The sequence below is a fragment of the Strigops habroptila genome, chromosome 4 (genome assembly GCF_004027225.2).
Source record: "Strigops habroptila isolate Jane chromosome 4, bStrHab1.2.pri, whole genome shotgun sequence".
NCBI lineage: Eukaryota > Metazoa > Chordata > Aves > Psittaciformes > Psittacidae > Strigops > Strigops habroptila.
Window position 1 is genome coordinate 85,978,737 of NC_046358.1, and position 70,678 is coordinate 86,049,414.

Genomic DNA, 70,678 nt, shown 5'->3' on the forward strand with positions numbered 1-70,678 from the left:
GTGATCTGCAGCATTCAGATGCTGGTGGTTTGGGGGCAGCAGTTCAGGTTCAGAAGATTAGGTTGCTGCTTGTTTAATTGAGAGGGCGTTAGCAAATGGCTGGGCTTCTCAATTCCTCTCTGTACCACGGCAACACCAGCACTGGTCTGCTGCAGGGGACCACAGCAGCCAGGATGCCAAGGGCTGTGATGTGTCCCAGCGTCACAGGACAAAACCTATGAGGGAGAGACTCCTGGGAGACCCCAGAATGAGGGAGAGGAGGAAGCTGAGAGACACTAAAGCATTTCTTCCCTTCATAAAAATCCTTCCAAAACCCAAAGCTGAGAACTGGAGGTGGGAAGTGCCAAAAATGTGGAGCTGGGAAGAGGTAGTGGCTGCTCCAGAAAAACTGTGAGGAGGGAGACTCTCAGCCTCAGCCTGTGACACCAAGGCTGGGGATAGAGCTCCTGGAAGAGCAGCTTGTGAGGGTGTAGTTGGTCTCACCTACTACTGCAGCTCCTGGCACCTAAGCTATGAACCCTCCGTGTTGCAAATGGCCCTTAGCTCCACTGTACTAGCAAAGAAGCTACTTCCTGCCCCTGCCCACAGTCTGCCACCTCTCCGCAAGCTCCCAGGAGACATCAGGCTGCCCTGTGAAACCTCTCCACTCTGCTCCTGGGCCTCAGAGGGCCACAGACAGGGGACCTTGCTGCAATGGGCTGTTTCAGAGGACCTGTCTGGACGTTTCTCTTTGGGAGCTGGAGGATTTCAGGAGGAGCCATGGGCAGGGGGCAGTGGGATAAGAAGGTGGTGATATAGAATGCACTGGGGGGCAGGCAGAGGCGAGCAGGCCGGGACAAGGGGCCAAGGAGCTGTGGCATGGCGGTTTCTTATGCGGGAAAGGAGAAGAGTTGGTAGAGGCTATGGGGCACTGCCTCCTGCCCGGGCCCGCACCCTCCCTGCGGCCGGGAGCGCTGGCAGGGGCGGACGTGGCACCGCGGGTGGGTCCTTGGGGCGGGCGAGGCGCGGGGTCTGTCCCGGCGAACCGGGGGGCAGCGAGGCTGCAGCGAGCCGGGGGTTGCCCGGCCCGGCCCTGCCCGGTGCCGCCCGCGGGGCCCTGCGCTCCCGGCCCCGCTCCCCGCCGCCACTGCCTCGGGTGCTGAACGGGCGCTGTCCGCGGTGCCGAACGGCCGCGCCGCGCGCTCCCCGCGCTCTCGGCGGCGGCGGGGGCGGGTCCTGCCCTCCCCTCCCCTTCCTCCCTCCCTCCTCTTCCTCCCCTCCCCGCGCCGGGAGCGCGCTCCCGCCTCCCACCCGGCACAAAGTTTAGCAGCAGGAACTCGGGCGGGAACAGTGCGGAGCCGGCGGCACCGGAGCGCAGCCGCGCTGAGCCCAGGCCGCCCCGGTGCCCGGCGGGGGCCGGCGGCGACCGTGCCATGCGGGGCTCCCCCCCCCCCACCGGCGGCGGCGGGGCGGGAGGGCAGCGGCGCCCCATGCGGCGGGGGCGGCCGGGCGGCGGCTGACACCATGTGCGCCCGGTGCCCGGGGCGAGGAGCGGGGAGCAGCCATGTCCCCCCCCGCCGCCCAGCCGGGGGTGCCGGGCGGGCGCGGCTCTAAGGTGCCCCCGGCGCGGAAGCTCCTCTGCATGTGCAGCCTCTCCCTCTGCCTCACCTACCTGTGCTACAGCCTCATGGGGGGCACCGGACCGGGCGCTCTGCGCTCCCCGGCCGCGCTCCCCGGCACGGCGGCCCCGCGCTCCCCGGCCACGCTCCCTGGCACGGCGCTTCCCGGGCCCCCGCGCTCCCCCGCCGGCTTCTTGGGAGGCTCCGTTGCTCCGGACCCCTCGGCGGCCCCGGCGCGGGCCGGCAACAGCAGCCGGGAAGGGGCGGCGGGGGCCTGGCCGCGGACGCCGCTGGCCCCCGGGGAGGTGATCACGGCGCAGAGTGGAGCCTTCGAGAGGGACCCGCAGGAGTCGAGCACCACGGACGAGGAGCTGAGCCGGGCTGGCAGCCCGGGGAGCCGCGGCGGCGGCGGCAGCAGCAGCACCACGCCGGACTACGGGGAGAAGCGGCTGCCGCAAGCCCTCATCATCGGGGTGAAGAAGGGGGGGACGCGGGCGCTGCTGGAGGCCATCCGGGCGCACCCCGACGTGCGCGCTGTGGGTACCGAGCCCCACTTCTTCGACAGGAACTACGAGAAGGGGCTGGAGTGGTACAGGTGAGGACGCGGGAACTGCGGGGCAGCGCGGGGCCGCCCGGGGCAGGGTGTGTATGTGCGGGGTGTCCGTGCGCGGGCGGTCCAGGGGGTCCCGCAGGGCCGGGAGTTCCCCGATTCTCCCCCAGGCTGGTCCCGATGGGTGGCTGGCGGTGGGGCCCGGACCATAGCGCGATGGGGCCCGGGACCGGTGTGTTGGGTCCCCGGGGACGCGGCGGGAGCGGAGCCGGGGCAGGCCGTGCCCTCGCCTGAGCGCGGTGGTGATTTGGAATGCGGCGTTCTCATGGGAGGGCAGAAAATATGCGGAAACATCTCTCTCCTTTAAGTGCCGCGCACTGAGCGCTCGGGCAGACCCTGGCAGTCCCACTGCACTCGGTGTAAACCGCGTCTAAATGGGTCAGTGATTAATAATTACTGAAATAAACAAGATCGTGAGTGGCTCGGTGACGGATGGTCAGGGCTCCTAGTGCAGGAGGATGCCTGCCTTTATACAAGCTGCAGGGCTCGCTTCACAAATAAGATTTACTCTTTTATTCAACAAGTTCCGCGTCAGAAAGTTTTTTGCCATTGTCAAGATCCGATATTACCCGTGAAGAAGCCTCTACATGTTGTTGTCTGACATAGGGCAATGTTTTAAGGGAATCTTTTGCTAAAAGCCCTGATTGTTAGAAAACAGCGGGCTGCAGTAATGAAGTGTTAAGTGCCTTGGCAGGTTTAGCAAATCAATGAACTGTGAGGGCCCCGGCTTTCTCTCTGGCTCTTTAAAAATCTCAAAGCTGAAAGGGAACGCAGGACATCAGTGGAACCTGCAAATTACCAGCAGTTTAGAGTTAAAAGCAACCCATACTAGTTTCTTTATAAGAAACAGTCTGTGGCTGGGCTGGTGAAGTTCTGTCTTTTTGCTGCGCTTAGTATGGTAGCTGCCCTGAAATGAAGGGAAAATAAATAGAGGCAGCAAGTTAGTTACTGCTTGGATTATCTGGTCACTCTTTACCAAATAGACTACACAGTCTTCATGTCAATGGCATTTAAATGTGAGGAACTCCAGGCAATTTTCTGTGGCAATTGTGGAAGCAAAATCTTCATAACAGTTATTTGCTGTAGCATCTGCTTGGCTCTGTTGAAATGCTGAGGGTTTTTTTTGGGGGGATTTCAACAAAGTGGACATCAACCCTGAGAGAGTGTGTTTGTCTCCAGGAGTGTGCTCAGTGTGCTGTACCAACATGGGGAAGAAATAAAGGACTGACTGTGCTGCTTGTTTTTATGTATATAATTTCAGACACAGTATCTTATTTCACTGAATTTTCTTGCAGGAAAGGTTTGCCTTGAAAAATAAGTATAGAAACTTGCTGGAACCGGCTAGAAAGTGGCATATAAAAAGGTTTGGGTTTATTTAACATAGGCAGAAGATCAAGCACTGAGTATGGCAAGCAGCTGCCTTTTCATCTTCTAAGTCATGCTACAAGGAAAGGGCTGGAGAGTGGGTGTAACTCCTCTTGTGGAGTGAAAGGCACACACAGGTTTTCGTTTGCAGACGCATTGTGAAATCTTTCCTCCCTGCAGCAGCAGCTCTGGGGTTTGTTCAGCTTGTTTCCAGCACGCGCGCTATGCTGCGCTGTGCTGGTGGAGGGCTGGGTCAGGGCTGGTCTGTGAAGGTCCGGGGCAGAGGAGGCTGGGGTGGATTTTCTGGCTGTGGGATAAATGGATTACGCTGCTGCATATCTGCTGTTGTGGCTTGAGGACTTGCCCTGGTTGTTTCACCTGAAGCCATCTCCACACCTGCCCAACCCCAGCAGCGTTTTCCTCTCTCCTTGCACAAGTCTGTCAGCCTCGCTGGGACATGACGCCAGGTCACACCACACCAGTGGCCACATCTCGGTGAGCGACAGGTTTCCCCTGGTGCCAGACCGGGACCGGGCTGCTGTCCTGGAGCAGGAGGTGAGCGTGCTTGGTGCTGTACAAATACAGCGGAGGGGGAAGGTGGCCATCCCTACTGGCAGCTCTTCCTTCCTGCCCTTCTGGAGCTCACCTGGTGGAGCTCACCCAAGGTGGTTGCTTGCAGCTGCAGCCCAGGAATGGTAATTGGAGATGTTTCTTATCCACAGAAATACCAATTTTCTTTAAGCAAAGAAGCAGTTCTTGAAGTGTTTATACCAGCATCTCCTTACAGCTACTTCTATCACTTGTTTATGTTTTGCATATAATACTTCTCTGTATGCCTCATAAACTGTTAGCTTTTAATGCTGTCAGGTTTTCCCTTATATAGCGAAATAAGGGAAGAGCAGGCCCTCAGAGTTCCTCGCTTTGTCATTCAGTCCTGAGGATGTCTTCTGCTCCAGCAGAGCTATAGGGAGGAGAAGCAGCTTCCCCAGCTTGGTTTCTCTGCCTGTAAAACAAAGACAGCACCCAAACACTACCATGTCTTCTCATGTGTCCCATGTTGTGTTCTGTGGGTTTGCTGTTGTGGGGCAATCAGCAATGAACCCAGTACCCGGGTCTGTGTAGGAGCAGTCGGTAGTCAGAGGCTGAAGTTGTGGTGCAAGCAAAGTCCCAGCACCAGATTTCCACAGCCTGTGCTGCTTTCCCAGTATCCTTTAGGGAAAGCTGTGCTCTGGCTCTGCAGTCAGGGTTTATGTAGGAATTAGTGACCCAAGGTCTTCCTGCGCATGTATTTATGCGAACTGGGCCAAAGGCTTGTTTCAGTTGGTTGGTGTTGTGCTGCCAGAATCATTTGTGTAATCGTAATTTGTGATTCTGCACATCCTGGTGTTGGGCTGTCTGAAGGACAAGTGCAATGATGCAGCTTTCTTTAAACTGCGCTTAATACCCCCATGTACATTAACTCTTGTTGATAAATTTCCTAACGTGCCTTTTTTTAATGCAGAATGTGAGCTGACTGCTGTTAAGCAGCATGCTAAAGGCTGAGTGGGAAGAGACTTTTAACCTTTCCTTCTGTTAGCAGAGTGGCAATGCTTCTCTCTGGTGTGTTAACGGCATATCTTCATCTCTCTTTCAAGTTGGGGACACAGATACCTGGCAGCAAATATTGTCTTTGGTGATGAACTTTGCTGACTTCATCCCTTACACTGTGCCAGAATGTGGTCCCACAGTGGATGAAGGTTGTGGCCAGAGGCTGGTATCTGCCTTTCCTTTGGAAGTTGATGGCGGCTCTTTCACCCGCTGGTTCCTTCTAAACCACGGGATAAGCTGTCCTTCCCTGCAGGAATTGCAGCTGATTTCCAGGCAGTGCCTGAGCATCCTCCTGCTCCCTTGTGTGCCCAGGGCAGCTCTGGGTGCCCACCTACCCCGGGCACAGGGTGACCCCACACACAGCCAGGCTGGGCCAGAGCCTTTTGCACAGGGACATGCTCTCTTGAGTGTGATGCTTATGCCTCAGTGGGCATGTCCCATGCCATGAGCTCTGCCCCGAGCTATCCTGCAGTTGGAAATGAATTGAGAGCTCTTTTTAGGAGAGCAACAAGGACAGCAGAATGATGGGGAGACCTGGAGGTCTCTGAGCACTGAAGGAATTAAGTTTATATCTGCGAATACGAAAAGTGGCCAGTGCCTCAGACCTCAGCACTTCAGCACCTCCAGAGCTCTCTGAGCGGGACAGCCCAATGCTCCGAGTCCACTGCTCCCAGCCACAGGCTCAGCACCGTGAGGTGGTTCAGTGCTGTCCACGCTTTCAAGGCCTTCTTGACATCCTGTGGTTAGCAGAAAACTGGAGATTTGTAACAGTATTTTGAAAACAAATTTGTGGTTTTAACAAAAACATGATCCCCACAATGCAAAGAGAGCATCTGATAGTGGTGGACTTGAATTATGGAGCTTTAACGCTCACTGATTTGAGGATTATTCCAAATAATCAGGAGTTAAATTCTACGTGTACCTGCACATTGCTTTACTCCTTGCTTCCCTGTCGGTGGAGCTTTCACAGAGAAGCTGCAGCAATGTCTGTAATGAGACCACGTTCCTCTTGCTCTGCCCTAGGCCTCCGCACGTTAAGCACTTACTCGGGGGCATAGCTTTCTGCATGGAGCAGCCCCAACGCAGGCGCTGCAGGGAGCAGTCACCATGACAGGCAATGAAGTGGTTTGCATGTCTAATGCTGTGTTTGCCGCCTGTCTGGGTTTTTTGGAGCGTTCTCCCTTACAGTCAGGCCTGTGTGTTGTGCTGTGAGCTGCTGCCCTCATGCAAATCATGAATAACACCGTGACAGGGAGCTCTTCTCCCGGTAACAAACACGTGCTCTCGAGCCAGCGGTTCCAAGGAGCAGCTGGCTGTGGCTGCGGAGCCAACGCTCGCCCTTGTATCCCTGTGGGCACTAAACTCACCCGTGTTGGGAAGTGGCTGTCACGCACCGTTACGGCTGCGATGGGGTCAGGTCCTCCTGCACTGCCCTGGAGGGCTGCACCGTGGCTGATCCTGCTCATGGCTCTTGCCGTGTCTGAGGATGTGTACTGAGACCCCCCTGCAGCATCCCTTAACAGCTGTTGGACAGCAGCAGCTTGGGGCCATTTCAGCCGCGGTCCCACACGGTGTGACCCTCGCTGTGAGCAGTAATTGTGTGGCTGGGTAGTGCCTGTGCCTCTGATCTGCTCGGGGTATTCAGAAAATCAAACCCCTTCCATCAGGCTGTGAGGCTGTGCTGATGGGCACTACAGAACACCTGCAGTGGATGGATAGATCAGGGTTTGCTGCTAATGAGTGGCACCGCTGCTGAAGGCTGGTAACTGCTGTATTTCTCTGCAAAAGGCCTTTCCAGTGTACTGTGCCCTCTGCACTCCTGGTAACTTAGGGAAAGTGTATTGATTTTTTTTCTGGGACCTGCTGTGAGTTGGCTTTTGCTGAAATGTAGTGACTCAGCTGCCCTCTCTCCTCTGGATCCAATGCATCAGGATTAATCTGGGTTGAAGACTGTACGAGCATTTCCATGTAACATAGCTCTTTCAATACCTAGTCCCCTTGTCCCTGTCCTAAACCTTTAAGTCTGGGTTAGATCCTCCGTGTGTGCTGGTTTTCCTAGCCCAAATCTTCCATGCAGAGCACACACACACCTGCAGCACTGGCCTTCCACTGGTGTTGGGGTCTGGCTCCCAGGGAGGCTGGTGCAAGGTCGGGGCTGACCTGGGTCCCAGGTTGGACGCTGTGGCAGGGGCCAGGCTTTTGGCTAGGCAGTCCCTGCGTTCCACCCATCTAGGGGCTGGAGAGAGGCCATTCCAGCATCAAGTGTGGATTTGTTTCCATATCCAGAGCTAAAGGAGTGAATCCACTGTGTGCCAGAGCTGGGGGTCTCCTGGCCCTGTGTGCCGGGCCGGTGGAGCCCACTCTGCTCCTTGCTGGGCAGCAGACTTCTCCCAGCCTTTGTGCTCGGTTTCAGCTCAGGGGATGGGCTGCAGGAGTGATTCAGGCCTGTTTGCAGTGTTTTATCACCTGATGATGGTTACCCACAGGCTACTTGACTGTAGCCATGGGAATGGCAGCTGCTCGCAGCGCCCGCAGCCCCTCCATGCTGTGCCTGCTCTTCTTGCAAAGAGAGTGAGAAGTGCGAGGGTCCGAAGTGCCCCGAGTGCCACAGAGCTGCTCACTGCTTCCGCCGCTGTGTAAAGCGCTTGCAGGCGGGTGTGTAGTGCAGGGGGAGGCAGCGGGATGGGGATCTCCATGGCCATGTCCCACCACTGCACCCTCTAGGTCCTGCCCTGCTATGATCAGCAGGGTTGTGAACCCGGGGCTCAGAAAACCAGCCGAGGTTGGCGGAGACGCTCTCCCAATAACTTTCAGAGCATCCTTGGAGGATGTAGGGAACCGCCATATGTCACCAGGCTTGAAATAGTCCACTGTGTTTTTAAGAACGCTTTCTGTAGGATTTTGCTCAATAATCCACTAAACAAACACCGCAGTGCTTTGCTACTAATGGTTTAAGTGTTATTTGTAGTGTCAAAGTTTGTGAGCTTCGCTCTGTGTGTGAGTGCAGCATCCCTCAAGCATGTAGATGCTACAGAAACCCTGAAATAGGCCTGAGGAAAAACAGCTCCCTTGGAAAAGAGAAAGGCGAAGGGTCAGTTGGTTGCGTTCCTGGGTTTAACTGATGAGCCTGACCCTGCTCGGTTCCTAATTTAGTGAGGCTCCTTCTGCCCTGCTCAAAGCCCAGACTAGCAAAGGAGGAACAACAGGTTCTCAAAGGAAGTTATGGACAAAGGCTTTTGATTTTTCAAAGTGAAAATTCCAGCACAAATTGGTGACACCGTGTATCAAGAGAGGTCAGAGTCTTTTGCTTTTCATGGATTTCTCTTGCCTCTTGTTGTCATGGGGACTTCTTTTCCCTGAGTCTTTATATCATGCACTTCAGCAGAAATTTTATTGCTTTGGGGGCTGGAGAGGCTCATGTGGGACATTTCTCACTGCTCATGGTGCAATACACACAGGTAATTTCTTTCAAATGATTTTTGCTTGAAGTGGTTTCAATGAATTGCGAAGGGTGCAAGTATGAATGGATGGCTGTGATGTTTGTACAGGGTTCAGGTGAGGAACATGCACTGTCAAACTTTCCAGAGCATTAAGTGTGGTTATTATAATTTCACTGTGGTATGTATGTAGGCAGCAGTCCATTTTATCCTGTTTGTTCACTTTTTAAAGTGATACTTAGGATTTGAGGTGGTTTGGATTAGTTTCCCTCCCTTCTAAAAAGTTTAAAAGAAAATCCTAAGTTATAGGAGTATTTTCTAAGCAGTAATTTCTCGCTGTGATTGAGCAAAGGCACAGGCCTCCCTGCGGGAGCAGCTTCTCACACCTCTACTGCACAGGTAATGGGGCTTTGCACTGCTTCAGGGGGTTACTGGTGCGTGGTCGGGGTCCTGTCCCCCCCAACTCGAGTTGAGCATCGCCCAGAGCCCCACGTGTTCAAGGCCAGGTTGGACACAGGGGCTTGGAGCAACCTGCGCGAGTGGAAGGTGTCCCTGCCCGTGGCAGGGGGTTGGGGCTGGATGAGCCTTAAGGTCCGTTCCAATCCAAACCACCCTGTGGTTCTGTGCCAGAGACCTCCTTCCCACACAGTCCCTGCCTGGCCCTCTGTTTGCTCATTCAGGCAGCTGCTGTTTCCAAGCTGAGGGAGAGTGTTTAAAAGCCAGTTGTTTGAAAGCTGTGGAAAGGATTCATATTTATGGAGGGGAAAAAAAAAAAAGGGAAGAAAAAAATAAACCAAAACAACTTCAAAAACCCTCCAACGTGTTTTTTCAAATCTCCCATTTGCATCCCCAGAGTCAACACACCAATTTAGTAAATGTTGCAAGGCACACTATTTTCCCCCTTGTCATATTATACATCCAAGCATCAAGGATGGATCATAAACTTGCTCTTTATGGCTTTAACATTTCAATTGCTAGTCACATTTTATGTAAATGAAGGTATTTACCTTGACAAGCTCTCCTGTGAAGTACAGTACTTCTTTAAAGAATTTATTTGGCAATATAAACAGGCCAAATGCTGAGGGTGGATGCAAAATTCACAATTGATTTTTACAGCTAAGTAATGTAGGATCCTCCCAAAATATACCCGGGGTTGTCTGCTCCAATCTTGTCAGTGCCTTGGAGAAACTGAGGCAGCGGGACCGGGGGAATGGAAATAGAATAGCAAAGGGATATCAGTTATAGCCACAGACCTACTAAACAGAACTAGCTTTGGGTAAAAATAACTCCAGCTGCCAGACTTTATTTTGTATTACTGAGATTGCTGTAACACATTTCAAGCCAAAATCTGATTTCCATTCCCTCCAGAGCCAGGCTGGAGTGGACGTGGCCCCCTCCTTTATTAGCAGGTAATCATTTTGGATCTGAGCAGAGCAACCTTGCTCTGGTAGCCTGAATTTGCAGCTATCCTTTGTTTTAGAGCATATTTCCTTTCATCTTGCATTGAGATGGGCACAGTAATATAATATACTTTCTATTAGTGTTCATACACATCTGCAAATAACTTTATTTCAGCCTCAGCTCTGCCCTTTCTGTATTTGTTCTTGATGGACGTTGATATAATTAAGCTGAGCAGTGAGTGTGCTTGTGGAAAGCCAACGTCAGCGTTGGGACTGTGTTCAATTCACATTTGGATTCCACTGCCAGCACGAGCTGTCATTGCCCAGCCAGGGGACAGACAAAGCCACGGGACCTGTGCGAGGCCAACTGCGAGGGGGCACCAGCCACAGAGGCTTTGGGGCTCCCTCGGGTCCCCAGGGGGCTCAGCTGCTGCCCCCCCATCCCCATGGCCCCCAAAGGGTTTCCTGGCTCACCTGTGGGTGCGAGGAGCTGCACGCCTCGGGCAGGTCATTAACTGGGTATTACTGGGCTCCAGCCCTGTTTGTTGTGTCCAGAGCGTTTACTTGTGAGATCCTGGTGGCAGCCCATGGATGCTGGAGCCTTTGCTGCTGGAGGGCTTTAATTGGCCTTTGGTTCATCCCTGCTTGGTCTGTCCCCTGGGGAGCATGAGCATTGATCCCATTGCTGCTCACCTGCACCGTCAGCACTCGCACCTCTGAGCTCATTTCTAGGCTGTTTATTTGAACCGTGTTAATCCCAAGCGACCAACCACCACCTCTGCTGCTCCGTGGGGCCAGGGGCCAGCACCAGGTGATATGTGGGGGACAGAGGTACCCCAGAAATGGGCTCTACTTTTTTTACCTGGGCTGCTATGATCATACAGGAAGGCAAATAGCTGCAGATATCTCCTGTGATTGCTGGTGTGTCCATGTGCGTGTGTCCATGGGGAGCTGGGCCTGATGGGACAGACAGTGGGGGCTGAGGGGAGCCTTGGCACCGTGGGCAGAGCCCCCACGCCTCCCTCATCAGGGGCAGAGAGCCTGGTCCGCAGTGAGATGGGGCTCTGGCCCTTTCTCGCGTTTGCTGCTTGGGATGCTCTTCTGCCTGCGCCTCAGCATGGGAGGGGGGTTGTCAGGGCTGCTGCACATGCCTGGATCAGGAACAATAACAGTTCCTTACTCCGCTCAAAATCCTCCAGAACCGCCCCCTCCCCCCCCCCCAAAAAAAAAATCAAAGCACTCTGGAAAATGCCTGAGGCAGTAACTTCATTGGTAAACTAAAGCACTGAGAATTTCTTAGACCCAGCAAATCATAATGCAATTTCCTATGCAAAAAGGGTTTATCTCTATCTAAATATTATTCTGCATCGTTACTCATTGTAGGGAAGCTATTGCTCTCCTAGGTTAACTGATTGAACTTTGGAAATAAAGCTGCAAGCTTATCATACAGACGAGAGCTTGACTTTTATTGCTCCTAAATTGTAGTGATATTGTTAGATGTGAGTAAATGTATACTCCATTAGAAAATATTAAAGTTTGATACTACTTTAGAATTAAGAAGATTAAAAGAAGCATTTCTGCAGTCTAGCCCACCATGAAATTGGAATCTATTTGGTATGTAAAACATGCAATACAAATAGCCCAACAATTAATGGCAAAGAAGAGCTGGGATGGATTTAAGGCTCAAACTACCCTGGAGTTCTCGAGGCTGGAGTGGCAGCAGGGGAAATGTGTTATCAGATCACTACAGGCTTTTCTGCTAGAGCCACTGCTGATGAAGTTACACCAAAATGTTTTACCCTGTTCCCACATAATACTCTGAAACACTCTCCTCTTGGGATGGGGCTGTCTCTGGGGGAGACCATCCACATCTCTGTCATGGACTGGTTCATTTGGAGAATCTGAACAGAAATTCCTCAGCCATTTTTTGCTGTAGGCAATGGTGGGAAAGTGCCTTCCCCTTGCCGGCGTGTGGAAGGAGCTTGTTTATTAATGCTTGAGTTCAAAGCTGCTGACTGCAGTTGGGGTAATGCATTCAGGAGCCGGGTCCCCGCCATGGACGCAGAGCCTCCTGCCGCCCGGCCGCATCCCCCTGCGGCAGCCGCTTCCCGGCGCCGCTCCCCCCCCGTGCCCCCTATTAACTTCTGCTAATGCTCGGAGCGCATCGAGGCGGAGGAGAGCCTCAAGCCCTTTGCTGTCCCCAAGGGTGAGGATGTGGGATGCTGGCACAGGGGCTCCGCAGAGAGGTGGATTTCATCTTGCGTCTCTGTCCTCCTGTAAGCCGAGGGGTTGCTAAGCCCCGAGTTACCCTAATGTGGGGTGTGCAGTGCTCCACAGCAGCAGGGGTGGGGGGACCTGAGACCAGAGCTGGGCTTTGGGTTTTTCTAGGGGAAAGAAGTAGATTGCAGTACCACAGGCTATTTGTGATGCCTTTGGGGTGCAGATTCAGGGCCTGCAGCCGTGGCGGTGCCACCGAATGAATGTTGTGTGAACCTTCAGAGCATAAATTGCATTTCTAATCCAGTTTTTCTCCCAGAGAACCCCCTTGCACCTCATGTAATTTTGTATGTTTGTGCTCTGTGCTTAAACCTACAGTGCAGAATATGTAACTCCTTCATTAATGGGAGTTACGTCCTTGGTGTTTCTTGCTGGATGACTTAGTATTGTAATGAAGAACGTGAATGCTGTCTTAATTAAAATGCAACCTCCTACATTAATATATACGTTGCCACTGAAAATTAAGGTTCACTGGAAGCAGTGAGTTTAAAAGCTTGTGGCAGATTTAACTGGCAGTATGTGCAATGGGAAGCGATGGGATTCGGAGCGCCCCAGCTCTGCAGCCGAGCCATGCAGGACTGCGTGCACAGGGATGGGGATCTCAGCTGCCTTCACAGCCTTGATCCTGCAGGAGCTGCCTGTCTCTGGCTGGCAGCAGAACTGTCCTGAGGTGCCCGCTGCCCTCGAATGTGGCTCTGCAGGGCTGCTGCCCACCCGCTGGCAGGACACAGGCAGGATACAGGCAGGACACAGGCAGGGTGCAGGCAGTGTGGGCACTGTACCCTGCCCATCCTCGCCCTGCACTGAGCTGTGGCTGGGAATTGCCCCAGCCACAGTGCTCACTCTGGGCTGGTTTGTTTTACCAGGGAGGTGCAAAGCAGCTTTAATGAACCAGAGAATTTGTTCCATAATATTGCTTAAAAAATATATATTGTAAATGCAAACACTGCCAAGTCCTTCTCCGCGAGCACGGTGCATGCATCGCCGTTGGCAGTATTATCAGTTATGAAGATATTTTGCATTCAAGGATTTGCAGTTTCTGGGTCCATGAATATTCAGGCTCCAGTTCGCCCTTTCTGTCTGTGCACTGCACCGATCCCTTCTTTTCCTCAATCCTTTGTTTTTTTCCAGTGGATTCAATTAGTTCTATTTGCTGCTTTAGCAATAAAACAATTCCCTCTGTGGTATTAAAATTAGTTCCTTTCATTATTTCATTTGGCTTCTTGCTCTATGTTGGAGGAAGGGGAGGGGGCTCTGCTCATCCTCTGCCCTGCTCCGCAGGGGCGGGCTGCCAAGCCAGAGACACACAGAATGTACTCGGGGCAGCATTAAGGGTTAATGAAGTGCATTACTTGCTAGTGCAGAGGTGCAGGATCCTCACTGACGGAGCTGTTCTCAGAGCCACAGGTAGCATTTGACTGATCCTAAAGACTTCCAATAGGACTTTGGCACCCCAATCACTGAGCTGGCCTTGAATGTGCCAGGCTTCTGAAGAGGTTCAAGGAGTTGGGTTAGATCGGTGCAGAGCCTTTGCATCAGCTGTTGGTAATGAAATGCAGAGGCTGAGCATTGAGAGTACTGGGTTTAGCTGAGGCACAAGTTAATCTGAAAACATTGATTTAAACCCAGCAGATCAGCTCATGGAAACGGCATGGGCAGTGCCTGGTGTGTGGCATCGGGCTGGAGCTGGTCAAAGGTCCTGGTCCTGTTTTCTCCCAAAGCAGATCCCAGCGTGGTGTGAGGAAAGCATACAGGCATCATGAGAGCCGAATAACAGTGATTATGTGGGCAGGGTATACAAATAATTACATGTAATGCCAGAGCCGTCTCGTCAATCTGCTCTTGGAGTGCCCTTTCGGGGGGCTGAGATGGCGTCAGGTAGCCATGTACTGCTAACAGACCCATAAATCATTCTTGTTTCACACTGTGCTAAACACAAATCATATTAGTTACAACACCGAAGAGCATCTACGTAGAGAGAAGAGAAAGGCAAGGTAGAAAGAGGAAACTAGATTTAAATCTAATTGCTTTTCCGTGTATGTTTGGCTGGGACATGGTGCACGCTGCATGGGCAGAGGTGGGAGCCTCAAAAGGCCGACACGGGTGTTAAGGGTGGATGAGAGGAGACGTGGCTTTGTGAATTCAAATTATGGGTTTTTTTTAAATTACTTTTCCTCCTCTTTCTGTGTCTGGGGAAGGTTAAAACAGTTGTGCTGGTTCCAATTCCTTTTTCATTACGAGATTAAATCTAGACCCAAAAGAGAATTTCCAGGCTGGTGGAGTGGCTGTGACCCCCCGGGGCTGACAAGTGCCTGAGCTTTGGGAGAAAGAGGTTTGTGCTTTTTCCTTTTCCCATGACAAAGACCTGAGTCCTGCTGCAGCAGCTCACCTGCTGTCTCCACGAAATCTGGGATGGGAGGGGATGGGATGGGATGGGTGACTGCTGGTCCTGTCCCGGGAAACTCTTCACCAGGGGAATCAGTCAGTAACAGCAAGTTTCAGTGGGACAGAGTGAAGGAGCTTAAAAAGGAAATATGTCTATCTGGCAAGGAAAACCGTTTTAAAAGGAAGAAAAATTAGAGTGTACAGGAGGGTAAGTAGGACCGCAAAGTCAAGTAATTAATCACACCGGTTGTAACTTGGAAAGGAAATAAACGTGATAAAAGGATTTGTCTGAGTAGATTACAGACAAATTAGAAAAAAAAAGGAGGGGTCATCATGGTCTTGGGAATTGTACTCCTCAGAAATCTTCAATCATCCTCACAATCAATTCTGCATTTCCTTAATAGCGGTGTGAGACACGCCTTGCTCCGCATTGTCCTAGATTAACCACTAACTGCAGCCCATACATTAAATGAGGTATTGAATATTTGTCTCTCAACAATACACTTGGAAATTGTTTATTTCCTTACCAGGCCGTCTGCAGTGCATCTGGGTACTGTAACCTAACAGTGCAGTGCATCGGGGCACTGTAACCTAGCAGTGCAGTGCATCGGGGTATTGTAACCTAGCAGTGCAGTGCATCAGGGTACTGTAAGATAACAGTGCAGTGCATCGGGGCACTGTAACCTAGCAGTGCAGTGCAGACGGGCAGTACCTGCACTCAACACCTGCCACCAGTACCCAGGACCCACGATTACAGGAGCTGCTTTCTCCTAAACCGATTGTTTGTTTCTGGAGACAATTACACCGAGTTTATTATACATCGTATGTTTCTCTGCAACAAACGATCTGCTTTATGGGTTTTCCTAGTAAAATACCAAGTTGCTATGCTCACTAATATGATTCAATTGTATTGTGTTATCTGACCTTTAAGGAACTTGCAATCTATAATAACATGGTTCTACAGCCGATCCACTAGTAAAAAGCCTCAGCTTCTGGGAAATTCAGTCTGCAAATAAGTGGAGCTCAGGTATGAAAGGAATAACAAGGCACTTTAACCCCTTGGCTGCCTGCCTGCCTGGTGTGGTTTTGCCGTCCCTGTGGTGAGGTGCTGTGAGGATGTGTGTGCAGAAGGAGGCTGGGAGCATGGCACAGTGGATCCCATCCTGGAGCACCCAGAGCTGGCGTCCCTTGTCCCTCTCCCTGAGGTGTGGGGTCACAGAAGGGATGTGGATGGGATACAGGGGGGACCCGCTCTCTCGGCTTTGCTGAGGGCGGGTTGCCCGTGCCCCAGTCCAGCACATGGTGCTTGGCAGTGGTGCAGGCTGGGCATTGCTGCACTCCTGTACAGTGGCACGGAAATGATGAACACTGGGCTCCTTCCAGCCGCCCACCGCTCCCGTCTGTCCGCTCGCTCCGGGCACGCTGCCACGCGCGGGAGCATCATTGAGCTCCGCTGCAGAGCAGGGAGCCCATGCACGGCCCCTCTCCCTGCGCTGGCACAGGGGTTCTGTCACCACCAGTGACGCCAGGACCCCGAGTGCTGGCTATGGGCTGCTGCTGGAGAGCGTGGCACAGCCTGGCCTCCAGCCCTCTCTGCTCCCCTCCTCATTTGCTGGGGCTCTGCGGGGACACAGTACTGCAGCCAGTTGACCCCATGGCACAGTGGAAGCTCAGGAGCCACATCACCACATGCCCACATCATTCCTTAGCCCAGGCTGTTGTTCTCCTGTCTGGAATTTATCCACAAGGTACTTAGAAGAGGTCTGCAGGTTGTGGTCTCGGCCAAGGCTGGAGTGACCCCTGGCTCGTAGGTCAAATAGCCCAGTCCCCCTGGGAAGGGATTTGCCATTCACCAGCTCATGCTGCTGGTCCATCTCTGCATCACCCCTGCCATGACCAGGGGCACCTGAGGGCCCCCAGGGCACAGCACTGCCGGCGGCGAGGCCTGATGGGGACAGAGGAGTCCCCAGGCAGTGTCTTCTCTGCCCAGCAGACAGCCACGGGGTCTCCATCCCGTGGGGTCTCCATCCCTGCTCTGTTTGAATGCGTTTCCAGCCCACTAATCACTTTCTAAGCATCCCAATTGCTTCCGTCCGCCCTCCCTCCATGGCAGTAATGCTTGTCCTAACAGGCATTGGAGTGATTTTATTTAGCTGAGTGAAAGATGGGGATAGTGGGAATGTGTTAGACCCAGGGAATTGGCAAGAGACTGGGAACTTGAACAGAGAAAGAGCTACCTCAGAAGTTTTTAACGATCCCTTTCTCGGAGGCTGGAGGACAGCCTGTGCCTAGCTCTAGGTGTTGGGGTTTTAAGAAAGTTTTCTCAGCCTGCTGCATTGACTTTTGGCAGAGATCTCTGTGAAACAACTTTTCCACCAAGGAACAGGAGATCAGAGAACCGTTCCTTTTAACGCTCGAGTGTGCACGAACTTGCAGGGATATTGTTTGAGGCTCTGCTCACCTTGTTAAAGGTCACCTTTTGATCCCATCAAATACCCTCTTTACTTGGAGATAAGATTTAAAAATGAAAGACGAAAGAGAAAGAGCTTAAGAAAGAAGGAGAACCTGGAAGTTCGCTGAGCACGCCCGCGCCTGGCTTGTGGCAGGGGAGAGATTAAAGCAAGCACTGGTACAGCCAGGGAATGGCCATGTAGGGTGGGAATGGAGCAGGAATGGGGCAGCTGGGGCATCTCCAGGGCTGCGGGGCAGCCCCATGGCATGGCTGGGGCTGGGAGCACTGACTGTCCCATGTCGCTGGTGCTCCCCTGCCCCGTCCTACAGAGCCTGTCACTGCCACCGCCGCGGTGCGAAGGAAGCGGTGCCAGGCCAAGGTCGCGGCTGAGGTCAATAAATAATACATGACAATTAATCTTAGAAACCTGCAGTTCGGGGGAGAAGGGCGAGGACACTGCGGATCCTGCGCCGGGCTGGCAGGCGTGCCTTGGCTCCGTGTCAGCCCAGGCAAGGCAACAAAACACAAGCCTCTGCCGGGATGCTGTGAGAGGGTCGGTGGCGAGTCACTTGGCAAGGCTGGCACACCCCCGGTGCCAGTGGAGCCAGGTGCCACTGTGTCCCCTGGTGTGCTGGGAGGCGGGTGGCTGGTCCCTGCTCCCCACAGGGTGCTTTGCTGGGTTCCAGGATGCCATCCATGGGAGCCACGCAACCTTCCCACAGCCTTCCTGCATTCCAGCTAGCCGTGAGCCCTGTGTGCTGGCGGGGTTCAGCAATTGTTTGCTTTTTACAATCAATTCCCATTTGAGATGTTTTAATATGTATAACTGTCTCCTTGAGACTACAGCATTCAGCAGGTGGTAACACTCAAAGCTTTTTTTTTTAATCTGTAGTAAGGATTTACAAAGGAAACCTTGACTTTTAGATTGATTTTTAAATAAGCATATATTTAGCTGTTAGTGCTTGAAGTACATATTGGATTATATTCTTCTGCAAACAGAATATTCTAATTGATCTTGCTAATAAATAATGAAAGCCAGCCCTGCTACATATAATTCAAGGTTACACTGCATTTGTACCAGCAGCACTGGGGAGTTTTTTAATGCTTAAAAGATTATTTCTTTTAAAAAGGGAAAAATCGGGGGGGGGGGGGGGGAGAGACTAAGTGCTGAGCTTTTCTCTAGATTTTCCTTTTGTTATTTTCTAAAATGTAATTAGCAAGTGTCACCGTTGGAGACCCTGATATCCATATAGAACTGAACTTGAAAGCTTTCCCTCTCCCTGCAGCCGCCCTCTTGAGAGCGGCTCAGCCCCGCTGCCCGGCTGGTGGGTACAGAGAGCAGCGGTGAGTCTGCAGAGCTGTGGGGAGGAGGGCTCTGGGCACTGCTGGAACGTGGCACCAGCTGCAGAATCAATTTTGATGTTCAGCCTCGTATCGACCAGTGCAGTGATGGGTCACTTGGCTGTGGTGGGAGCAGCTCCAAGGAGCCACCACGCTGGGATGGGCACTGTGTGCCCAAGGGATGTGGAGCTGCTGGGGCTGGGGCTGAGGTCTGGTACCACACTGGGAGCCCGTGTTCTCTGTGGGGACCAGGCTGCGGGCTGGGAGCCAGGCAGCCGGTGCTGTGCACGGCACGCAGCCGGTGCAGCCCAGTGCATCACATCATGACCAGGGGTAGCTCTGGGGGTAGGTGGTGACTTGGGCATAGCCACAGCTCCTGACACTGGTGCAGAACATCCTTTGTCAGCATGAGCCCTGCTGCAGACACGTTCTGGCACATCTGGAGCCCACTCTTAGTGCCATGTCCCCAGGGCCCAGCAGTGGTGGGCTGATGGGGACAGAGGCCATGCAGAGCTTGGGGAGCTGAGGTATTACAGTTTGCAAATGTGGTGCAGGTTCTCAGCGTGTAAAGCAGGCATTAATCACTAAGTGACATTGCAATTACCATACAGGATAGGGCATTTATTTGGCATTTAACTTGTAATTAGGGGAAATAACTATTTCTTCCCCGTGCTAAGAAAGAGCAAGTTGCAAATGGGCAGATTTGACCTGGTGAGTTTATGCAGCTCAGCTGCATTGGCTTTGCCACAGGGCAAAGAGCTGTTTTGTCCAGCTGAGGTGAAGTCTGCTATTAAAGCTGACATTCGTAGCAGTCATCCCTGCTCTGTACAAAAAGCCTCTCTCCTGCTGGAGTGATGGCAGTGGCTGAGCAGTGGGGAGGGCAGGACGCCTGGCAAGTGGTTATTGTGGGGCAGGTCGCTGAGCCCAGTACGCTGTCTTTGGCCACAGGCAGGTGCCCAGGGACACAGGAGAGGGCATCCTTGTATGTATAAGGTGTTGCTCCCTAATATATGGGGTATTTCTCCCTAATAATCTCAAATATCCTCAGCCCAAGGATTAGGACAGAGGCCAGCTTGGCACACAGTACAGGGCAGTGTGCAGCTGGGTGGCTTAATCCTTTGCTTCCTGATGGCTGCTGGAGGAAGGGAATGATCTATGGGGACAGGGCAGCCATCCCAGCTGGGGTGCTGTGGTGCAGAAGGCTGTATTCAGTTCCGCCCCTTTGAGACCAGCAAAGCTCATTTCTGAGCAAAACCCTATATATCTTGTGGCCGGACCTGCTGCTCTGCTCACTGTTGGGGACAGGGCAGCAATCTGTGTTTGACTCTCTTGCTGCCATCCTGCTGCCCGCTGCAAGAAGCCATTCTTCTGTAGGGCCAGGAGTGGTGCCCAGGGATGAGCCAACGCAGGTCTATACGCGAGAGGAGATGTTGCTATCTTCCTTTTCCTGTAGGCAGCTGGCAGCCACTCTCCCCACCAGCTGGAGTGACGATCAGCCAGCAAATACTAAAGAGCTGCTGACATCTCATGGGAAACTCACTTTAAAATATTTTATTTAGGTGAATGTCTGTGAGTTTTTCTGCTTCTCCCTTCTTGTTCCATACCACAGAGAACAGCGCCTGGAATGCAGGTTGGATGGGATTTTGTGGCTCTTGGTGGGGAGAGGTCAGGGATGCAGAGCTGAGTGCAGAGAGCATCTTGGACCTGTGCGGTACCTCCTACCTCTGCAAGGCTGCCTAATGCCCAGCGCATGATGTGGAGCTGGGAACAGCCCATGTGTTGCTGCAGGGCCCACGGGCTGCTCAGGGTGGGTGCCCCACGCAGGAGCAGAGGGATGGACACAGCAGGACAGCCAGGAGAAGGCTCTGCTGCCTCTGGGCAGGACAGAGAGCTGCAGCCAGTGGCTGTTTATTAGCAAAACTACTCCTCACGTCTTTGCCTGATGTTTGTTCTCGGAAGTCATGATGAATATGGATGAGGGTGCGCAGGGAGTAGGGTGGTTAATGAGAGTGGAGTCCTGGGAGCGGGAACTCCTGGGCTGTAATCACACCCTGGGGAGGGAGCTGGTCCCGTGGGAGCTGTGAGATGTCCCGGGTCGTGTGCGCTGCCTCTGCGCTGCCACGCAGCGGGGCCCGGGGCTGCCTTCCCCTCCTCTCCACAGCTCTAATTGTACCTGCCTCGCAGGCAGTGTGCGAGCCTGAGTTAATTAACGCTCATAAAGCCGCTCGGCACCCTTGGAGAAGAGCAAAGTGTCATCGCTGCTGCTATGATTTGCAGGCAATGCAATTAGTTTAATTTCAGGAGGTTCCCAGCCAGGCAGCCCTTCCCGCAGCCGCTGTCCCTGCCTGTGCATGCTCGCGGGGAGCCGGCTTGCGCTGTCTGCCAGGGAGGAGACAGCAGCACTCAGTGTCTGCTCCTACCACCACCTCTTCCCCCCTGTGCCCTCCCTGGTTCTTGAATCATCCCCAGTTGTCACCCTTTTGTCCCATTAATGGCCTGATGTCATCGTGGCCTGTGGCTCTGGTCACAGCAGCCACCAGTGATGTCATGAACAGATGAAGAGTAAAAGCCACCTCACTTATCCTCAGCTGTTTACCTCTATGTGAGCTCTGGGGATGCCAGTCCCTGTTCTCCAGCTGCAGAAGGGTCTGGATGACACCCTTGTACCACAGCCCAAGTTGCTGGGAGCGCGGATGAAGGATGTGAATCCAAACTGGCCTCTGCTCCGGGCACAGTGTTCTTTTTCCATGCTACCCCTGCATTGTGGGGACCAAAGAGTTCCCAGTGCTGCTTTGCAGCAGCCCCAGCCAGCACCGCATGTTTGCAGGATGGGGCGGGTTGGGGATGTCCATGTGGGGTGTGTGTGTATTTATATATGTGTATGTATGTAGGTGTATGTGTGTGTATGTATACATTTAATAGGTAAGAAACCTGAGGACCATCCGTTCCAGCTTTTGGGGACACTAAAGGCCATTTCTGGCATATGCTGAGGCTGTAGGTAACAAACCACTGCGGGCTCAGTGATTCCCCTCCATAGCCCTATGCTGTGGTCCTGCTCCATGCTGGCTCTGATACCCCATGATCTGGGTCCTGTGCAGCCCCCAGCCCCAAGGCAGGGGCTCAGGCCCTTCACAGGCAGCCTGGAATAATTGGATTGCTTGGTCCTCTCCGGGCTGCCCAGGGAAGAATGCCTGGCCTTTCCCTTTGTGGCCCATCTCTTCACAAACCTGTCCTTTGTTACTGGCTCTTTTTTCCTCCCAAGACATGAAAACTGGGGCCTGTCGTCTTTCCCTCTACCTTTTCAATATATGAAGATGTCAGGGAGCTTGATTAGCTGCTTAAGAGACCTGCCATTACCTTTTTCCTCCTCCAATTCTTGAAATCATTTCATAGGGATCCAATTTTCTCTTTCATATTCACTCCTGCAAACAGATTTGAAAAACTCTTTGTTAGTTGAAATAGTCTCTGAAATGTGCTGCTGTATTTCTTTTTGCTATTCTAATTAGCCTTTTAACTCAGTGCTGCTTGTATTTATAGATGGCTAATCCTCCCTCTTCAATCCTCCTCCTCCATAGCAGAACATTTCCACTGTTTAAAAGCCGTTTGCTCTTTCCTGTTTTCTGTTTCCCAGTTCCTCTGCTGTTGCTGTTTAAACGCTCCAGCTCTTGACTGAGCTTCCTGATCAGACGCAGGGTCCCCTTTGCTGCGGCACCTCTCCCTGAGCGAGATTCAGCTCCAGGCTGGCACAAGCCTTTGAGCAGCTGCCTCGCTTCTCTCCTTCAGGATTATTTCAAGACCGCCTGTTTTAGCTGTTCAGCTCCTACCACCGGCTCCTGCAGCAACAGGCGACCCAGGGTGGGCATGGACCAGCTCTGGTGCCCTCGCACCTTCCCGCTGTGCGCAGGAGCCTCTTGCCCATTGTTGGCAGCCGTGGTCTCACATCCTGCTGCTCTCCGGGGCTGTGCAGGCTGTGACCATCCAGAGCAGCACCTTGCTCTGAGCATCTCGGGTTCCTCCAACTCAGAACAGCTTCAGCGTCTGTGTGTAACCAGATTTGTGTCCTCATCCATCATCCTAATTAAATCCTAGTTTAAAATATGTTTTTACTTTTTGATGCTTTTATGTACTTAGGAGCTGGGCTGAAGTGCTCTGCTGTAGTTTTTCAGTAAGCCCTTCAGCTTAGTGCTGGGGACCACGCTGTGGTTTCCCAGGGTGGGGGGGTGTAAATATGCACTTATCCCCCAAAGCCGGTGGGAGAGTTCCCCATAAGAGCCCTTTTTGCTGTGCGCCTCTAACCCTTGACTGAAGAGCAATTCCTCTGCTAATGCTTTAGCTCTGCATTTATGAAGCTTAAGATAACTCAGAGCTCTTCTGGAGAAATGCCAAATTCTAGCATAAACTATCAAAATGTCTTGTATGGTGCAAAGCTTTATCTGTAGGCTGGAGATGTAGGGCTTTCCCTTTATGTGGCCCTCCTGCCAGAGCTTTTCATAGCGTGGTTTCAAAGAGCAAATATGCAGGAGATCTGCTGGCTTAGCGCAATTCCTAAATGCAGATAAGGCTTACAGCCCTTGCGCCAGGTAGGAAGATTCCAGTGACAGCTAAATGTGCTCGATTGTGCAAATCCCTGGCTGTGGCAAGGAGAGATGGGGAGCACAGGCAGATGGTCTGGCACAGAACACGCACTGGGAGCCTGCAGAAGCGCACTTCCTATAAGGCGTCCTGATTGCTTGGTGGCAGAGTCCTTTATAGGCATGGAGGTGAGGGTAACAAATCCCAGCTCCCAGACCCACCGTGGAAGGGTCCCACCATGATAGGTCCCTGCTTTCATATATCCCTCAGCATGTCATCTTCCTCTGGGATCAACTCAAGCAGTCACAGAGAGCGGTTGGCCACACAAGCCCAAATCACCAACACTGCTGAGCTGAAGAGCATCCCCTGTGTTCTGAGCGATGCCCAGCACAGGGAGCAGCAGCAGGACATGACCGGAGCGTGCAGGTTGGGCACTGCTGCACGGGAATTCTGCACACAGCGTTGTGTATCGGTCATGGGGAGAAAGTGCTGCTCCACACGGAGAGCTGGAGCAGGGATCCCAACACAGCTCCAGCGGGGAGAGGAGAGCTGCTGGGAAGGAGAGGTGCAGGGAGGGGGAGGGTGATTAAATACAATGCTGAGTGCAGGGTGAGGAGGTTGTGCTTGTCAGGGGCTCTGACGAGAAGTAGGGGCAACCAGGACTTTCTTCTAATACTACATTTTAAAATGTGCATATCTGTTACTAGTGAGTTATTTGCTCCACATAAAATATTAGTCCTTGTCAAGATACATCTTTCCAGTGCATAACTGCATATTTTGATGCCTTGTTTCTTTATTCAATCTCTCTGCTCCCAAAAATTCATCTCCATTTTAGCATTTGCTCAATTCTCTTCATGTTTGCATGGCATTTATGAGATGCCCACGGCATGAATCCTCTGCTGCGGGCATCTCACGGCACCCCAGTTGAGGAGAGGGGCTTGCAGTGTCCCCAGTCACGATGCTGCCAGCATCGGCATCCACATGGCAGGATCTGGTACCAAAAGAGGAGAAGCAGATGTAGGTGGGTGGCAGCTTCCCAGGGACCCTCAGGTTTGTTCCAGGAGTGGTGCTGAGAGGCTCAAACACTGGCTGCAGCCGGAGGCACACGGACCAGCTCGCTCCAGCTCACCAGGGCATGGTGACCTACCATTTGCTTCTCAGCAGCCATGAGCCAAGGACAAAGCACCAAAAGACTTAGCCTGAATGAGCACGGAAAGTGTGGACGGTGCCAGCATCTCTCTTGCTGCTACATAGCTGCTGCTGCAAGGAAACCTTGGCGGACACGGGGAATGGCCCTGAGTTTCACAGACCTTTGCTAAGGAGAAGCTCAGCAGCTTCCAAAGGACAGAGCTTCAGGAGTCACAGTGTGAGTGGTCCGGAAAGCCCACCCTGCCCAATGCCTCCTGCAGCCCCTGTGTGAGGGACCTCAGCTCGTGCTCCCTGGGGCTTTGCAGAGTGCAACCTCTTTAATCTCAAAGGGAAGGAGTGTCCAGAGACCTCAGGGAAGGCTTCAGGATGAAAAATAACTTTATTCCATTTAACACTGGGTCAAAGTATAGGAAAAAAATTGAAAAGATAAAGCAGGAAAGCCCACTAAGAGCATATTTAGGTACCAGGATTAGCCTTGGCTGCCTCCGTGTTTCAGCTATCGCAGGAGTCTTCAACTTCACCTCCCCATGTGGATGTGATGCCCTGACCTCCCCATCAGATCTGGGGTCTCAGTGCCTTGCACTTTGGCAGTGTCCTATGGACCTGGAGAAGATGGGATAAACCTTCCCTGCCCCTCTTCCCTGGGCTCAGGCTGCTCCCAGCCCTTCCGCAGCCTCCCCAGATTTGCCTTTCGATCCTTCCCCCAAACTGGCACTCCCTCAGCTGGTGTTCCATGCTCACAGCCTCCTTCAGACCTTGCAGTAAAAATTTACACATCATTTATCATGAGATGTATTAACGGTACAAACAATCTCTTAGCTTCCTTTTATCTCAGCATGCCCACCATGTGGTCTACTCATGACTATTAGCAGCACAGATGACAGACTAGGCAGTGAGAGGATGTTTTCTAATTTGCTTTCCTCACCCCCTTATGCTAGGGGGGGTTCTGCCACCAGTCTAAATTGAGAATAGGCTGGGAAGAAGTTTATAGTACGCAAGGGGTTAAAGTTGTGTGTGTCATTATGCACAGACCAAGAAGATTTCTGTCCGTTTCCCCGTCCAGCCAGTATTTTCTAAGCATCATAAATCTGTCTCTTTGCTGCTAAAGCCAGCAAGAAATCATGCCTCGCTGTGTCAGTCTCTTGTCCTGATTTAAGCAAAACCATGCAACTGGTTGCTACTGTACAGGAATGCAAAAGTAAACGCCTCATCTGCTATGCTGCTGGTGGTTCCGCAATCATTAATCTAATGAAACCGATAATAACTCTTGGGGATGTGGTTCTGGGTGAAATCTCAACTCAACCAGAGACACGCTGAGCAGCCCGCACATTCAGGGAGTGATTTGTCATCTGCAGGATGGAGGCACCTGCAATGAGCAAAACGACTCCTGGAAAAACCAGGCACTGCTGTTTGGTGGGAGCAGGCAGGATGGGTTGGCTGCGGGTGCTGGGCATGCAGCGCTGATCCACATGGCCTGTGCCAGCCCGGAGGCACGGTCAAGTAGGAGATTGGAAGAGCAGTGAAGAACCTGAAGTCTCACTGTGACACCTGAGTGGGCATCCGTGAGCCCAGGCCTGTGCGTGTCGTTACTGCCCAGCAGTGTGAGATCATAGAATCGTGGAAGAGTTTGGGTTGGAAGGGACCTTCAAACCATCAGAGGCCAAGGGAAAATGCAAGTGCTCATCTTCATACTGGCTCTCAGTGAAGATCTGAGAAAGGGCAGCCAGCGGAGAGACAGGAGGCTTCTGCTGCCAGAGGAGGGGCTTTCACTGATTGCCCACATGGACAGGCCTGCTTGCTGCCTGGGGATGATGCACACACATGTCCATGGTGGCATCTTCCTGCTGCTCATCCAGAGATGTCCTTCCACACCAGAGGTACCTGGAGTGATGGAAGCCAGCAGTGGCCCAACTTGCTGATGCATAACCCCAAGGACACAGAGCCATGGCCAGGAGACCACATTCTGTTAAGCATTACACCATTTTGTCTTCTTTATGGCTGGAGGCTTTTACAAGAACATGCAGTTTTTGTCTGCACTCCAGCAAGAGGAAGAAGGATGCTTATAATCCGGTGCTGGAGAAATTGGCTGAGGATCAGAGATCTGTGCCAGCCCCCTTTGCTCTCCCAGAATCTGCGGCAGAGATGCCTGGGAGCATTTCTGAACCGTTCTTTTTGCCACAAAAAAAAAAAGCTGCTAAGTCAAAACCTAAACAGTCTGCAAACTAAAGTTGGTTCTGATGAACCTTCAGGTTTTAAAGTGTTGGGGGAAAAGTTCCATTGTTGACAGAACACCTTCTTTCAGCTGCTGTAGTGAACAGGTTTGACAATGAGTCAGAGTTTGAAGGCTTAATTAATTCAGCCCTAGCATTTGAAAAAAACACCCAATTAATAGGGCTGAAATCAGGGAAGGCTGTGTTTGTATAGACCCCAAATAATTCACTGAGAGATCATAACATTTCCAAGACATTGACCTTTCATCCACATGGGAAGAGCTTTTATGTTTCAAAATCTCTCAGGAGAAGAGGACCATCCCAGGCTGGTCTGTGAGCAGGAATTGCTTCCCGATACCCCATATGAACTGGGCAGGCTCCAGGATAGGGGAGCATGAGCTGGTTTCAGGGCAGCCAGCCTTTGGTATGCAGAGGTCCCCGCTCCCCGGCACTGCCTGTGGAGACATTCCCAGGGGTGATGGTGCTGGTTTTGGGGAGCTCCCCCCGAGACCTGCCTGACTGCGCTGCCCCATTTTAGCTGATGCCTCCTCAGAGATGTTTCCCAGGATGATGCTGGTTTTCCTGCAGGTTTTATGCACTTCCGAGGGGGCAGAGGGAGGAAAGTTTATGGCTGCATTTATGAGGAGCAAGAGATTATCTGCATATGCTGGAAAAATCACAGAGGCTATATAAAGAAGGGAAAGTACCATTCTCCGGTGAGCGGAGTGAATTGGTATTAGCCTGCAGTCAAAGAGGATCTTAAATTATTGTTGTCTTTTTTGTATTGCCGTACAGTAGTTTAAAGATATAAGCCATCTGGGAAGAGTTCAGATAAGTTGTGGGGGGAGCCAGACAAGCTTAGATGCTCTGACTGCGACGTGCTGAAATGAGCCTGCTGCCTCTAAGTGCTTCTGCTTCTCCTCCCTGGGTCCAGGCTGATAAAGCTGAGGTACTCAGGGCAAGGTATGATAAATCCTGCCCAGATCATTCAGCCTCTTCCCCTGTGGTGTGTCCCCTGTCCCAGCATCTGCCTTTGCAAAGCAGCATTGCCTCTGCAGATCCTGCTGACTGTAGCTGTCTGTTGGAAAGAGGCTTATTACCACCGATGGCTGTAAATTCGCTTTCTTCCCTTGGCATGTATTATCATGGAACTTTCTCCAAAACAGGAGCTGCAAGCCCTGATCTGGGGGCTGACAGCTTGTCTCCTTCTCCCTGTTGTCTGGGACATCTCCCCCATCACTGGCACAGACCAGATGAGAGGTTTGCTCCTGGTGTCCCAGAGCTGAAGTGTTTTCAGGTGCATGGTGAGCCCCTTCGGGCTGTCCCCAAACACAGAGAGGTGGGGAAATCCTCAGCTGTGAAAGCCCAGAGGCAGGGAGGCCGCATCCCAGCGGATCCAGGGGTGCAGTTGAGGGCTTTGCCTAACTGCAGTACAGTTAATGGAGCGAAAAGCCCTCGACTCAGCTGGCCCCTGCCTGGTTCTGCAATTTAAACACGGGTTAGTTAGGAATAATGAATTTAGCCTGCAACGGGCCGGCGCAAGGAGAGCTGCATGTGCAAGGGGAGCTGGGGGGCTGCGAGCACGGGAGCCTGGAGCACAGGCGGCCCTGCTCCTGCTCCCTGCTCCTGTTCCCTGCTCCTGCTCCCACTCCCACTCCTGTGCTACTGCCTGGCAGACCCCGAAGCTCAGTCCCACGGGGATGGTCCAGGAGCATCGCTCCAGCTGGGCAGCGCGGCTGCGGTCATTGCCTGAAGGTGTAAGTGGTATTTTGGACCTTTGCTGGGAGGATGAGGTTTGCGGCAGCCGCTTCCCGAGCAGTTTTCCACCACTCCAGTGGAGCACTGACAGGCAGATGTACTCAGCCCCATGAATGCCAGAACAGTTTTAGTCAGCAGCATGGGGCGCGGTGGCTGCCGGCAGCAAGGGGTGAGCAGGGCCGCAACTGGGATGCGGTCAGAGCAGCCAATTTACTGGTGCAGCGGGGAGGCAGCTGAGGAAACACTGAAGGCTCCTCTGCCAGGAAGCAAACCTCGAATGAAAGCAGTGATGATTGCACTGAGGGCTGAAGTGAGGGTTGCAGGGCCCCACCATGCTTTGCAGCTCAGGTGATGGGGGCACTAATTGTGTGGAGCACTCATTCAGGCTGCTGACTTAGCGTAATCTTCTCACTAGACCTTTTCAAGAGGGAGAACCTCCGGGAGCAGCCCGGGTGCGAGGCACTGGGCTGACAGTGGCCACACTCAGTGGGGCTGTGGCACTGCCCTGAGGGGCACAGGGCTGGTAATCTTCCTCCTGGCAAGCCACAAGCTGCAGGGCATTACTGTAATCTAGGCTGCAGGAGATAACAGCGAACAAGCTTTACGGAGTCAGACAAGGATAAGCACTGACAAAGTCTGGAATGTTTTTTCACATAATAATGGCTCTCCTTAATAAAACACTTAATGCAACAGGAAAGGCTGTGTGTCCATCCCAGCCGGGCAGGCTGGCCATGGGCTGGCTGACTGCTGCGGCGTGTGGCTGGTCACAACGTTGGTTTGGCGTCCAGCCCCTCACCAGGAGCCCACTCCCGCAGCAAGGAGCCAGCCCATGTGGGCACAGTGCCGGTGGGCAGCCCATGCGCCCCGCTGCAGGTACTGCAAGGACTTACCCTGCACCAGCCACTGAGCGGCAAGTGCCACGAGGGACGTTCAACCTGCACTGGGGCTGCTGGGACTAAGTCACCGCCTTGGGACTCTTGGTGCTGGAACACAGGCTTAAATCAGTCAGGACAGGCGCAGGGCGAGCGAGAAACTATATTGCTGATTCCCCAGCTGCTTTAAAATCTGCCTTTGTGTGGTGCTGCTTTTGAATTGCCTGTGTTCACACAGCAGCTTGAGGGGAGTGATAAGACTCATGAATATGGAAATTTTTCTCAGAGGGTGGAAGGGGGTTTGCTGGGACTTTGGGTGTTTTCCTGAATCGCTCACATCCCAGCTTTAGTCAAGGGCCATGTGCTGAAGTGATGGGCAGCTCTGGTCCGAAACAGCCCCTGGGGCAGCGGTCCCTGGTCTGGGCACCCAGTGTGGTGCTGAAGCAGGGACAGGGAAGCAGCTGGGCAGGTGCCTTCCCAGGAGGAGGAGAGCAGGGGCACAAGGATGCACCTTCGCACAAGGATGCACCTTCACACAAGGGAGCTGTGTGAAGGTGATTGAGGCATTTCCTGCGCCTGTGCAAAGGCACCCAGTTCTCCATCAGTCACTGGGATCGGGATGCTCCATGCGGTCTGCGGAAGCAGGGACGTTGTGTTCAGCACGCGTTGTCCCCACCAGTAGCACAGCCCAGCATCACACTGTTTGCCCAGTGAAGTGATTTTCCAGTTTCCTGGCACTGAGCGCCCTGCTCCCTGCTAGTCTGCGTGCCAGATTGAAGCTAAATTCCCCCTTGCTTCTCACAGACGTCTGTGTGGCCACAGCCGGCCTGGGCAGCAGCCCCAGCCTGTGGTTTACAGCAGGCATGTGGGAACCCCGGAGCAGCTGGGGCTCAGTGAACCCTGTGCCCGCAGGAACTGGTGTGCTCTGGGAAGCCCCCGCCGCTGCTGGCCTGGCTCGGTGCTGCCCGGGTCTCCTCATGGCCCCAGGCTCAGTGCCAGGAGCCCCCAGTGCTATGGGGCTTAGTGCCCCAGTCCCTGCCCAGCCCAGTGCCGTGGTGCCCCCAGTCCCGAGCTGCAGGGACAGCCAGCCTTCCCAGCATGGTGCTTGGCACGGGAGGTGCTCCGGATACCACTGCAGACGGCTCTGCATACATCCACTTGTTATCGATCTCTCTAAAAATCTTTAAAGATTAACTTCTGGGGACAAATATAACATCTTTATGGAGCACCGGGAACAAACTGCTTTTGCATTCGGGTGGCTGCTTGGTGGCACAAAGACATGTGTTTGCAACAGGACCTGCAGAGCAAACGATCTGTCGGTGTGCAAGGGGACGCGTCCTACAAGCGGGTGCCCCCCCTGCACTGGCAGGTAGAGGTAACCTTGCCATCGCTGCAGCTGCACAGGCCGCGCTCCAGGGCTGTGTTAGTGACACTTGTTACTACACCAAGTTCTGGCGTGTGCTGTAAAATCAGCCGGTGCCTCCTCCAATTTTGACCTCCAGCATCCCAGCAGGTAGGGCACAGCCTGCAGAGGCGTGGAGCGGAGCTGGCAGCAGGTGAGTACATCCCACCCTTTAGATTAATGTCTTTGCCACAGCTATAGAGGGTGTTTTGGTGTCCACAATTGCACAGCACACCTGGAGATAGGGGCTCTGGCTGTGCTGTGTACGAGCATCGCGGCACAGGACAGCCGCTGCTCCATGGTCAAAAGAGGGCTGGGAGAGCTCTGGGCACATTTGTCACCTTGAGAGATGCACAAAGCACACAGTGGCATGTCACAAGCAGGTGACAGCACGGTCAGAGCTGCACGGGTGACATGAGCAAGGAAGAGGTGGGGTTGAGCCTCAGCCCAGGTCTGTGTGTTCACAGGGGTGTGCTGTGTCTGCAGCGAGGACTCGGTGAGCTCCAGCAGTGCTCTTGCACTGTATGCCCAACCTCCTGGAAAAGCTGCTGTAAAACCAGAATTTATGACTGGGGTAGTTTCATTCCTTCACCTTGAAGTTTTTACTCTTTCAAAGGCTGGCTAGAGCCCGATGCTCCTGCACGCAGCTCCCATGCAGGAGCAGGTCTCCGATGCGGAGCTGCGGGATGCTCTGAGTAGCTGTCAGGCAGACACACATTTGCTGGAATCACTCCTGTCCTGCTGCATGTTCTGTGAGCCTCTGCTCCCAGGCAAGGCCACAGCTGCAACTACTCCACTGAGTTGCAATTACCCATTTCTGCCCCAAACTACTGACGTGTGCAAAGAGCAATCCTGACTATTAAGGTGGTTTTATTCAGTGGGACTGACAATTCCCAGTGCGGCTGGTTCCAGTGCCCTCCCAGGCAGCAGTGCTTGCTGCATCTGCACAGGACTGCACCCCCAGGGCCAGGGGGCTGTAGTGGGTGCAGGCTCTACAGCTCAGCTACAGGCAGCATTTGCCATGGCCAGCCTGGGAGCAGCCAGTCCACCAGAAACCAGTGCTGGTAGTGCTTGGGTTGGGCAAACAGTGGCCAACACACACAGGACTGTTCCTTCCTGCCTGGAGAGTCCGCAGGTTGATGGCACATGCACAAGGACTGTGTGCTGCGCAGGAACAACCTGCTGCAAAGCCCAGCCTGTGGCAGGGCAGCAGAATGAGCATGGAGAGACCTGGGCAGCAAATGCTCTCGCCAAGGGGGAAACCTCGGTGAGTATGTTTCTGCCTTGTCAGGCAGCCATGAATGAATGTGCCTTTTCCCAGAGTAGTGAATCATCGTTAGAAACCTCTCAGTGATTGATATTAGAAGCAAGTCAGTATTGGGTCATCCTGTCCATCTCAGGGGCCAGCTTTTGTGCATGCCTCCTGGGATATTTGCCAGGGATCTCTGACCTACATCATGCCGTGGAGTTTCCCCCTTTCCCTGGCATGGCAATTCCCTGATTACCATGGTTTGCTGCCAGAAAACTTTCTCCAATATTCAGCCTGTGTTTTCCTTATGTTAATTTCTTGCCATTACAGCACCCTGATTAATTACTCTGTTTATGCCTCTAGAATATTTGCAGGCTGTTGCCATTGATGCAGGAACACTTTATAGAAGAGGAATGTCTGTAGATGTGTAATTGCTTAATGAAGTGCTGATAGCAGGAATCAAGAATATTCACTGTAACCCTGGATTTTGTAGGACCAGTGAATGTCTGTGGTCTGCAAAAGACTAGTCTGTGCCCCAGTTTATGGCCACCTCGTAGTCAGGCTGGGCTAGCTCAGGGCTCCTGCTCACTCTTGTAGTCTCTTCCTAAGCTAGTTGACTTTGCAGCCATTGCTGGGCACAGTGATGTCCATAAGGACACATGCCACAGACTCCTTGTCCCAGGGAATGCTGCCATCCATGAATGGGACAGGGCTTCTGTATGGCTTTACTGACTTGCAAACTAGGGTTACAAATCCCTGGGAAGGTGCCTAGCAGTGAGTGTATTGGGATCTGGGTTCTTTGGCCCCCTACCCAAGCGTGCCTGCATTTTGCACTTCCTACCTGTCCGTTCTGCCTGTGTTTCCCAGCTCTGGCTGCTGGGTTTGCTCCCCAGCACTCGGCAGTTCCTCCTCCACAGACACGCAATGCTGTGCATCCCCAGGCAGGGGCTGAAACCCAGCCCACTGTGTGGTTCCCAGATTGTCCCCATTTTCCCTGTGGCATCCCTGAAGCCAGGCTTCCTGCACGCACTGGGCAGCAGATGTATGATGGTGAGATCGGTGCCCACCGTGAGGTCCGTGTCCCTTTGTGTCATCTCCTTCCCAGCAGCAGCTCACAGGGCAGGCGCTGGCTTGGCTGGTGCTGCCACAGCTTCAAAATACAAAGATGCTCTGAAAGGTCTCCTGAGTCCCCTGCACGGCTCCCCTGCCTCCACAAGTGAGAAGAAAAGGACCCATTAATGGTTCTTCATTTCTGTTTATCAAAGAAAAGAAAGCTTTTGTCAAGCATCAAAGCTGGGATTTAGGACACAAAGCAAACTGCTTTGCTGTGGGCTTCTGAGGAACCTCAGGAAGAAAAACAGTTGTTTGAAATTCCTGACTCAACCGGTGACTCTGAAACTCACCGTTTGTCTTTAGCTGAACAGAAGAGGATCAAGAAATTACCTGTCTGCTGTGAACCTCTTTGAGGTCAGGAGCTCCATCCGGGTCTGGAATCCAGGGTGGTGAGGACGCACTGAGCGGGTGTCCAGGCGCAGGCCAGGGCTGCAGCAGCCCTGTGCTTTGCGAGGGCTGGCAGCAGACGACTTCGGAAAGCCTCAGAAAACTCACAACAGGGTGAAGCAACTGCAAGGAAAATGCAAAATAAACATGTGGCCTGAAGTCCAAATGTGCAGTTTATTTTAAAACCTAATAACTCGAGATAATTGATAGTGGAGCGCAGTGTTTTCAACACGTTGGATTACGAGCGTCTGTCGCTCACAAGAAGCTGTAACCTTGAGCTATGAGACATTATTGGCAGTATTTAACACAAATCTTTTTTCCATCATTGTCAAATCCCACTTTAACATGCACCACAGGAAGAAAGCCGAATACTAAATTGATTTCCTTAATGGGAAGTGTTCTTCAGGAGATACCAACCTGTGTGAAGATGCATTAATAGGATTACAATGGAACCTTTTTATTTTGCTCTATTTTTTATGGAGATCCTGTGCTAACATGCCTGCGCTGCGTGGCTGCGGTGCAGCCGGGACCAGAGCATCCTCCTCTGGTGACACAGTTCGGGAGCTTGGGACTGTTCCTGTGGAGGCTCTGACAAGCACCCGCTGCCAGGAGCAGCCTGGGGAGCAATGGTGTTTGCCACACACCAAAGAGCTCCCTCGCCGGGCGCTGCATCTGCTGGGACCCGGGAGCACCCAGCGCCTGTCCTCACCCAGAGCCCCGTACCCCCGGGGAGGAAAAGCAGGAGAGAAAAGAGTAGGGGCACAGGGCAGAACCAGCACGGAAGTGAGGGGCTGAGCACGGTGTGCCCAGGGCTGGCTCTGACCCGCTGAGAACCCCCAGCAGCCACAGGGGTTCGGTTGTGGAGCACAGTGAGGACTCACATCACAGCTCTGGTTTCACTCTTTTCCCAGCTGCTGGAAGCCTGATGTGCGGGATCAGCATGCTTTGGGGTGTGCTGGTGCTGTGCCTGGGGTAGCTGGGGGCACCGAAATGGGCAGCGCTGGCCATCGCCCATGGGCAGGGAGGCTGGTGTGTCAGTGTGGGATCGCTTGTGCCAGGCAGGAGGAGCAACATGTGCCTCCTCCAGGAGCACAGGAGTACTATGAGTGATAAGGTAATTACCTTCTTCATCGCAAGCTAATTGACAGAGAACTAATTGACTTTTCAGAAGTTGCCGTTCCCCTTCCCTGGGCAAGGTGAAAGCCCCTGGAGCTTGTCTCAGCTGCTCCTGCTGATGTGGCCGAGCTCCTGCGGGAGCATAGGGCAGGTCTGGGGCTGTACTGGGCATTCTGGCAGGCAGGGTGAGGAGCCACCGAGCTCAACCTGCGCTGAACAGGGGGTTCACATAGCAATTGCTGACTCGGCGCACAGTGGTGCCACATTAAAATGTCTTTGTCAGTCGTGGGGTACTGTGAAGTGGTTTACAAGTTTGGCTGGCAAAGCTGAACCTTTCCTTGTGATATGCTGAGGATTTATGTCTGTAAACAGAGAGGAGCTGTGTAGGAAGCAGCTGGTGGCTCGGCTGTGAGGGTTGGATCTGTCGCAGGAGGAGGGTTTGCTCCTCGCAGCCCCGCAGGTTGCTGCTGCCCCACCGAGGATCGCTGCAGGGAGTCAAGGCCATGAGGACAGTGTCAAGGTGGGGAAGAGCCACCAGGCCCTTCCTGGAGCCAGGAATGCTCCTGCGGGTTCACTCACTGTGTGTGTGCATCTTCTGTATACTGCCACTGCTGAGCTGTTTGCTCTCTCATCAGAGACAGAGACATTTGCAAACACACAGAGGAACACCTTCCTCCACTGTAAAATGAGGATTCTGAAACTTCAGCGCAATACTGAAACCAACAACTGCTCCTTTGTGGTGACATGTCTCCCCACACGTATCTCCTGGAGTCCGACAGCGTTTGGCATCCCCAAGCCCCGCAGCCATCCCAGGATCCAGGCTCAGCTCCTCAGACCTTGCCTGGCATGCACCATTTCCCAGGCTCAAGATGACAGTTTAAGCCCTCAGGAGATGTGATGGAGATAGCACAGGCACTGGCAGCAGATGAGCGCAGACACAGCGTTTCTGGTTACACTGCGAGGTAACAAACAGGAATTTGTAGATTTACAGGAAAACACTGCACATTCCCAAAGGCTCGGTACACTGGGGAGCTAGCCCAGAGGATGGCACTGAATTCAGAGATGTGTTGCCCCAGGTTTGACTACCAAACAAGGGAAGAATCGTGGGGGTTTCATTCACGTGCCCAGGGTCCAGTGGGGCTGTGCAGTGGTGCAGAACCCCATTGGCCTCACCTGCCCCCCTGCTCTGGCTGGGAGCGGGGGATGCCCACCAGGTGCTCCCACTGCTTCCCTGCCAGCCACCCCACTCCTCCACTGCTGGAGCAGTAACAAGTCCCAGGCAGGTAGGAATAAGCTGCCACTGTGACGGATAACAAAATCACAGCAGCAGTTAGGGCGGATTATGGCTTTTTTCTTCTCTAACAGGAAGGAGACGTCTCTCCATAGGAGACTCAGGTTGCTCAGGGCAGCCACCACCGCCATCCATCACTGCTGGTCCCCAAGCACTCCCAAACTGGAGATGTGTTTGGTCTAAAGTGTGTCCACACGGCATGAGGCTGCTGAGCAGGTCAGAAACTGCTCTGCCCCCAGAGCTCCACCTTAGGCAGGGAGGTTGTCCCACTGCCTCCAGGTTGCCCCGGCCCCACAGGCTGCCGTTCCCCGGGGCACAGGTTGTGCATAGGGTTTATTGTTCAGGACACCATGAACAGGTTTCCCCAGGAGACTGGAGTCTTCCCAGCAGAAGCTGTGTGGGGTGAGTGGTGCAGATCAGCGGGGTCAGAAGCACAGAGCCCCCCGGCCCTGCCACGCTCGGCACATCCCTTCTGGCTCAGGGATGTTTGAGTCATTCAGCTCCAAGAAGGTGCCCTCCTTGCCTGGAGCAGTGCCCAGAGCACACACCGTGCATGTTCCCTGCTCAGGGTGCCACCAGTGCCGCATGAAATGGCTGGCTGGGAGCGTGTCACCTGTCAAACAGCATTGATCCAGACTCTGTCTTACCTGAAACAACCGTGGCCCCAAAAAAGTGCAAGGAAGACACTCCACTTAACAAGCACAATTAGGGCGTCAGGGCTGTGACACAGTGGCAGGAAAGGAGCTTAGCCATGGTGATTAATTTCCTGGTGCCTCGGCGGGGCTGCACGTCTGCCTCTGGCGCAGGACGGGCTGACCTCGGCTCGGCTTCGCTGTGACCCCAATTTGATGGAAACTGTCAGGAAACATTCAAGTACAGAAGGAGAAATGTTTCCTCTGGGAAACTCCATGAGGATGCAGTGTTTGGCTTTTGGAACCAGACCTGCTGACGCTGTCCCTGGCAGCCGGAACCAGGGTGTGCACCAGCTCAGGTTGGGGCAGGAGTGGCACGATGCTGCCCTGTGATAGCAGCATGAGAGCCACGGTGGGATGCGGTGCCCAGGGCGGCTGCCTCGGGCAGGACAGCGCACAGGCAGGCACCGCAGCAGCACGTTGTGGCACTGCTGGGTGGAATGCTGCTGCTCATGGCACAGACCCATTTGCAGCCGGGGTCGTGGCCATTTTCTTTCCATGCACCTTGGGGCTTCTCCAGCTTCTTCCCAGCCGTGCCCCCTGCAGCAGCATGCTCATGCTCCCAGCGCCAGGGCCCCTGCTCTCCACAAGCGACAGCGACTTTATTGTCTGTTTGCTGACAGGTTGGAAATGAACACGAGTATTTTGCATAGTAATCGGCAGCATGTGTGGTGAGGACATCACGCTGCAGAAGAACTGGGAGTGCAGAGGTTTAACCGAGGGGAGTGTTTGGGGAAGTTAAACGTGTGTTTAAATACCCTGAAACGATGGTCTGCAGCCAGGGTCCCTGTGAGTGTGTGACACTGCTCCTGTGCTGGGGGGATGCAGGGACGGGCCCTCTCGCCCGTGCCCAGCAGCCAGCACCGCTTGGGAACATGGACCCGCTGCCAGTGCCCGGTGCCTGGCACCATTCAGTGTCCACCACAGACAGGGGCAGGTGGAAGCTTCCCCTCCCACAGCACCGTGCAGGCAGGCTTCTGTCATCATGCCACCTCGGGGAGAGGAGTTTACATGTGTGACAAGGCAGCTTCCTCTGAACCACATCCAAATACCACCTAAGAATAGTCTCTGCCTCCAGAAGGGCAGATGGTTCCAGCCTCTCACAGCTCCCCACTCCTCCTCCAGGCTTTCCCAAACCTGTGGCTGATGGAGGTATGCAGGGCCTTGAGGGATTTAGGAGCCACGCAGGCAGGATGGTTCTTCTTTAGCCTAAATCTGCGCCTCACTTGCAGAAAGCAGAGGTCCTGGGTTTATTCACCAGCTCCCTCCCCTGTTAACAGTCGGCCCTCTGCTCTGCCTGTAACGTCTGGGTGTAGCAGCTTTCATCAGGTGATAAACCTGGCTCAGTGAAGCCAGACCTTGTGTCAAACACACTCTAATATTCTCAAAACACAGCCCCAGCAGTGCGCATCCTAATGCCAGATATGAACGTCGGGATTAGGCAACAGAGCCCCTGATGTCCTGTCAGTCAGGATACAGCAAATCCTGTACGTGCAGCAAAGGGGAAGGTTCTGGTGGAGCCGTGGTTGGAGCCTTCCTCCCTCCTCTCTCTGCTGCAGACATTTACCTTTAGACCAATGAGCTGGGAAGGTTTTCGTGCTGATTAGAAGCCCAGCATTAGTATGCAGATGAAAATGCAAATCAGCCTAGACGAGACTTCCTGGATGGCAGTGCAAGTCAGGGATTTAATCCAGCCTGATCTTGGAAATAGTTTAAGCTCCACAGAACAAGAACACATAACCTCATGCAAAGATCTCATCTCAATAAACCTCCCTGTCGACAAGCTCCTGGAGCCTCTGTTTGCCTTAGCAGTGACGTTCGAGCAGAGGTGAAGTGCTTGGCATTGGTCCTTGCTGTGGTGCCTCTGTCCTGGTGTCCCCCTGTGCTGCCGGGCTGTGCCACTTCACCCCCGGCCCCCAGCCGGGCCATCAGTGACTGTGTGCTTGCTGCTGCCCTTCAGAGACCTGGGGCAGTATCTTCCTCTCCCCTCTGCCTGCCTCTGGCTCTGTCACATTTCATGCTCTCCAGGTCCTCCCAGGAACACCCAGCTCTCTGCTGCGGACCAGGACAGTTACTCTGAGCATGCTGGAATCCTGACTTGGGCGAATGAACTGCACCCCTCTGAGCTTTATTTCATCATAAGTAACTAATCATCATCTGTGCCAGGTTCTGGGTTTTCTTCTGCCAATTCCTGCCCCCTTCCCTTCAATATATAGAGGCCAAAGCTGCGGAAGAGCCAACCAAGCCCCAGCTTCTGGTCAGAGCTTGCAGTGGTTCAGATTGCCAGCTACGAGTCTCCAAATCCAAGCAGAGTTCATGGGCTGCAAAGTCCATGAATTGCACATCCTGAGGGCACGTGGGGCAGACCCAGCAGTGCTGCCGAGCCCAGGGGCTGTGGGGTTAGTGCTCCCATGTGAGAGGTGCATCTCACCCCCAGCACAGGGCAGGGATCCGGGAGCCCGTGTCCTCACTGCTCAATTAGCCCCTCTGCCAGACTGCCGAGGGGACATGCTCCCACTTCTATCCTAAGGGAACCACAGGGAAGGCAGCAGGTAAAGGGATGCTGAAAGGGAAAGGTGCAGGCATTGAGGAGCAGTAGACCAGCCTGCTTGGCGAGTGTCTAATTAGCCTTTATGTTAAAGGTCTGGTCCCCAGAAGCTGTACGTAGGAGGTGTGGGGACAGGAAAACTTCTTCAGCAAGAACAAGCAGGGAGACTGTGGGCTTCCCAGATGTTCCTTTCCAGAGCTGGAAAGCCTTCACACCAGGAGCAGGAGCCAAGGAATGCTGGCAGTGCCAGGCAGCTGAGCACAGCCCTCACTGCTCCATCCTTGAGCATAAATTACCTCCAGGCTCTGAGCTAAACAAAGGGCCCTGAAATAATTCTGCATTTTAATACAGTCAGTGCTCTGTTAATGCCACTGTTGTCCTTACAGAAAGGGAATTTGCATTTCTTTCCGCCAGCTCACCCTGCACAGCCTGCTGGCACCGGAGACCCATCGCGCTCCCCTCCACTCCCTACCAAGGACTGACATGTTTTCTCGCTTCATTACTGTAACACCAGAAATGCAGAGCTGCTCCAACCCCCCGGACTGGGGAGCACACCAGTGCCTCAACAGCCTCCAGTGTGCAGGTTTGTCTAAAAGCATCACTCTCCGAGGCACTGCTGCTGGTGACCGTGCATGTCCCCCAGCCTCTGCCCACTGCTCTCCCTCACCACCCTGCAGCAGGGCCCTGAGCTACCGGAGCTAAGGGAGGAAGAGCTGGCACCTGCAGTTCTGGTTTATGTTTCTGTGGGATCCAGAAAGAAACAAACTGCAGCTTCCGCCTCCCAAGGGAAAGGCATTCCCCTGGGCTTGGAGCTAGCTGTGCCTCCTGTAGACAGCACGCCATGAGCTGGTGAGCAACATACATAACATCATAACATAACATAACATAACATAACATAACATAACATAACATAACATAACATCATAACATGACAACAGTGCTTCCCCTGCCTGGGACCATCCGCAGGCCCAGGGCAGGCGGCAGCACATCCCCGATGTGCGCTTCTCCTGGGTCAGTCCCTTCGCTCCTGACATTCTCTTTTCAGACCCTGCGCCAGACACAGAGGCCATGGTGGGGTTGTTCAGCCTGGAGGATGCTGCCGTTCGAGCACTAAAGCACAAGTGTCCCACCTCCATCCTGCTCCCTCCACCACAGCAGCAGCGCCAGGGCCTCCCGCTGTGGGGAAAGCCGTGATCGCAGCTTTCAGCATGTTCAATTACTGTCAGTTAATGATGATTAATTTACAATTAAGGGCCTCTAAAGGGTAGTGTGTGTGTGTGTGTGTTAAATAAATATTGATCTTTCATTTGTGGCCACAGATACATTACCCCAGTTACAGGAAGCGCAGCAGCGGCGGGAGCTGGGCTCCCGGCACACGGAGAACTGCCCTGGATCTCGGTTGAGAGACCAGGGTCTGCCTGGGGCAGAAGGATTGTGCTCAGCCTCATCCTGACGGGAGCTCTGGCTGCTCAGGGCTGGGTGAGGATCTCTCAGCCGGGGTGTTTCAGTATCAGTGGCAGTTGCTTGGTCCTGTTCCCCCTTGCAGAAGGCGGGTGAGAGCAGGGGGGTGCCAGCCGCTGGCGGTTTTCCTCTTGCATAGCCCCTAATTGGCCTTGTAAAACAAACAAACTGTCCAGAGCCTGTTGCGGTTTCATTAGCAGCTCAGACAACTTACAGCTCCTCACTGAATACACAATGTGTTCTGCCCAGCTCTGGAGTGGTTCTGGCTGGCGTGGTCCCGCCACAGCCTGCACACACGTGTCACATCGTGTGCTGCGAGGTGAGGTGCCCTCAGCACCCTCTGCACAGACACCACCAGAGGACGTGGCCTGATGCCTGTCAGGGTCCCTGGTGGGGTTTGGCCAGGGTGGCCGGGAGGAGCCCTGTCCCCACAAGGATGCTCCTCACAGGGGAAGAGCAGCGTGGGCTCAGAGCTTTGGCTTCCCATGAGCCCGGTCCCTGTGCCGCCATCTCCCCTGTTCAGCCAAACCACCACAGTGGTCACCGAGCCGCAGCTCCTCTGCCCTGGGCTTCGGCCGTGCCCACGGGAGCCCGACCCTCGCTCGGCAGAGCTGGCCGTGGTGCACAGCTCCTTGTTTCAGGCCTTGAGGCACAAGAATTGCCACCAGCCCAGATGACCATCATTATCTTGTCCTGTCATGCATGTCGATCAAGTTCTCTTTATGTCAGAGCAGTGCCTGACAGCTGTCTGACGTTCCTGCCTGTAATGAGCACATTCTCCGAGATGAGTTTCTCTATAAACCTTGTAGTTAGTTATACAGCTCTCCACATTTTCCCATTTTAGCACTGTTTTTAACTTGCACTGGTAACTGCGTTGTCGGGCTCACAGTGGCTATCTATGCTTATCAATATTCACATCAAGATCCAGACTAAGCTTATGGAGAGTCCTTTGTGCGGGGCCCTACCCAGGCCACTGTCACTTAAAGCACATCTGGAAATGAAAGGTAAGGCAGCAGGAAGGGTCCCAAACTGAGGAATGTGCCCAAGCTGCCCTTCTTCTATGCATGCCATGGCCGTCATCTCCTGGGAACCACCACAGCGTGTTATACTGGGAGAAGGCGAGGAAAACAGCACAGGCAGAGGTAGAGCATGAAGACCAGGGACCAGCAGTGTCTGGAAACATCTGCAAGGAACAGTCATCACCTTTGTATTATGTTTCTCCAGAGACACAAATTCAGCATAGCTGCTGCCATATCGTACATCCTGCATCCCGTACGATGGCTGCATGCATACAGCCATCCATGCAGATGCTTTTGCATCCTCGCAAATCCACATGGAAGGACATTCAGAGGCTCCATGCATCCTCCCACACATCAGTGAGTGACGTCCACAGCCCTGGGATTGTTTTTTTCTTTAAATTCATTCTGATTTCCCAATACCTGGTACTCAGGATTCTAGAGAAATACCTAAACATGATACAATCCAGCCCAGAGGAACAAAAGCCATTTCAACAGGCATCAGAGCCAGAAGGTCCTGCATGCTGGAGCTCAGTGGGGGCTTCCACAGCACCACAGCCCTGTTCTTCCCCCTCTGGGATTCTTTTCCACACATAGATGATTCAGGAGGGGGGAATGCCATCCCACCCCACCTCCAGCCATGTCCCAGACAGCTTCTGGGTGATCTCTGCTCCTTTTCCCCAGCACATTCCCAATCAGCATCCCCTTGCCAGGAGCTTGTCTCCCTTCTCTGCAGTGCATTTCTTGGAAGCAGGCTCATGAGAAGAATATTGTCTCTGGCTTTCTCTTTTATTTGAGGCATGTATTTAAAATGATGCTTTTGTTCCAAATGAATGAGTTGATTCATTCAGAAGTGCAGTTTCTGTTTTTGAATCAGCAGAGCTGTTTATGCTCATAGTGTCCATAAAACTGTTATTTTAGTCCTGACACTGATGCTTATGAATAAAATTTAGATCTCATTCAGAAGTACATTAGCTGTAGCTATTTGGCTTCTTGTTAAAGCATTAATTTTTATTGAGAAGACTACATTGCCAAGCAGCTTCTTCTGCATCTTGCGGCAAACCAAGTACCTCAAAGTACAGAGGCCAAATTACAGCACATGTTCCCCTGGTACCCTTGGGTCTAAACATACAGTTTCTGGCTGGTTTTGTTCTGCTGCTGGATCCCGATGGGAACTTCCCAGTTACTCTGGGTGAACAGGGAGACCAGAGTAGATGCACCATTGCGTGGGTACCCAGGGTCTGCGGGAGTCACTGGTGAGCTGGCACCGCATTGCTTATTCATGATGGGCTGGGTGCTGGGTGCACTGGAGCCAATTAGCTCTCCTATGTATTTATTGCACTTTTTTGCTTAAAGCAAGCTGTTAAATGTCAGAAATACTTTAGCATTCTAGCAGAAAGATAATTTTTTAATAGATTCCACCTACAAAAAGGAGCTGACTGGCAGAATATTAAACTCGGGGAGATTTATTTTTAATCCGTGCCTCCAAACAGCTTGAGATAACCATTTTTGCATCACTCCTGGCTGGTTAATACTGCTGGCCCTCACCTGTCCTCCTCACTTGGTGCTGTGGCAGCTGTGGGCTCTCACATCCCATTAACCCTGCCTGCAGGAGGACCAAACCCAGAATGAGCTCTTGTAATCAGGAATGTAAACTCCACCCACCACCCATCCCTGTGTGCTCCCAGTGCTCATCAGGGCAGGATGCTGCCTGCTGGGCTCTTCCTGTCATCAACTTCCCACACACCAGCTTCCAATAGTCCCTAAGTTAACAGGTATATAAACCCCCAGTGAAGCAAACAGCAGCTTTGGTTCCTCAAGACTGAGTTTGGTGCTTTGTCAGTGCTGGCTGCGCTCTAGGAAGTGGCACTGGCAGCCTGGAGCATTTGACAGGACTGTGGTGAGTCTCATTCTCTTCCTCAGAGGAGCTAAGTGATGCGCAGGACTTGTGTCTGGTACCAGCAGTAGTGTTCTTTCCAGTGGTGATGTTTATATACTGGCTCTGTGAGCTGATGACACAGCACCAGGTGAAGTGCTGAGTGTCTTCACAGTGAAGCTGCCTGGGGTGGCACAGGGGTGTCCTCTTGTCCCCTCTGCCTCTAGTCCTACTTGGTTTCATTTTCAAGCCAAGTAGTATCAGGCTGTCCTCAGTATCAGTAGTAAGCCCCTGGTGCTGGATGGACCAATTAAGTCATTGTTCATAATACAGTAGGTTCTGAAAATTAAGGTGACTTCATTTGTTTCTCAGCAATATAATGAGCTATTTTGAGTGATGCTGGATTTAATGGCTAAATCAATATGTGTATTTAGTGTTAGGCTTTATTTTAGCACTAAGTGACATGAGATAAGCAGACTTAAAGAGTGTTAATTGGTTTGTGTTTAGAGTTTACACTAATCGGAGGGTGCAGTGCTGCCCAGGGCTGTGCAGCACTAGTAATTCTGTTTATCCAAATCAGGAGTTGTTTACTCTATTGACTGGGGTGGCATCAGTCTGGTTTTTTACTTACTTGAATGTTATACTGCATGTGTGAATTTAACGGAGTCCTGGCCTAATCTAAGCTGTGCTGCACACAGTGTGTATGTGTATGGGGAGAAGATGGCTAAACAAACCTTGAAGAAAACAAAACATTAGCAGGCACCTGTACTGACCTCAGCAGTGCAAGAAAACAGCCTTTGTTTTTCTTTCCTGGCCGGCCTATTTCTCTGCCTTTGTATTGAGGTTGTATGTAGGGGAAGCTGAGCCCCTGTTCCCTCCTCTGCTGCAGTCAAAATGGAGCCCCCATCACCCTGGTTATTCCACTGACCCTGCCAAGCCTCATGCTGGGGTTGTGGTGCTCTCTTCTCATGAGCCAGACCCAGGAGATGGGGTTTATCACAGGGGTGCTTGGACTGTGGTGCCCAGGGAGGGATCCTGCCCAGGTCTGTGGGTGATGTGGACGTAGCCTGCAGAGGGTCTCCAGGCACAAGAGCACATGATGTACCAGAAGCCTCCTCTGCTGTTGTCACTGAGTTGCCTGGCTCGGGCTCAGGTCCATCCTGCACCGGCAGGAGCAGATGTCCAGGGAAGAGCCCACTGCAGCATCCCGGGAGCTGAGGCCAGCACGCCACGGCCAGCCCACAGTGCATGGCATGACTGCCTTCAAACGGCTTGGAAATGGCCCCGCCGCCACTGTGCTCCTATCACCTGGCTGCTCTTGATAGAGTTGCTTTTGGATCGTTTAATTTTTATCTAAACATTTGCTTCCCAGCTGAGGTCTTGGAGAGCACAGCTCTGGCTCCCTGGACCAGCGCTGAGCCCCTGGAAATAGACCTGTCTGCTGGAAGCACTGACAAAGCTTTCTGCTGCTGGAAGCTGTCTCCTGAGCCATTCCCAGGGCCCTTCCCTGCTTCATACCCAGGGCTCGCTGTGTCCCCAGCCCCTTTCCCTTGCAATGGGGCAGCTCTTGGACACTGGAGGCTTGTGCAGGACCTGCGATGCTGTTCCCCAAGCAAGGATGCTCCATGTAGGAAAGGTCAGACACGCCACAGGCTACGCCTTCTGACTGCCCTAAGCTGTACTGAGAGGCAAAACAAGATGAAATCCCTTTTATTTGGCAATTGCTATTTTATTGATTTCTGCCAAGCAGCCCCTGGCTGGGTGGGAGGGAACAGGCGGCTGCATGCGGTGGGGAGCGGGGGGAAGCCTGGAGTTGCCGTTATCTGGAGCTGCAGCAGCTTCTGACAGCTCCCGAGATGAACGTTAAATCACTGCTGCGAGGGAGAGTGAAGGGATGTCAGTCGGGCTCAGAGAGGAAGCTGTGCTGTACCGATTCCACTGACTGTGTGATCCAAGTCAGAATGAGAATCATAAATCTTGATTATTCTCTGTCTCAGCTGATTTGAACCAAATGCCTTGGACAGGGATATAGTTCACATCTCGCTGAAAACTGCAAAAAACCTGATTAAATGTACAAACTGATATAAATAGCACTCGATCTGTGTTAATGCCCAAACTGTCACTGCCCGGGGAGAGGATCCTGTGTGGCTGGGCTCTGTCCCAGCCTGGAACAGCTTCACGGGTGTTTTCAGAGGCACCTTTCTCTGCCGCTGTTTATTTTAGTACTTTGTTCCTGCAATGCTGGCTGTTATTATGATGCTGTCAATTACAGATGGCATCTGATTCTGATTGCACTTTGCTTACAATTAAGCATCCTATAGAAAAATGGAAATGCTGGGTCATTAACATAAAGTAATAATAAGGTAAACCATTCAATTATGGAGGAAAAAACATTTTGAATAATGATATTGTATGCCTAAAAGACATTCAGATGCCACTGTATTACCATTTTTGCATACATAATAAATGAACTTAAACCCCAAAATAATCGGCAGAAGCAAATAATAAATAGCTGTGCCCTCGGCAGCAGCCTGGCTGGCATCGCTCCCTCTGGGGTGAAGAGCAGCTCCGGGGTGGGAACAGGAAGTCTCAGACCTGCGCAGTGCTTGGCAATCACTTGGGGTTTGTCTTGACCACCATGGGGCTTGTCTGATGCTGGGACCAAGGTGGAGCAGTGTCCCTTCTCAGTGCCTCCAGGGTGCTCTGGGGACCTGGGAGCTGACACAGCCAGGCTGGCTCTGTGCTGAGCAGGGCACATCAGGAGCTGCAGGGAAGAGGCAGTGAAGGGGAACGGGGCAGTGCCTGGTGGTGGTGAGGAAGAGCAACGGAGCTCTGCCCAGGGCAAGTGCTGGGCTCCAGGGGCTGGATGCAGATCTGCCCCACTGTAGGTTAAGAAGTGGGATGTTGTGTTTTGGACAGCTGAGGTTAGTGCAGTTGGGAAGATCTGGCCACCTGATGTGTATGTGGAGGGACTTGGGACTGGCTTTGCTACCTCCAGCATCTGCTGTCCCCTCCCTTTGGGATCCTGTCCTCCTCGTCCCTGTCCCCCCACATTCAGCCGTCCTGCCTGCGGCACCAGTGGCCCTGCATGGACCCGTCTTGTCTACAGCTGAATTTGAACAAGGACTCATGTGGGTTTGAAGCTGCAGAAGGGCTGAGCTCAGGGCTGGCTGCTGGCCCCTGACCAGCTGGGACTGGCAGCTTCATATCAGACTTTTCTGTGCCACTGGGGTGAGAGTCCTTCTCCTTTCCCTGGCTACCAGCGGTGCAAGAGCTCCACAGCAGGATGTGTACAATTACTTCTCTTTATTCAACCTATTCTGCAGGTACTGCTCCTCTGTTGTCCCTCCATAACAATTCCCAGCCTTTTAGCTGTTGATGGCTTGCCTATTACTCTGGCACTGTGTTAGGATAACATCCAGATACATCTGAAGAGTGGAATTTATTTACTGTTTTTCCCTGAAAAGCTTTTAGCATGATACCGCAGCAGTGCTTTCACTTAGGCAGCCATTATTGTCAGGGTGTTTTTCCTCATAGAAGTAAATTCTCCAGAAGATGAAAAAGGACTCCTCATGACGTACAGCTCCAGACGGATATGTTTTAATATTCTAGTTCTGTGGTCTTCCTTCTCAGGATGGGACCATCTTTGGGAAACAGGAATGGTTAGAACCATCCAGCTGAGCCAAATCAGTATTTAAAGTGAACTGGACTGTTTGTAGCACTCTTCCTCAGCTGTATCTTTTCCATATCAAACTGGCTTTTCCAGGAACCATAGCCTGCAACATCAATAGCATGTATTATTAACAGTCCCGAAACTTCCACAGATATTACTTAGCAACCAGCAAGGGTTGGCAGCGCTGGATGGAAGCACTTCTGCAGGGGTGCCGGGCAGTCGCGCCGGTGTGTTCGGGGCAGGAGGGCCTGGCTGGTGCATGTCTGAGGCCAGCTCCCACCTTGGAAAGAGGTTTTCCCAAGCGCGTGGGAAGGGAAGTTGTGCCACAGGCTGCTGCCAGAACGTGCACTGGGTCTGGTGTTTTGGAGAGGACTTGTGTCCTGCAAGCACCATCCAACGCATGTCAGCATTCCATGTAGTTGATGCATATTTTACCTGTGGGTGCTGGGAGAAACGGGAGCATCCTCAGTCTTTGGAGGACCCACTTTGCAGAGGAAGCTGCCTGTGACTGAGATGCAGGTATTGGGACACCCCAATTTTTTCAGAGTGAGTTTGTATTTGCTCATTTAATAGCTGCTGTTTGCTCCCCAAACTGCCTGAACCTCTTCTGCAAGACCTCCCTCGAGTGTGGAGCTCGATGTGGTTCTCACAGTCCTCGGGGTGGGTGGGCTGCTTTCCGGAATGGCTGCTTGTTCAGCCCTAGGATTTACATGAAGTCATGGACATCCAGGTCTTTTCCCCTCTCCTGTGACAGTGGAAAATGAACAAGCTCACTCAAGGGACTTGCACCCATATGCCGAAGGGAAGTCTCGTCTCAGAACAGACCTCTTTGACTTGCACATCCTCAGTCAGAGAAGGCAGACTCTGCCGGGGAGTCCCTGTTCCAGCATGTGTGAGGCAGGGCGCTCACTAGTGCTGCTTTGCTGTAACTGTGATTAATACAGCAATTAAACCTGGGAGATGACACTGAGAGATTCCCAGTGAATAGGATCACAGTGCTCCTGTAGAGAACAGTAGTGAGGCTTAGTCAAAACAGTGTTGACTGCAGCGGGGTTAGGAATAGGCATTTCCAGCCTTTTTCACAAGCTGTTTCATGGCTCAGCACTGACCAGCAATAAATCATACACTGAGATTGGAGAGACTGGGCCAAATTTATCACTGGTAAAACAATGTGACGCTGAACACACATCTTCATCCTTTGGGCTGAGATGGCATTGCACAGCCAAAACTAAGTGGTGCCAAGGGCTGTGGCTGTGAGCCCTTTGCCGTGGTGTGTGCCAGTGCAGATGTGCCGAGTGCCTCCAGCTGTGACAGGAGCTTGCAGAGCTCTGGAGCCTGCTCCTGGGAGAGCTGCTGGGCCAGGCCAGGGCAGCGAGCACAGCCCTGTGCATTCACGGTGGCTGCTGGGGAGGAACGGGCTGTTTAAGGGGGGCAGTAAAATCACAGCAGCACTGTCTATTCTGAGACACTCCAATTTGCGTGTGAGATGTGTAGTCAGATGGGCAAAGGGATTTCAGCACAAGGCAACAGCCGTATCCCAGAGGAGATCCACTTGAGGAAAGAACAGAAGAAAGCAAGATTTAGCATTAAGATCATAATTTCAGATTGCATTGTGTGAGCATCAACACTCTATATACGTGAGAGCCTTTGGGGAGTGTGGTGCTGTAATAGCTATCCAAGCCAGCCTGAACAGCCAGGGTTATTTTTAATTGCAACTGAATGGATCTAACCTTGTGATGTTTGTTCACAAAGCATTGCTGGATTAATACAGGTTCCATAGTTGCTTCAGTTAAAAGACTTTAATGGATCAGCTTAGTTCTCTGCTCCATGATTATAGCATTCTTACCCGCCTATCATGCATGAGCCAGATGGTCCCAGTGAAATCAGAGCATATTTATATTTTTGTCTGCTACTCAGCCACCTGCCCACTGATTTAGTTGCAGAGTGGTAGGAGGAGAGGAGCCTTCCTGAGTGAGGTTCACCCGCCTAGCCCCGGTGTGTTCCCCACCTCCATCAGGGGAACCATGGATGTGTTCCGTGCCCAGGGCTGCTGGGACACTTGCCTGCTGGCCATGGAGGTTGGCCACACTCCGGTGGCAGCAGCTCTGTCTCCTGGCATGGATTCAGCCACTTTCCAGTGCGCAGGGGGATGTTTTCAGTTCTATTGGCAATGAGAGCCATTAAGAAGGTACAAGTACTAAAGAGATCCTGAGCGATGCCTATAAAACCTTTGAATCCCTGACAGAATCAATAGTGGGCTCTCAGGAGCAACTTCTTATCCAGGCCAACCTAAAAACATGCCAATGAGCTGTTAAAGATTTTGCATTTTGTGGAGACACAGAATCCCTTTCACTGCGACTGTTGGACTCTAGACTGGTGAGATGACGAAAAATCGCATTAGAAATAGACACTGTGCTCCAAGGGCATCTTCCTCAGTGTCTGGGAGAGTGGCTCAGATGATGCTTGCGGGCGGCATCCTTCCTCCAGGTGGAAGACCTGTTGGGATTTGTTGCAATGAGAGGCACAGACCCCTGTGGCCATGCCTGTGAGGGGAGCAGGAGAGCTGTGCCCTGTGGAATGGAGGTCCTGGGATGCAGCCAAGGCTCCGCACTGTCCCAAGCTGTGCATCGGTCCAGGAGCAGGAGCAGCCTCAGCTGGGGCCAGGGCCTCGCTGCACACACTTGTCTCCATTTGGATAACTTTGCTATTGGCACCATCTCCAATTTGGCATCTCGGTTACCATAGCAACTCGATGCTTCCGTTGGGATCAGATCAGCCTGCAGTTAGTCAGCACCGTTAGCACCTGCGTTGGTATGGCAACACTGGGCCCTTCTCCATCCATCCTGATGCTGCTGCCCAGGGATGGTCCAGGCAGCCCTGGAGGGACCCTGCGGCCCCGGAGGCCAGTGCAGCCCCATGCTTGGCCCTGCTACAGGGCAGTGAGGTGCTCCCAAGCCCTGGCTAATCCTTATTCCCTGGCTGCAGTGAGGGCTGGGGCTGCTCCTGCTCTGGCTGCAGCGTCCTGAGCTCCTGAGTCCTGCACCGGAGGAGGTCAGCAGGGGTATGGCTGGCATGGAGCAAGGCAGTGCCCCTGCAGTCTCAGCCTGCCCCTCATGAGAGCATTCTGCATGGACACCAAATGGCCTTGCAACCTTTGGGGTGGGGAAAGCTGCGTGTGTTGGTGGTGGAAACCCAAGGTCCCAGGCAGCCCTCCATTTGGGGTATTAAGTCCTGCGAGAGCAGAGCTCAAGGCAGAGAGAAGGGTGGTTCATCCCCTTCTCCCACAGCCACCAGCTTCCAAACCACTAAACTCTCTCAGCAAGTCCCCTGGGGGAGATTTATTTTGCTTTAGCCCCAGTCAGAATCTGGCACCCGCTTTTCTGAAAGTGCTTTACGATTTGTGTTTAACGTTTTTTAACAGACGTGTGCAAGCCATTTGAATTAGAGCAGTATGAATCTATTAGGCAGCGACAGATGCAAGTTTTGTGTCTCTTATTAGAAGGGATTGGATTCTGAGGTTTAGTGATGTGCAAAGGATTGGACTTTGGAGAGATTAAAATTATTTTCAGCGTTAAGCACAATATTTCTAAGCTAATGCACTCAGTCTTGAATTTAGATTCATAGAGCAAAAAGATTATAAAACATTAAACCTATGTAAATTCAGCTGTAAATTTATGTTTGAACAAATTCAACAAGAGATTTGACTTGGGGGCTTACAGTAAATAGGTTCTGCTTTTAATGCGCGCTGCAGCGTGCGGCTGCAATGCCACTCTCCCCTTCAACGTCCCACGGCTGCTGAATTACTGGCAGGTCACAGTTGACAGCTTGAGCAGCTACACCAGGATGTGTTAATAATAAAAGGGAAAATGACTTCATGTTTGCCTTCTCAGAAGACAAAAGCAGATGTTTGCTCCACCCTGCGGAGCAGAGCCGAGCTCCATGGGCAGTGACACTGTCTCAATGCTTGGGCATTGCCTCTTTCAGGCAGCAGTTGTGCAAATCAGAGTCCTCCTCTGCTCCTCCCGGCCCTGGGAGTTGCTGAGAACTTTTTTTCTCTTGTGGAGAAGATGAAAATCCAGCTAACAAAGGCTCCTTTTGAGTGGGATTGCGGGGAAACCTGCAGCACCATGAGCAGGCTGCCTACACAGAGATAAATGACAGCTGTGACTGAAGGAATAAACAAGATAATCTGGATTTAAATAAACCACAAGGGGATTTTGGCAACATGCAAATTCACAAATTTATAAAACGTATCCTTTGAAAATAAAGAGCTTTTCTGAAGCCGGCGGTTAAGAACAATTACTACAGCACATTTTCCCAATGAGGGCTCTGAGCTGGCCTTTGCCACAAGCCGGAGGAGACCAGGAGCCACGTGTCCTCCTGTCGCTACGGGGCTGCTCTTGTGTGCAGAAGCAGTGAGTCCCTGTGCTGCTGCAGGAGCTGGGGTACACATGGCAGCCTGGTCCTACCCTGCTCCAACCCACAGCACCAGGGGATGAACAGGAAAGGAGTGAAATATCAAAAGCCTGCACAAGCACTCAATAATACATATTTGATCACTGCTTGGAGGACCAGGTAGTTCTGGATTCAAGCCCAGGAATGGCAATAAAAGTTTCATTTTGACATGGCACAGCACAGAGATGCTGCTACCAACAACATGAAGAAATGAGGCCCATGCCCACAAATGAGTGATGGAATTGTTGATGCTGGAGGCTGGTGGAGCGCCTTCCAGGGGCTTGTTGCCATTGTCTCCTTTTTTCAGGTGGGAGGTGATGGAGGAGGGGGTGGGATGTAAGTAGAGACCAGTGGCAGAGCCATGAGCAGACGTGTCCCATTCCAGCGCTGCTCTGCAGAGGTGCATCAGGCAAGGTCAGCAGCATGGCTGTGCCTCTTCATCAACCAGCCCAACATCAGAAGGGAAAGAAACACTGCAAGAAAAGACAAAGTGTGTCCGAGAGGCTATGAACTCCTCTGGAGGAGCAAAGCCTTGTCCTGGCACTGCAATTGCTCTGCAGCAGTCACCAGAGCAGAGCAATCTGTCACTGCATCCTACCTGAGTGTGTGGAGCTGGTTGGCATTCTGTCAGCACATGCGCAATTAGGGCAGAGCACGTGGGAGCAGCTCTGTGAAGGTTAACTGCTCTGAGGAGTATTCCTCCCCTTCCAGGGGCTTGGCTGCTCGAGTTTTAACACCCTTGTTGCCCTCAGCAGCAGGAGCCAGCGGTGCTGTGCGTTATTCTCTGCTGTGCACTTGACAACAGCTACTGAATGTGGCAGGATGGGTATGTGCAGCAGGATGCGCGCAGTGGGATGTGTGCACATGGCAGGATGGATGCAGCAGGATGTGTGCGGGGCGTGCTGGCTCTTGGTGCTGATGGGCTGCAGCCACCGGTGCCTGGTGGGAGCTCAACAAGGCACCCGTGTGCACGCCCAGGAAGGGCAGCACCTAAAAGAAACTCTGAAACAGGGCAGAGCTTGGGGAAAAAGCTTTTCTGCATACACATCCCAGAGCTGCAGCAGTTGTGGTGCTCTGCAGGGCCAGGGGTGTCTCGAGGACACGTTGCCGCTCCCAGTGTTATCCTTAAAACTGTGCAGCAAGAGCTGAATTTGCTTTTCCTCCTCTTTTCCTTGATCGCTCCTTCCCTGCTGTCTCTCCTCAGTGCCAACCTCTCTATCCATTTGTCTTTATTGTGCATGGAGTTAAACAGGGTCTGTAAATGTGGCAACACTTTCATGTTATTAGCTCTGCAATTTCTTGGCTCCTGTTTGTTGTGATAACATCATCTGAAGAGGCCATTGTAATTAATAGTTTGTTCGTGCTTCTTTTATAAACCCCTGGAGTGTTTGTTTTATACTTCAGCATCAGCCACTACAACTTGCTTCCAGTGTCTTGTCTGAAGCATCCCCACCACAGGGAAAGGGCTTCGAGGTTTGGGGCTTTTTTTGCAATAGTTTATTGAAACCATAATTTAAAGGAAAAAGTAAGTAAAATATTAAAGGCAAGACAATCATCTTGTCCTGACCCTAGAGCAGAGGGGACCAAAATCCTTGTTTACAGAAGTGCCTGTGAAGGTGCTGTGCCTGGAAGCAGCCCGACCCCACTCCTGGTTCTCACCCAGCCCTGGCCAATGTTGGGATGGGCTGGAGCAGCAGCAGGGGTGAGGAGAGAGCAGAACAGCCTCTGAACTCTGAGTGATTTCATCTCTTCTAAAGCACTGTCATCTAAAAGCCCACAGATCACAGACACAAGCCGTGACACAAATGAAGGCTTGTGTAAGTACCGGGTCCCTGGGCACCCAGGGGCCGGGGAGGTGCTGGTCGGGGGCAGTAGGAGCAAATGCATCACGAATGCCATCAGTAACACCCTCTGATTGCCCAGCCACAGCATGGGCACAAGGGGCAGGGGCCCAGCCAGTCCCCATTTGCTCTGAACTTTTAGTTTTAGAGCCCACAGGCACTTATTTGCAGAGCAGCATCTTATCAGCTGGGAGAGACCAGACGCAAGGATGTGTTACAGAAACCAAGAAGGCAGTGGCTGTGGCCAGCCCAGTTCACGCTGCAGCCGAGGTGCTAAGTACCAGTGAGAGGCGTCAACTAACCCGGAGACCTCGCTCCCTGCCAGCTCCCAGGGCAGAGCAGTTGTGCTGGTGCAGGCAGCGCTGCGGGGCTGGGGCAGAGCTGCCTGTGCCATGCAGAGGGTCAGAGCTGGCAACAGCCATGGTCCCCTCGAGCCCTCTTGTCTGAGAGTCCATCGCTCCTAACCCAGCAGAGCTTTTAGCATCTTGTAATCACCCCGTTTTGACATTTGACAACCTCTGCATGCTGCCAGGGTTTCTGACTCAGAGGAGCACACACCAGCCAGTTCTGCCTTTGCTGGTCCCTCCTTCTGCTCAGACAACTGCCTAGGAAAACAGCTTATCCTGTCTGAGGCAGCACAAACAAGTGTGCGGGTGTCTGAGTCATTAAACACCATGGGGCAATGGTGGTTGGTGCTTGCCTAGCAGTCCAGCACCATGTGCAAGGTAGAAGAACCTTACAGGCTGCTCCTTCTGCTTCACCCAGGCTTCTGCTGTCTTAGCTGATGCCCTCTTCACTCAAAAATCAGAGCTGCCTCTTCCTACACCCCCTAGTGTCACCTGCCATGGGCTCAGTGATCCCACTGGACCCATTTGACCCTCGTGTTTCACAGTCCTGATCCAAGCTCCCAGAAGCAGCAGTAAGGACAGCCCCAGGTCCCCAGAGTTACAACCCCATTATTAGCTCGGGATCAAACATGCCCCTGGCCAGGAAGAGATGCCTCTGGAGAACCTGCTGTGAACCCAGACCTTTAGTATTCCTATGGGCAGCTGGCAAAGGGAGCATCGGAACTGGTCCAGCCCTGTCAAGCTTACCATGGAGTAAAGTGAAGTTTGGGATAAAGAGAGAAGGCAGAGAGCTCCACTCTCCCATCCTTGCAGAGCAGGACAGCAGTGAATACGGAGCACAAAGGAGAAACGCTGCCCGAGCCCTGCGGGATGAGTTAATGAACCCTGTTGCTGCTTGATGTCTTTGAGCAGAGACGGGTCCAGCGGGACCAGACACCTCTGTGCATGTTAATGTGCATGTTAACCACATCTAGAGTTGCCACTAACTACAGAGATTAGGAAGCAATGTTAACACTTTCTGCTTTGGAACTTCATTAAGCCTTCAGTGGTAGGAATCAGGAGGAAAGGAGCACAGGCAGAGTAATCTATTGAGATTGAGAGATCCTTGGTCCTTCCTCGGGAGCTCCCATTACTGACTGGTGCCGAGGACAGGCGACCTGGCCAGAAAACCCCCAGCCACTACCTAGAATGTGGTACCTGTGTCCCTGGGGGCTGGCAGCGCCGGCACTCGGGATGTGCTCTGGTTGTTAGCACAGGACAGCAAGCAGCAGCATAAAGTGTGGTCTGCAGCTTGTGATAGAACCTGTTAAAAAGGAAATGCATACAAATTGCTGGCTATAACTGATGATAAAATAACTATTTTGTGGAGCAAGGAACACATTGATTTTGGTAATTAATGGTTCAATAGAAACCTATTCTCGGAGTGCCCTGGGCAAAGTCACTGGATTAGAAGCGTCTTTATTCCCCGGTCTCAGTTCTCTGCCTCACTCCTCCGCGTGTTCTCCCAGCCCCAAGGACAGCCCCAGGCAGCAGCTGCTGCTGCTGCTCCCCGCGGGCTCCCGCTGTCCTGGCAGCTCGTCGGGGCAGGGACTGGGGCTCTGGCTGTGGCAGCACTCACCCAGAGCGCAGATACCCACCACGTGCTGAGGGCAGCTCCGGTGGGACACGATGCTGGAGGGATGCGCTCCCAGCAGGACCTGGCCATGGGTGTGCTGGAAGGGGTGAGCCGGAGCCCTGAAGCCCTGCTCCCAGCACAGCCCCATTGCTAGGACTCAGAGGGAGGTTTTCCAATAGGAAGGAGGTGACTGTAGGAGCTGGGGAGCCCCAGGACCCTGCTGGCATCTTCACCCCAAAACACTGATGGCACAAGCAGCCCTGTGGCAGCACCAAGCCCAGCTTCACTTGGGCTGGGCAGCAGTCACAAACAGGAGGCAAGGCTGGCAGTCAGACCAGCTGGGCCTGGCCTGACAGGCACTTGAGCTGCGTAATTCCTGAAATGGCTGTTTCCCGGGGCTCAGCGGTTTGACGTCAGCATCACCGCGGCCGCCGGTGCCCAAGGTGCTCTTACAGAACCATTTCCAGCCTATTCACATTGTTTCCTCACCGTATGTTTGTACTAAAAATAGTTGTAATGTGAAGGGATAATCTTGTAAGACCCTGAGCATCACCATCCTCTGTGTCTGCTGCAGGAGACCTGGCCAGTGCCACCAGTGCTTCCCGGAGCAGTGACACCGCTCCTCTTCCTGCCTCCCAATAGCCAGCAACAGCTTAAACAAACAGGGTTTGTGGGGGTGTGCCCATGCAGGAGCATTTTAAAAGTTCAAGATAAAAATACTGCTATAACTCAGTTAAGAAGCAGTCAGTGCATGGCCACGGCATATGCAGAGCGGGAGCTGGGCTGGTGGCACAGCTCTCCAGTACCTCCAGCACCCTGAGGAGGTGTGAAAGAGGCTCTAATGCTCTTGCAGGGGACATCACTTAATACCTTCCTGCTTGCTATGATAATCTTTAACGGGGGGGGGGCAGCTGCAATGAGCATTTACCTCTTTATTTTCTTAGATATAAATGCTATCTCGCTGCAGTTTCATTTTACAGTATGGTAATATGCTATCCAGGAAAGTCTTGCTATGCTAATTTATCCAGTAGGCAAATTCCTTTTGGCTAATAAAAGTGCTTGCACAGGAAGCTCAAAACCCAGCAGCAATTAATTATTGACAGAGCATGTGAATTAGAGATAAAAGAAAAGTCATTCTTTCTCACATACAAGATAGTAAATAAATTTAATTATTGTACTAGAAGCAAGGGATCTTATTCTGTATTAAGTTTTATTAGCTGAGACATTTAAAAGCATGTCATCATAACAAAAAGGTCTTGTGTAATCCTAACTGCACCACTCTGGTACAAGGCTCTGAAGTGAATAGGCTTAATTGAGCAAATGGAAGCAGATGGCTTGCTGAACAGACAGGTATTGTACAGGTTTATTGTCAATTAACTTTTGTCTACATGTGCCTATGGCGAATTGACTGTATAATGTGCTACCAAGGTTGATTTAACGCTTCAAGTGCCCACCATGCTCAGGGTCTGAGAAGAAGCCAAACCAGAAGTGCTTTGGTCGCTGGGGCCCACAGGGGTGCAGCATCCCCCCTCCTGATGGTCCCAGCAGTGCCTGCACGGGGCAGGAGGGACACGAGGTGTCACCCTGCACCCAGCCCCTCGCTAACACCCCTCCTCTGCTTCCGCACAGGAACGTGATGCCCAAGACGCTGGACGGACAGATCACCATGGAGAAGACCCCCAGCTACTTCGTGACCAACGAGGCCCCCAGGCGCATTCACTCCATGGCCAAGGACACGAAGCTGATCGTGGTGGTGCGGAACCCGGTCACTCGCGCCATCTCGGACTACACGCAGACGCTCTCCAAGAAGCCAGAGATCCCCACCTTTGAGGTGCTGGCCTTCAAGAACCGGACCCTGGGGCTGATCGACGCCTCCTGGAGCGCGATCCGCATCGGGATCTATGCCCTGCACTTGGAGAACTGGCTCCAGTACTTCCCCCTCTCCCAGATCCTTTTTGTCAGTGGCGAGAGGCTCATCACTGACCCGGCTGGGGAAATGGCCAAGGTCCAGGACTTCTTAGGCCTCAAGAGGATTGTGACAGAGAAACATTTTTATTTTAATAAAACCAAGGGGTTCCCCTGTCTAAAGAAGCCAGAGGACAGCAGTGCTCCCCGGTGCTTGGGCAAGTCCAAGGGTCGAACTCACCCCAAAATAGACCCAGACGTCATCCACAGACTACGGAAGTTTTACAAACCCTTCAATGTCATGTTTTACCAAATGACAGGCCAGGATTTCCAGTGGGAGCAGGAAGAGAGTGATAAGTAGAACCACAAAATCAGGAAAAAAATGCTCTTTTCTTTTGAGATGTGAATCATCATTAGAGACCCAAAACTCACCCGGGGCTGGAGGCTCAGCCTTGTGAGTGCAAGACTCTTGCGCTGTCGGGGTTGCGGCCAAAGCCACCCCATGTTTCCAGCTCTGAAATCTTAGTGGCACTTCACCTCGGGTTGCACTTGGGCTCTCCCCACTGTGACAATGAGAGGCCAGGGGCAGGTGGGAGGAAGAGGAGGCAGAGGGCACGGGACTCCTTGGGGTGCTGGGATGCTTCGTGTCCACCTTTTGCTGCTGGTACCCCATCGCAGCCAGGTGAGGCAGGACCAGCTCCTGCAGGGCTGCCTGAGCACAGGGTGGCTCAAAACCCAACAGCACGGTGACAGACTCATAGATTTGATTTCTCCTGTCCTGGCTTTTAGTTTTGCCCAAACGGCAGCATCAGATCTGGTGAAGTCCGGGCACATGCATTCACATGCACACTGGTGTTCGTGTGTGGAAGGGATAAAGCCAGTTATGCTGCAGAGGAACTATGTACAGAAGCTTCATTTGCACCAGATGTTCCAATTACCTGTTGCACTAAAACTAGTGTTTACCAAGTGCCACAAAACGCCTGGGCCTGATTCTCCTCCAACTGATGGATGCGTCTCCACTGCTGGAAGAGAGCCCCTTCCTCTTTGCTGGGATGCTCAGTGAGATCAGACCTGGGGCTTCTCCCAGACCTCCCCCTCCTCTGTGTTGTGCCCTGGTCCGAGGTCTGGAGCCAAGCTTTCCTAGTGGGAATGGCGGGGTGCCTGCAGGCAGAGCCGTGGGGACAGCCGCAGCGCAGGGTCTGGGCAGGGGTGGCTGTGGGGCCTCTGGCACTGGCCTTCGTTTGCACCTTGAAAACGAGACAGCGATGCTTGCGCAGTGGGGAAGCAGCGCTCAGCTTTAGTTCAGTTACAGAGAAGCAATGGATTCCCAGGGAGAGCACTGCTCTGCACAAAAAATGTGTGTTTTCTAGTGGAAATGGCCAAGTCAACCAAATTTGCAATCCTGGTAGAAGCTATAGAATAAATCCTGATCCCAACTGGATCCTCCAGCCAAGTGGTGAGAGTTGCACGCTGGAACCAGTGGAGAGCAGCCAGAAGCACTCTGGCACAGCAGCACTGTTTCCATCCCCATCACTGAGGGAAAACAGAGAGAGGGGGAACAACAGGGAAAATGCGGAGCTGCTGTTGCTGAATGTTCCCCTCGTAGGGGTGATTTCTAAGGGCGCTCCAATACTGCTGGCTGCTTGCTTTGTTATGAGGAGTGGTGAGGATGCCTCCTGGGCTGTGTGCGAGTCCCGTTCCCTCGCGGGTGGCCGGTCCCTGGCTGTTGGGAAGCAGCGGAGATGCTGTGCGAGATCACTGCGGGAGGACAAAGATTCAGTTTTGATTAAGGTGGCAAGAAATCCCTCCTGAGCCAGCAAACCAAATGAAATCACTGTTTTCTGGGTAACAAGCTGAACCTGTTTTGGGTTTCGTGGCCTGTCGTGTGGTTCATTATGCCATGAAGTGGTGCTGGTGCCTTGGATTGGATGAAAGACAGAACTGAAGCCATTTGGACAATTTAGCCCGTGGGCCATGCTGGAGGGGCACCGCGAGGTCCTTGCTCACGTCACGTCAGTTCCCATTAGCATGATTAGATTTAAAAACAGCTCCTGACACAACACAGTTTTTCACAGACCCACAAATCGCCAAATTATTACCTGAAAATTGGAAGTCTGTAATAGGAATAATTTTACAGTGTTTCACATGTTATTAAAATGTCAGATCAGCTCCGAAGTGAAAACTGTTGTTACACAGTTTGGTGCAAGCTGCTCAATGGATTCAGTGGTGGACGAGGGAGGGGATCGCCACGGACCAGTGTCCAGGCTCCTCACCAGGGGGATATCCAGAGATCTTTGCCTGTTCCCAGCACGCTGCAGCCCCGACACCCCGGCAAAGCAGAACCTGCCAGAGCAGGGGGGGTGGCACTGGGGGTCTCTGCCCCAGCTCATGGCGTGGCCGGGACCTGGCAGGGTGGTGGCTGCACATGACCACAGCATGGCACTGTGCATCGCCTCATGGCCAAAGCTGGGACTGCCTCAGCCCCCATCCCCAGCTTACCCGGGAGCAGTTTTCCTCTGATCAAGGTCTCCTGGAGCTTGAAGAGCCCCCGAGAAGCCTCATCCCCACACAGCAGGTCTCTCTGCACGCCCCAGCCTTGGTCTGGTCTGGTCCAAGCGCTGCCCTATGTCTCCGTGGGCAGCTCAGGCTGGCTTCTCCCGAGAAGAACATCTGGTCCCCGGCTGCCATCAAGCCACTCTCACTCTTCTCATCGTGCCCCTCGCTGGAGGGACAGGAGATCCGAAACCATGCTTTTGTCTGAGAACTTCGACCCGATGAAGCACCCCGTTAGGGAAGTCACGGTGTGCGGCTGGACCCGGAGCATCTGTCCTGTGCTGAGATGAAGCACAGTCACATCTGGGGCTCAGTCCTGAAGGTGGAACAAGGCCCTGGAGCAGGGATCTGGAGCAGGGTGCACCCCAGCCCCCAAGAGGGCTCACCCCATGGTTTACAGTGGTGCAGGTTTGCAGGAGGTGCTGGGCCTGCCCCTGCCTGACTCGCTCCCATTCTTTCTGCCATATGTTCAGAGGTTTATTTTTTATATTGGCTGCAACCTCCATCCCAGGAGGAGCCGCCGAGCGCCCGCGGGCACCAACCGCCCCATCCTGGTGGGACACGGTGCCACCGGCCCCTTCTGCTTCCTTGGCACGCACCCCACGTCTGCCGCGCTGACGCTGGGGATTGACAGGGGAATTATTTTCTATCTGGCCGAGAGTGGCCTGCAAATGAGAGAGTCAGGTTAATAACACGTTTTTTTTAAACTATTCAAATGTCAGCATTAGAATACACAGGAAATTGAATTTTGTATTTGATTTCAATTAGCAGAGCATAAATTATATTTAATTTTATACACAGACCGGGTGATTCATTGTTCTGGAAAAGCTGGTACTTTATGGTTCAGAGACTGGAAATGGAGAGTTAAGTCTTTCTGAAACCAAACTGCTGTGCTGTCACCTCCTCCCAAACGCGTCTCTGTCTGTCAGTGTCACTGTACCTGAACAATATGAAAACCCCGAACTGAACACTTGAACCCACAGCACTAAACAATAAAATGTTGTAGCAGCTGCATTTCTCTGCTCCATTTCTCCCACCATCCCCCAGCAGCACCAGCACCCCACGAGCAGCAGACCCACGATGTGTGCTGGCCACGACCCACCATCAGCCAGCCCAGTCCCAAGCAGCCGCTCAATCCTCCCCATGGGACACAGCCCCACCAGTGCCGGAAAGGCTGGGGGAAGGTGCGTGCCATAGCTGGGACCAGGACCTGAACCAGGACCAAGTCCAGGACCGCCTGGGCCAGCTCCGGCCCACAGGGTCTCATGAATCCTGAGATGTCCTTCATGGGATCCAGTCAGGGACCCACGGAGCGCACAAACCCTGCTTTCCTCTGCAGGCAGGGACCAGTCACTGTCCCCAGACTCAGAGCTGCCTCAGCTGGGGACAGCAGGACTGTCCCTGCATGGGGACAGCAGGATTGTTCCTGCGTGGGGACAGTGGGACTGTCCCTGTGGTGGGGGGACAGCTTTTCTCACTGGCCTCACAGCTCGGGGTGCACCTCCCAAGGTCACAAATCCCTGAGCAATGCCTGAGACATTTCACATTTCACAGACTCATCAAGGACAAGTCAGTGGATAATAAGGGGAGGGAGGGGGCTGGCTGCAGGCAAAGAAATTAGGGGGGGTTTTTTTTCTCTTATTTTGTGTGCACAATTTCCTGCTAGTTTGAAAAAAGCTATTTCACAGCACGGCCCTATTGTGTCATCTGATAAAAACCACTGAAAAACTTTTATCAACAAAATGAGGAAGTAGTCAACTATAAAATTGCTAATTATTTTCTAGTAAATTTACTTTTAAATAACTTTGGACACCAATTACAGGCACCATTAAGCCCCATTAACACCGGGTATATTTACCAAACGAGGATGGAATATTTATTCAAATCAAGATCATTTGGGTGTAGATCTTGCTGTTTGGAAAGCAGTCCCCTCTTACCAGATGTTTAGAAAGTCATCAGAAGATCAATTACACCTCAAAAGTAATCAGATTCCTAATATTTGAGTTGTGGCATGATATAATTCAACCCTTGAGCCAAACACCTGCGTGAGCAGGGACCATAACCCTGAGGAGCTGCCCTGGCAGCACTGGCACATCATGGATGCATGAGATTCTTCCTCCATTGCAAGACCCAAGTGAGCCCCACATTTAGCTGCTCCAGCTGCCTCTTGCAGTATTTCCTTCCCGGGCTCCATGCAGGGCTTCACCACCCTCTGCAAACCCCTCCTTGTCTGGCCAGCGAGCATCACTCCTCCTGGCAGTCCGCTGCCCTTTGGCTCTCCAGTGCTGCAGCCGAGCATCTTTTGCTGCTTCCAGGGATTTGCTCCCAGAAGACCTGAGCAGCTCCCTGCTCCCTCCACATGCCGCACATGTATGGGATGCCCCAGTGCCAGTGCCAGCATCATCAGAGCCCCGGTGCTTGTGCCAGCATCACCAGACCCTGGTGCCAGTACTGGCATTACCAGCGCCCCAGTGCTGGTACTGGCATCACCAGCGCCCCGGTGCCAGTGCTGGCATCACCAGAGACCCAGTGCTGGTGCCAGCATCACCAGAACCCGGTGCAGGTGCTGGATGCACTCCATGCGGGGCTGAGCACCAGCGTGCGCCTCTTAATTGGCTGTTGCCAGGCGGCTGTCAGAACACCGGCTGCAAAGCTGCTGCCTGCTCCGACTTTCCTGCTGTTATCTTTGACATCCTCATTATTTATTAACTGCCCTGTACCCAACAGGCTGCCACCGATGCAGAGATGCTCTTATTAATGCAGGTTCAATATTCCACCTGCCTTCCAAGGTCACATCCTCCAGGATGTCTTGCAAACCAGATTGAAGAGGTACCAGCAAAGATTCAACATGTTCTGTATGTGCCAATGCCAGGTTTCAAACAGAGCCCTTCCAATAAGAATAACACACTAGAATAGAATCATGGAATTGTTTAGGGTAGGAAAGATTTTTCTTTTCTTTAAGATTATCAAGTCCAGCTGTTAACTCAGCACTGCCAAGGCCACCACTAACCATGTCCCCAGACACCACATCTACACATCTTTTAAATCCCTCCAGGGATGGTGACTCAAGCCCGTCCCTGGGCAGCCTGTTCCAATGCTTGACAACCCTTTCAGTTGAGAAATCTTCCCTAATATCCAATCTAAACCTCTTCTGGTGCAACTTGAGGCCATTTCTTCTTGTCCTGTTGCTTGTTGAAGAAGAGGTGGACCCCACATCCAATGAAGGATGGAGATTCTCCTTAGCCTTCCTTTTGTTGCTAATGTTTAGAAGCCAATTTGCTAATTTATAGAAGCATTTTTATTGTCTTTTACAGCAGTAGCTGTATTAAGTTCTAGTTGGGCTTTGGCCCTTCTAATTTTCTGCCTGCATAACCTCAAAACACCCTTGCGGTCCTGAGCTGACTGCCACTTCTTCCAAAGGTTATAAACTCTTTGTTTTTTCCTGATCTCCAGCCAAAGCCTGTTCAGCAAAGTCCAGCCAGGCTTGGCTTCTTTCTTCCCCAACAGCTCCTGCACCCTTAGGATTTCCATCTTGAGGCATGTCCAGCCATCCTGGACCCCTTTGCCTCCAGGACTGTCTCCTGAGGGACTCTGCAAACCAGACTCCTGAGCAGGTCAAAGACTGTCCTCAGGGAGCCCAAGGGAGCTGTTCTGCTGACCTCCTCTTTGCTTCTCCAAGAATTGAAACCATCACTTCACAATCACTGTGCCCAAGACAGCCTCGAGCCAGATGGTGATATGAGACCCTGTGCCTTACTGCCCTTCCCTAGCCTGTGTGAAGCACTGGGCTTTCTGCACCTACATCAGCCAGCAAGTGCTCCTGCCATCAGCTTTCACACACTGGAACAAAGAGTTTTTCTCTGACACCGGAGCTGGAGAAGAGTAATGTGGGGTTATTCAGCTGCCCAGGTCCAAACGGCCACGACCTGCTACAGCTTTGTCAGCGAGAAAAAACTCCCTTTCCCAGCTCCCTGCCCTCTGCCGCTGCCTCCCTGGCTCAGAGCAGGTGACCCCGGGTGGCGCCGTGTGGTGGCTCCTGCCTCTGTGCCGATGGGCTGTGACCTCCCAGATGTTCCAGGGAGGAACACGAAAGGAAGCGATGCTCTTGCTTCAACAGCTTTCATGGTGCCTTTTGCGTGGGGTTTTGTGTTGTTTTGCTGACCTCAAAAAATGATCCCTCTATGAGTCACTCGCTGGAAAAACAATCTGCTTAGAAAAGTCTTGATGCCTTTTAAGAAGCTCTTCTGACTTCAGGTGAAAGACTTGAAATCAGAAGAAATAATCTGAGGGTCAGTTTGCTATTGCTTTATACCACCAACAGAAATATTTTGGAATATTTTAGGTGTAACACAAGGTCTAACAGCTCAATAGATGTGAGCACTTGCCTATATGCACCCCATGCAAGGACAGGGACTCCCAGATCAGAAGGTTTCTCCATGGAAGGATTTACCTACAGATTAACAGGAATTTCTGCTATAAGATAGTGAAGCTCTAGGATGCCAGAGGAGAAAGACATTGGGGCTTTGCAGACTCATATAGAGAGCTCCCTGTGCCACCAGCGCCAGCCCCATAGCTGCTCCGGGTGCGGTAGGACACGTGTCACCAGTGTCAGAGACACTCTGGTAAAGGAGCTGTGTGGATCCGGCACCCTCCGAGGGCCAGGGCTTTGCCTGGAGCCAGCGCTGGAGCCTGGGCAGCCTAGGGACCTCAGCCCAGGGCGCAGGCTCCAAGGAACTGGGATTGAGAGGAACCAGGATCATTTCAACAACATGGTTTGTGACTAAAGTCATTATGTGCACAGAGATGTACAGGGAGCTGAAGGACAGAATTAATATAATAAGTAATCCTCTCCCTTTAGCAATATCTTTCTGCATGAAATAATGATTTAATTTCTAACTTCTTCCAGCATACACATTTCCTCATAACAAACACTTAGATGATATGCAGCTCTTTATGTTTCAAGGCAAAAAGCGTGGAGTGTAATGGACTCTACTCTGATTATCTTTCCGTGAAGAAATTTCACTGTATCATGGGAAATGAGGAAAAACATTTTATTTGGAGACAATTTCTTCCTATTTAAGACATTCTTTTCTTACTCCTTTGTTCTGAGTCGGAAGGGGGATGTACATGACTCCGAGCTGCTGCCCTGCACATGGGGTGTCTGTGCTCCCTGGGAGCCCCTGCCCACAGGACGCCCTTGCTGCCCCTGAGCACTTCCCACGTGAGCCGGCCCAAGGAGCAGGGACTTGCTTTCCAAGGCTGCAGAACCCAACCCAGGCAGCCCTGACTGCTCTGGAGCCCCACTTAGGAGGCTCTCAGCTCTGCTACTTCCTTTTCCTTCCACAGGATTAATATGCAAAGCAGCAGAGGACAGAGCTCTGTCCCATAAGCAGACTTGCCTCCAGGATGTTGCGCTCTGCTCTCTAAGGCAGATCCCACAAACACCACAAAGAAGAAATGAGCTTTCCCCTGCTAGTGACACACTGCTTAAAAGCCCTGATCCAGATAACACAAGACATGTCTGTGTAATGAAGGCAAATGACACATCTGGCAATTTTCCACCCAACTGACAGAGATAAACAGCTATAAATATACCCCATTAATAGTGTGAGCATCCTTCAAAGCTTGTCTCGAGAGCCTGTGGGCCAGTGGCTGCAGACACCTCTCCAGCCGAGTCCCGCATGGACGTGCCCCACGGGAGCTGAGGAAGCACCAGCAGCTGCGCTGCCTCTGGCTGCTCGGCTCAGCGGGCTTGGGGCTGGGGCAAGGCCCAGGGCAGGGGTCAGACTTCAGCTCGCTAGAGCAGGGGCTGGATGATGTGCCTGTGTTGGGAATCTCTCCCCTGGTCCAGTACCACATTAGAGGATAGAGAAGTTCTCCATTCCCTCAGAGTTCCCAATTTACTTGGGAACAAGTGTCTCATCACAGTTAACTCCTGCTAATCTAATATCTCTCAGCACTATGATGTCGGCTCCACCCTGTCCAATGGCTCCAAAAGCACTCTGGAGTGATGGGTGCTGCCGGAGTACCACGAATACACAGTGAAGAGGAGCCGCTCTCAGAAGAATATCTTCTTGAAGGAGGTCGAGCAGTTTATGGTGTTTTGCCCAAGCACCAGTGATTTTGGTTGCCCTGTGTGCTGACCTCATTGCCTACCAAAGGTTTACTGCTCAGACATTTGCTTTGGCTTAAAAGCCCATGGCATCACCTGAGCCAACGGCAGCAATTTCTTAATCCTAAACACTGGGACCACAACAGCCTCTGCCTGCGTGATAGCAGTCTGCAAAGGCAGTTCATTAGCGACAACGCAAAAAGGCTCTCTCTATCTGGGCTGCATTTGGCCACATTCCTGTTCACACAATCTGTCAGAGTTCACACAAGAGGAGGTCCTGCTGAGAGGGACCCTGCAGTGTCTGGAGAGCACACACTCAGCAAACACCCGGCACAGTCACTTGGTCGGGGCCATCTCTACAGTGTAAGACAGAAAAATACTTTAACTTACATTTCCTTCCTGCAACACTTGATAATAGAAAGCCTGGTGTTTTCCTCCCAGGTATGACAACTTACATGGCAAAGTAGATTTGTTAGATTTACAACATGAGCATTACTCTCAGAAATTAAAAAAAATCCAAACCTGAGCCTGTATGCCCAGAGACATGCATTAGAAATACTCTAACGCCCTGAGAACCGTGAGCTTTATCCCCATTCTATTATGGAAAATGCCTTTTCATGCAACTCAGAGAGGAAATGGCATATGCCACTGGCTTGTCCATCTGTCTTGCTCTGTGTGCAGCAGCAGAGCTCTCAAACCGGAAAATCAGCCCCTGATCCTGTCAAAAACTGCACCATCCGCTTTGTTATTTTAAACACAGGGAACAAGAGCTGCAGTGATAAGAAGCACAACCATAGCACACGCAGGCCAGGCATTCCCACGGGTGTTGGGTACACACCAGCACCAAAGAGACAGACCCAGTGTTGGCTCAAACCCTGCAGCGGAGGAAACTCTTCCTCCTGTGCCATGGGGTGAACAACCCAAACTGCACCTTCCTGGAGGTCATTAGGCATAGAGACACAGCCCAGCCGTTACAGCCCGCACCTGGCAAGAACACGGGTGTTTGCACGAGGTTCCTGTGTCCCCTGCACATTGGGTGCTGTGCAGCCAGCTTGGGAACAGCACCTTCCCACCACCTCTCTGTGCAGTTGCACCAGCAGCCTCCATCAGGCGGAATTCCCATTTTCAGGTGGGAAAGGCTTTGTGCATTTGAATATCCAAGCCGAGAGTCAGGCCAAATAACAGAGGCCCAGCCCGGTGCTCCTGCTGGCTCCATGGTCTCTGCAGGAGTACAGGGTTCTGGTGGAGGTGTGTGCTTGTGCGAAAGGTGGTGTAGGAGCTGTGCACTGCCAGCAGCCATTCCTCCCCTACCCAACTGCATCTTTCTTTCCTCAGCTCCTCCAGCTCCTGCCCTGATTGCAGCTGTCAAATCGTTTCAGCTAAAGCCTTTTTCTCCCTGCTTTTGAAGCAGCTTCTTCATCTCCTCTTCCCAGCTGTGCCCAGGTGATAGCAAATGCTCCTGCTGTGGGGCTTTACTGTTCCTTGTTCTGGGCTGCACCCCGTCAGTCATTGCAGTACAGCTCTCGGGTGATATTTGCAGTTCCCTTTGGATTCCCTTGGCAAGCACTGGATGCTCCAGGTCCAGACAGACCAGTGTGCAATGGTGGTGTCAGCTCCTACCCCAGCAGAGGAGCAGGAGAAGGAGCCACCCAGCTGGAAGGCAGCAGAGAGCAGCAGTTCTCGGGGATGGTGCTCGCACTATTAACGAAGACACACAACATTATCTCCTCTCTCGCATTAAGGGCTGCTTTATTCCTACTAAATCACAGAGCAGCCCAAACTGACACAGTTCAGGGCTGGGTTTCATTTCAGATCTGAGTGTACTTCACCCTGACATGTACTATACAAGAAGCTGTTAAAGCCTCCTGCAGAAGGGCAGCTCCATCACTCCCATGAGCACGCAGCCATGTGGCTGCTGCCCCACGAGGTGCTAGCCCCAGGGAGCGCGGCTCTGCTGGTCTCTGCCATCCACACTGCGGGTTTCTCACAGGTTACATGTAAAATGCTGTTGGCACGTTTCAGTATCACCGGGCACACACTGGAGCCTTCCCGGAGCCACTGAGGGATCCTGCTCTCAGGATTTATTTTTATTCTAAACAGAGATCCCATGGGCATGGCTGCTCGGATTGAACCAACACAGTGCCAACAGCTTCTCTGGTGTTCACCTTCTTGTCAAGGGTTTAGTAAGTTTGTGTAACTTTTTGTGAAGCAGAGAGGAAATGTTTTCCAGGGGAAGCTAATTCCAGCACATCCTCCCTGTGTAGGCTCGATGTTATGGAACAGTTAGTCTGTGGAATTAATTAGCATACCACTCTTCTCTTACTCAGCTAATCTGCATATTCTGCTCCAGCATGAGGGAAACCTCTGGGCTCTGGTAGGATGTTCGGGTGGTCGTGGCTCTAGTCCCAGGCAGCGGTGATGCTGCCACTGCCCCATGCCAGGGACTTGCCAATGGCCTGGGCACTGCCTGACCCTGTCCTGCAGCCGAATTGGGTGAGTGGGACCCGTGTGAGGCAGTGCTGCCCCCTGGCATGATGTGCACTGATTCCCTCCCTATCCTGTGTCCGAAGCAGGCGCTGCCCCATGGGGAACATGCAGCCCGTGGGGCAGGATGGGCAGAGCTGCCCCACAGCTCCCGCCTATGCTGTGCTCACAGAAAGACACACACATGCCTCTGGGATCTGGGCATTTGTTCATCTCGGCACAAAATTCTTCCAGAGATGATTATTTGAAAGATGAGTCACCAAATACAATAGCAAAGACACATCCTTGACTTACTGGCAGAGAAGAGAGATGTGACCAGCATTAAGTCTCTCTGCAATGTCTCCATCACACAGTGTCTGGCGTTTATTCTAAACAGCTACCAGTCTTGAGCAGAATTGTTTTTTCACATCAGAAATCCAGCTACTTTTCCATAAGAAATGTCCCTTAATGAAAGACAGACCATGTGTGCAGATGTAAAAATCATTGTAGTGCAGCTCTGCTCTATACAGCTGCTGTCTTTCAAAGCCTATTTTTGTGAACACACATGCACATGTGGAGATGCACATTAGCATCTCTGCATTGAGGTTATGCTCTGAAACGGGGCATAAATTCCAGCTACCTTTGGGGAGCTTCCGCTTCTTCAATTTTTTCTCTCATTCTGCCTGTTTCTCCTCACAAGGAGCCTGCACCTCCCTTCCAGCTCTGCCACCGTGCCCATGGCTGTGCCCTGCTGAGGCTCCACAGGGTGGGTTGGTCCAAGCGAGAGCAGCCCAAGAGGAGAAACCTCCCTGGCCAGAGCAGTGATGGGAAGGGATCAAGGGTAGCACACGGGTGATGGGGCTGGAGGGTGACACAAGTGCTGCAGCAAGCTGAGTGCCCTGGAGGGGGGGTGCTGGAGCAGCTGCCCTTGCACAGGGGACAGCCGGGCAGCCTGGCCCTTGGTGCCTCATCACCCTGTGGTCCTCATTCACCCTGTGCAGTGGGACCCCTGAGCCAGGGCTGCGGACCCTGAGCTGAGCCCCTGCCTGTGCCCAGCGCCCGCCTGTGAGTGACCCCGAGCACATGAAGTGGAGCAGCCCCTGCTCGCCCCCCCCAGCCCCAGAGCAGACGCCCCCCCCCCACCTTTGCTGGGGGAGGACGGGTGAACCTGGGAGTGGAGATGTGGTTTCTGCACTGCTGTGTGCCGTGAGGGGGGGTGCTGTCTTGTAGCCTATTCCAATTCAACAGTGTGCTCTGACCTTGATTATGTTGGTTTAACTAGGATATGAAATGCAAATATAGCCTAAGCTCAACAATTCTGGCACCTAGCAAAGAGACTGAAGGGTGGAACACTTCCCAGAAGGGTCAGCAAGAGCAGGAAAAATTATATAGAGCAAATAAACAGAATAAAAGGCTTCTCTATTATCCTGGTGCACAGGGCTGCAGCTCCAGGGGACTGCAGGAGATTGTGCTGCTCTGAGGCTTATCCTCAGGGACAAGCTGCTGATCAGGAAACAGAGAAAATGCTAAGGGCAAGGAGACAATTTGGTTTTAAATAACTACAAGCCAGGAGGGAGTCACCCTCATTCTGCTCCTTGGCTGCTTCCGCATCATCATCACCCACCCCACAGCCATGGCACTTGCCCCAGTGATTTCCCTGGGATCTGCAGCCAGGCCCCAGGAGAGGGTTTAACATGCTGTCAGGATGGGGAAGGGGAATTGTTTCCTGTCCTGTAGCCAAGCAGACATCCTGCAGGGAAAGGCAGCCCCTGCTTTGGAGGAGCTGCTGTCACCAGCCTTGTAGGAAGCTGAATGCACACAAGCTACTGCTGCAAGCTTTGAATGCCACAAGACAGGTGAACACTTTAACAGGTACAAATCCCTTTTTTCACATCAGGGTGGGATTTGCCCATTGCCATTAACTTGCAGTGAAACTGCACAGAATGTCAGCCCCGGCTCCGCATCCCAGCACAGCAGCTCGTGCCCAGGTCAGGGTCCCGTGTGTTTTGGGTCCCATGTGTTTTGGCTCCCAGGGTCTGAGGGAGCTCACACTGCCGGCTCCATGGGGATGGATGGGAGACACTGGCCCATGCAGACTAGCTTCCCCCACAGGAGCCCCAGAGAGCGCCTGTGAAGTGTGATGTGAGCCAGGGTGAGGCTGTCTCCCTTGTCCTTGTACTGTTAAGGAGCCGATACCCTTGTCTGCACAGAAGCAACTTGTAGCTCAGATTCAGCTCAGACTCAGACAAGCTTCTCACCTCAGGGGAATGCAATGATTTCTCTAAGGGCTGCTGCATCCAAATCACTGCAGGAAGATCTCATTGCCCTCTCTGCTGCGTGGCACAACACCCACATGTGCAAAGCTGGAAGGTGCTGCAAGAAGCTCTGCCAACCCTTGCAGCAACCCAGAGTGCGCAGTTACGATGCTGGGACAGATCCTGCACCAGGGTGCCAGACCACAGGCTGTCCATGCGAGGGGCAGCAGCCAGCAGCCTGCTTTCAGCCAGGGCTGGAGGTTACCATGCCCTTGGCACCCTCAACACCCCCCGA

General features: G+C 52.6%; 1 protein-coding gene across 1 annotated transcript; it reads left to right on the plus strand.

Moving 5' to 3' along the window:
• Nucleotides 1–1,279: 1,279 nt before the first annotated feature.
• Nucleotides 1,280–60,567, plus strand: HS3ST4 (heparan sulfate-glucosamine 3-sulfotransferase 4). Its single transcript, XM_030481755.1, has 2 exons — nt 1,280–2,193; nt 56,725–60,567. Exons 1-2 carry the CDS (start codon nt 1,544–1,546, stop codon nt 57,359–57,361), a joined length of 1,287 nt encoding a protein of 428 aa, XP_030337615.1. The 5' UTR covers nt 1,280–1,543; the 3' UTR covers nt 57,362–60,567.
• Nucleotides 60,568–70,678: the final 10,111 nt, after the last annotated feature.

Bases quoted from the DNA above. Each gene is read 5' to 3' on its own strand.
- HS3ST4 (XM_030481755.1), top strand. From the start codon at position 1,544: ATGTCCCCCCCCGCCGCCCAGCCGGGGGTGCCGGGCGGGCGCGGCTCT. The intron at 2,194-56,724 runs GTGAGGACGCGG...GCTTCCGCACAG, and splicing joins AAGGGGCTGGAGTGGTACAG to GAACGTGATGCCCAAGACGC.